General features: G+C 45.0%; 1 protein-coding gene and 1 long non-coding RNA gene across 15 annotated transcripts; one reads left to right on the plus strand and one right to left on the minus strand.

Annotated features, from left to right (window-relative positions):
* Positions 1-31,224: 31,224 nt before the first annotated feature.
* Positions 31,225-35,507, minus strand: LOC127335826 (uncharacterized). Of its 13 annotated transcripts, XR_011752571.1 has the most exons (4): positions 34,700-35,444; positions 34,043-34,132; positions 33,734-33,816; positions 31,225-32,363 (listed from the first exon to the last, which is right to left on the minus strand). It is a non-coding gene; the product is annotated as an uncharacterized lncRNA (long non-coding RNA). The 13 variants fall into 13 exon arrangements; XR_011752572.1 differs by having other exon boundaries at positions 33,734-35,096; positions 35,176-35,446; XR_011752568.1 differs by having other exon boundaries at positions 33,734-34,614; positions 34,700-35,446.
* A 4,640-nt stretch (positions 35,508-40,147) lies between these two features.
* LOC127335828 (putative leucine-rich repeat receptor-like serine/threonine-protein kinase At2g19230) lies at positions 40,148-49,946 on the plus strand. 2 transcript variants are annotated; one of them, XM_051362560.2, is made up of 16 exons: positions 40,148-40,430; positions 41,637-44,461; positions 44,552-45,113; positions 45,209-45,439; positions 45,589-45,908; positions 46,650-46,788; positions 46,887-46,958; positions 47,043-47,114; positions 47,354-47,434; positions 47,511-47,674; positions 47,764-47,987; positions 48,074-48,131; positions 48,630-48,698; positions 48,788-48,856; positions 49,031-49,223; positions 49,327-49,946. In XM_051362560.2, the coding sequence occupies exons 2-16, from the start codon at positions 44,380-44,382 to the stop codon at positions 49,802-49,804; spliced, it is 2,814 nt and encodes a 937-aa protein (XP_051218520.1). In that variant the 5' UTR covers positions 40,148-40,430; positions 41,637-44,379; the 3' UTR covers positions 49,805-49,946. The 2 variants fall into 2 exon arrangements, with proteins under 2 accessions (XP_051218520.1, XP_051218521.1); XM_051362561.2 differs by having other exon boundaries at positions 44,291-44,461.
* The last annotated feature ends 22,143 nt before the right edge of the window (positions 49,947-72,089 follow it).

A 72,089-nucleotide genomic window follows, 5' to 3' on the forward strand; every position in this document is an offset into this window, starting at 1 on the left:
ACACAGCTCATGTGTGCTGGGCAGGCCACAGCAAGGCAATGCATCAGCTTAGTCACAAAGCAAGCCAGGCTTGTGTGTCATTGCAAGAACAGAAGTAGAGTTCATATAAAAGGGGCACAAACCCTAGAAACAGTAACCAGTCGACCAGATAAGGATTCACAAGGTAAAGTGAAGGTAGCACAACATAGTTCATCCAGTTCTTGCTCAAGAACAGAACCAACACACACAACCACTCAACCACCAGAAATCATGGTGACCTGAGAAGATCATCCAAGACCTGGAGGTGAAGGGCTGTGACACAAACCACAAGTCTGCATCAACACAAAATTTCACACTAGGAGCTGGAACAAGGTATACCAAATACCTGGACAGATCCAATGGATCTGATCCATCACATATGCATGAAATAAGCATGGGATGAGCAGATGCTCATATGGGTAGATCATCACTTGGTTTTCACCAAGGATTACTGCCAGTCTAGAAGCCACTAAAAACAGAAATCATCCAGATACAGATCTTGTGCACAGAAACTAGCAAACATGCACAGATGCACACACTAGCAAGATCTCATGCACAGATAGCACCAGTAGATGTATTGCAAGGTTTAGCAGCTAACCAAGACTACACAGAAAATCCTAAGCATGCAACCATCAGGAAACCCTAGATTTCTTCACAGGCAAGCATATTGGCATTCATATTTATTATGATCCCCAAATATGCAAGCAAAGATGAGTAGCCAACAAGATCCAACCAACCATGTGAGCAACCAACAAGAGAGCAAGGCTACTGAGGTCACAAAGACACTTAGAACCATCCCAAGGCCAAGCCAAATACAAAGCATCACTATCCAGAAATGGATTCAGACTCTATTTGCTTGTAAAAGAATCATGAACAGCAAATTCATATACAAGCAAGTAATTTAATCATCACTGCATAAGCAGTTCATCATAATTTAATTAATACAAGCATGAATTTATCACAGATCCATGCTAAGCTAATCGACATTGTAGCATACTATTAAGAAACCCAGTTTAATCCATAGCCACTAGAGCAAGTCTAGGTAGCTAAGATGAGCAACAGCACAAGTAAGCAACATCATAGTGATGCTTGAGCATCAGCATCACAAGATAATTGAATCACTTAGTCACAGTATTAGCCAGTAAGCTATCACTGGCAATCAATTGATCAAATGGATCAATTATAGCAAGCCAAGCTACCCAGGGAAGTTAGCCAACAAGCAAGGAATGATCCAATGGATCATTGGCTTGCATAGGAAGCACTGAAGCATATCACAGGCATCACTGGCCTTCACAAGTGTCACAGAGGCATAGCAGTACACCTAGACAAGCAAGTATAATATGCCAGTAAGCATAGCAAGCTCATAAGCATGAACAGCATGGCATAGCAAGCAGTAAGCAAGCAACACATGACATGCACAGCCAGCAACACACAACGGCGATGCATCAGAGATTGGTAAATTGGCCAGAGCTTGCAGAAAATGAGAGCACAGGTAGCTTAAGCAGCAGTAGCAAGGCTCTGCATGATCACAGGATCATCAGAGAGCAGTAGAACAAGAGAAGAAGAAGCACAGAATCTTGGGAGGCGCACAGGCATGGAGAGGAGAAGGAGCAGAGCAACTTACACGCGCCTGGTGGCAGAGGCTATGGCATGGCGAGGCAGTGCTCGCGCGGCCATAGCAGCTGCAAAGCCAGGGAAGGCGCCGGCGTTACGCCGACGAACACCACCACAGCAGCACGGCACGGAGACGACGGCACAGGCGCTGCGAGCAGCACCCGCGCCAGGTCGGTCTCGGAGGCGCACACGTCGACGGCGAGGGCGAGAGCTCGTCGGAGATCACCCAATCGCCCTAGGCGATTCTCCACGAGATCCAGAGAGGAGGCGATTCGCCAGGAGAGGAAGCAATCGGAGAAACCACGCGGACAGATCGATAGATCGTCTCGCGGCGGTCCAGATCAGGTAGGTGGCGAGGTAAGGGAAGCACGGAGATGGCCGGAGCACGGCGGCGGCCATGGCGGCGACGCCATCGCCACGGGTGTCGCCAGAGGTTAGGGTTAGGTCGAGCGAGTGAGAGGGCCGAGTGAGTGAGAGTGAGGTGGGCCGCTTCGGCGCCACCGAACCCAAAAGGGATTAGCCTTATTGGGCCGTCCCTGGGTTTAGGTAAATGGGCTGGGCCCAATAGGGGTCCAGGGGGGTATTTTGGTCTTTTAACATTTAATAAAAGGCCAGAACTTTACCAAATTTTAATAAATCAAACACAACTCTAAAAATCCATTAAAAATTGGATTAATGAATGAAAAATAAATCTTAACAAGAATAAAATATGAAATGGAATTTATGAAACAAATTCAAAATTATGAATTTTAAGAATTTAAATAATAACTTGGAATTTAAAATTATTATTTCCTTGTAATTAAAATTCAAGGAAAAATCTCAAATAAGTTCAAATACTTATTTTCAAACATTTCAAAATGAAATTCTAATATTCCAAGTCATTTCTATTGAAAAGGGTATTTTTCCAAGAAAAATACTATATTCCTTTTTATTTCCAAAAACTATAGAGGTAACTCTATAATTTTCAATTATTTTTAGAATGATTAAGGGAATCACCAAGTAAATAGTTTTACTTTGAATTGTTGTACTTTGTGCGAATTAAAATAGTTTATACTTTTAAATCAATTGTAAATTACTGTCAAAGACCTAAATCTTAAACGCAACCCTAAATTGCTACAACTCATTGGGGTAAAGGGATACAACATAAAATAATACATTCATGATTGCATTATTTGGATTTTATAACATTGTCCTTACCGGACAATGATGCTTCTTACAGAACCCGAGGTCCAGGTTCCATCAACTGCATTGAACTGCACTATCTCGCAGTCCACAGGCAAGTTCACCCTTGCTCATGTCAACTTGAGTATTTTCTACTACTTTAATGCAAAGCTATATACTTATCATTCCTGCATCGCAAATGAAATGTTACTTTCCAACTATGAATATGACTATGTGGATGGCAATGGAACCATGGTATGTGTTGATATGGTGGAGGTTCCATTGCAATGGGTTATATCACCCTAGGATTAAATTACCAATGCCGTCCAGTGATTCTAGCGCCGTACAAATCGCGTTGACCATGAGATCTATAATGGCTCTGGGGAAGCCAGTCGTATCTTTTCCCTTCTGCACGCCAACGGATTGGTAGAGCCGGCGGGGTGTTGGAGGCACTGCCGTAGGTTGGGATAGCCTTTTAAATCCCCATCCATTAGTGATGATGGCTCTACGATCTATGAAGGATTGTCCGGAGTACACCATGAGTAAAGCCGTATTATCGGGGAAGTCTACTGGAGGTGTACGGTTGGACAAAAGGGTGGGTTTGCAGTCGCGGAGAAGGCGGTGTGGGCTTGGATCTTTATACCTGGCCTCACACCAAAGGAAGTGTGAACGGGGGCAAGTCCCTGCGGATGGCAAAAAGGGTGAGATCTCTTGTGGGAAAAGTAACGCACCTCTGCAGAGTGTATCAAATTGTGGCTATCACTCCTTGTTCCGGGAAGGGAACTGCGAACGCGGCAGGAAAGGAACTCCACGAAGTTCTAATCAACCTGTGAAGACTGACGGGCATAGTTTTCATAATAAAAGCAACCTTTTGAAGAAATGATTTCAAAACATGCATTGACCTGCGATTTCCTGATCAATGGTCGTAGCTAGTGCATCAAACACCTTTTTACTCTTTTAGAACTTGCTGAGTACCTCTGTACTCACTTTCTTTTGACACCCTTGCTAGACTGTGATCCGGAAGTGGAGGCCATCAACGATGGAGCACCGGAAGGAAGTTACGAGCTGGTCTACGAAGAACCCGATCTTACCGGCGGAGTGGAAGGCGTAGACTATGGGATAGTCTACGGACCAGATGACACTGAGGTGGAGGGGTAGTGACATACCCTAGCATCATAGAGCCGAGCAACGTAGAACTTACCTAAATAAGTTGTTGAGCTCTCTTTATATTTGTTATGAGTTGTAATCGTACTTAAGTAGTATCTTAGGGTGTTCTCATAGGACCTGTGAGAATACCAACTTGTTAAGACAATGATTGTAATAAAGTATGGAGTGTTATGACCTGCAATGTTTCTGTTGTACCACTCTGAGGGATATGGCAAATTGTGAAGAAGTCCCTTCGCAAAGATCATATCAACGACTTGTATACTACAAAATGCAGTGGTATGCTGGGTCACCGCAGCTGGTATCAGAGCAAATGTTGCGACCTTAGGTTGGAAAAACCTAGTATAGGGAAGAAACCTGTAGGAGTCTAGTAGAAATAGTAAAGGATTCTCTAGAAATATGGTGATTATTCACTTGAGAATAGCAAAACCATATATTTTAGTGCGATAATTCTTTATTATAGCTATTATGATGCATTATCACTACTAATATTCTGCTTTTGTATACAGCCATAATGGCGAACACTTTTCCTAAGAGGACTTTGAGGAAGGTTGAGGGATGGCTCGGTGATTATGATGGACCAATAACAGCTCTCCTGTGTGGGATGCTGAAGGAACTTCGTTGTGATCCACGGATACCTGTTATCAAGTATACCTACTATGATGGGGAAATCCTAGCCAAGTGCAGAGTATCGGTTCAACTACCGGAAAAACTGCGGATGAGTCGTATAATGCCATACGGAGAAGCCAAAACTATCACCACAGCCTACCACATGGGCCTATTCAAGGCAATCCTTGAGATAAGGCAGCACAAGTCAGTAGAACTGCTATGTTCAGAGTTTTCTCATATACCTCATGCCGAGGAAGATGAGGATCCCACTCTGAATCATCTGGTGTTAGCACAGAAGTCCCGAAGCTGCAAAGACAAAGACATGGATAGCTGTAAGTCTTTATTGACCACGATGTACCTTTTACACATGAAGATGAGAGGTGAGATTGACCACATGCTAGCTGAGTTCACGGACCCTGATAAAGTCCAAACTCGGATGCGTGATTTGAGGGCACAACCACAACATACTACACCTTTCTTTAGCCTAGACAACTATGTAGATTTGAGTGACCAGTTATCCCATAAAGATCCACTCACACCCAACTTTGTTCCACATTATCCACATGTGTCAGCATCATATGAGTCTGGATATGGGGGAGATGATTCCAGGAACCTAAACTGCTCGGAGTCACCAATCGAGAATTCGGCGGTTGGCGTTTCGGGGAACCATTTGGAGATGAAGGAGAACCCATCACTTGTGAGTCAGAGGATGAAGGAGGCGCGGTTAACCAGAATGTTAACCAAAGCTTTGGGCAGGAAGAGAAAGACACCAACTCCATTTCTTTAGATTTGGAGATGGGGTTACCCAAAACATCCCAGTACGTCGTAGGTGAGAGTTCTGGAACCAAGAAAAAGAAGAAGAAGAAGATGAGGGGTCAAGTGAATAGGAATCCTCCATGGATGACAGGAGAAGATGAGCTGTATTCCACTGGGGATATGTATGAGTCTTTATCTAGTTACTTTGGCATGACAGATCTCTGTCTCGGCACTTCGTCCGATTCAGACTACATACCTACGGGAAGAACCTTCATTCGGACGGTGTTCGGAGGACAAACCGCTGTACCGGATGGACCCCAGGGATGTACGCGGAGGCGAGCTATGATGACGAGGAGTAGAGCTCCGAGGAAGAATAAAGTAATCTAGGTGGTATTGTAATAGAGCGTATTTTAAATTCCCGTTGGCTTGGGCTTTGAGCCAAATAAGTGGTTTATATGTACCACATGTAATATAAGTTTGTGAGTGTGTTATGTATTATACAAAGTATATGCATAATAAATGTTTGTTTTGTATTTGCTTCTTGATTTCATTGTGTGACTAGTTCTGGGCATTGAGTTGAGCTCAGAAAGCATTGGCATGGTGTAATTATGAGTAATCGCTCTTTGTTACAGGACTAGGGGGAAATGGCGTTAGTAGAAACCGAAGAGGCTCGCAGAGAGCGGGAAGCAAGAGAGAAAGAGGAGGCAGATGCAGCAGCTAGAGCAGAGAATGCACCACCACCACCATACCCAATGATGCACCCAGACTTCCAACAGTATATGAGGTCAATGGAGGAAGATAGGAGGCGTTAACAGGAAAGCCAGAGCAAGAACATGCAAGATTTCTTTACCCACGTCATCAATGATAGGGGTAATGAAGGCAAGGGAGTAACACTATCGGACTTCCAAAATGCAAGACCACTACCATTTACATCAGCTCCAGAACCAATGGACGCTGAAGATTGGCTTATGGATACGGAAAGGAAGCTGAAGACCGTTGGTTGCAACGATGAGGAGAAGATCAGATATACCACTTATCTGTTGTCAGGACCAACAGCATCATGGTGGGAGAACCTTGTAGCAGTACACCCTCCTGATAAGGTGTTCACCTGGGAGGAGTTCAAGAAGAAGTTTCGGGAAGCTCATGTTCCGGACAGCGTGGTGGAGCTGAAGAAGAGGGAGTTTGAAGAACTAAGACAGAATACAGCACCCATCATGCAGTATGTTCGGGATTTCAACAGGTTATCCAGGTATGCACCTGAGGATGTAGATACAGAGGAGAAGCGGAAGAAGCGGTTCATGAAAGGCATGAATCCATACATGAAGATGCAACTGAGGTTGGCACGGACTGCCGAATTCCAGAAGCGATTGACTCGGCAATCACTTTCGAGGATGATTACCGGCAAGTCCAAGAGGACAGGAGGAAGAGGGCTCGTATAGAGCCAAGGAAGTACCCAATCAGTAAACCAACACCTGATCGGAGTTTCAAACCCCGATACCGACCTACTGCGGTAATCAATACAACCGGGAGGTCGAGTCGAGAATCCAATCAGCCAAATCATACGCAACAATTGTGGCCTAAAGGGTCATTTGCGAAGGATTGTCGAAACCAGAATCATTTGTTATGGTTGTGGGAAGGAAGGACACATCAAGCCGGAGTGTCCAAACAAGGCGTCTTGGAGCGGACAGAGCTCTGGAGGACGAGGTGGAAACAACAACAACAACCGCAACAACAACAACAACAACAACAACAACCGCAACTACAACAACAACAACAAGAGGGGAAAGCCTTATGGAAAGCTGAATTGCACATCTTTGGAACAAGCGGAAGAGTCGGATCAAACAGTCTTAGGTACGCTAAGCATTCTTACTCATCCTGGCAAAGTATTATTTGATACTGGAGCAACCACATCATTTCTTGCATTGGAGTTTGTGGAAAGATTCGGGCTTAGATGTTCTAAGTTAGAAACCCCTATAACTGTTCTATCCGCGGGGGGAACGATCTTAGTAACCCACGTGAAAGAAGCACAAGTCCTAACCATATGTGACTGTGTGTATTTCGCGGACCTATTCATCATACCCATGAAGGACATATCAGTCATCCTAGGGATGGATTGGTTGACAGAAAATGGAGCGGTGCTTAACTGTGGAGACAAAACAGTATCACTTCGCAACTCCATCGGAGGTCGAATAGTATTCTAAGGAGATAAGTACAGTGAGTTGGAGATCGGATTGGAACTAAATAGCCTGAAGGAAGTGAGAATTGAAGATATTCCTGTAGTGAATGAGTTTAAGGATGTATTTCCTAAGGAACTACCGGGAATGCCACCCGATAGAGAGATAGAATTCACAATCGATACGATTCCGTGCACAAGACCAATAGCACAACCACCATATAAGATGGGGCCAAAGGAATTAGTGGAGCTGAAAGCTCAGATTGATGAGTTAGAACAGAAGGGATTCATTCAAGAAAGTGTGTCACCATGGGGTACACCAGTTATTTTTGTAGATAAAAGAGATGGAGGAAAGAGAATGTGTGGAGATTACAGAAATTTGAACAATGTAACTATCAAGAACAAGTATCCTTTACCTAGAATTCAAGACCTTTTTGATCAAGTTCAAGGAGCAGGAGTCTTCTCGAAGATAGATTTAAGGTCAGGATACCATCAAATCAAGATCAAGAAGGAGGATGTACCAAAAACAGCGTTCGTATCAAGGTATGGACACCATGAATACTTGGTTGTACCATTTGGACTAACAAATGCACCAGCAATTTTCATGAATTTGATGAACAAGATATTCATGAAGTACTTGGACAAGTTTGTGATAGTGTTCATAGATGATATTCTAATCTATTCTAAAGATAAAGAAGAACATGCCAAGCATTTGAAGATAGTTCTGCAAATTTTGAGGGAACATCAGCTATATGCAAAGTTTAGCAAGTGCAAATTTTGGTTAGATAGTGTTGAATTTCTTGGACATGTTATAACCAAAGAAGGCATAGCGGTGAATCCAAGCAAGGTTCAGTCCGTATTGGAATGGAAATCACCTAAAAATGCTAAGGAGATACGAGGATTTCTTGGTATGGCAGGCTATTATCGGAGATTCATAGAGGGATTTTCGAAGATTGCAGGACCAATGACCAAGTTACTCAAGAAAAATACTCCATTTGTGTGGACTGAGGAGTGTGAAGCCAGCTTCCAAACACTCAAAGATAAGTTAACCACAGCACCGGTGTTAGCAGTTCCTGAACCTGGAAAGGATTACACGGTGTATTGTGATGCTTCCAAGAATGGACTTGGATGTGTTCTTATGCAAGATCGGAAGGTAATAGCTTATGGATCAAGGCAGTTAAAACCACATGAACACAACTACCCAGTACATGATCTAGAGTTAGCGGCAGTTGTGTATGCTTTGAAGAGTTGGAGACAATTTCTATATGGATCCAAGTGTGAGTTATACACCGATCACAAAAGTTTGAAATATTTCTTCACCCAGAAGGAATTAAACATGAGGCAGAAGAGATGGTTAGAGTTGATTAAGGATTACGACCTTAAGATCAACTATACACCAGGCAAAGCTAATGTAGTAGCAGATGCCCTAAGTAGGAAGAGTACGGAGAATCAACCTACGGAATGGGAGATTCCAAAGGAACTTCGGAAAGAGCTAGAGGAGGCTCAGATTTTGTTTATTCAAGGTGATGATAAGGGAAGTATAGCAACCATGAGGATTATGGATGAGATGTATTCAGATTTGAAATATGAGATTATCCGAAAGCAAGCGGATGATTTGTTCATCCAAGAGGAAATCAAGAGGATTGGTGAAGGAAGACCATCGGAATTCCATCTAGGGGATTTTGATTCATTATACTTCCGTAAAAGGATACGTGTACTTAGGATGATCCAGAAGTGAAGTCAATCATATTAAAGGAAGCACATGAAACCCCTTATTCCATACATCCGGGAAGTACTAAGATGTATATGGATTTGAAGGAGATGTTCTGGTGGAACAACATGAAAAGAGAAATAGCACAATATGTCTCGGAATGTCATACATGTCAACGAGTGAAGGCAGAGCATCAGAGTCTTGCGGGATTACTCAAACCACTAGAGATACCGGAATGGAAATGGGATGAAATCGGAATGGATTTTGTTACTGGTTTACCAATGACTAGTAAGAAGAAGGATATGATATGGGTAATAGTGGACAGACTTACCAAGAGTGCTCATTTCATAGCCGTAAACACAAAAGATACTGCAGAAAAGCTTGTGGATATATATGTGAAAGAGATTGTGAGTAAGCATGGAGTACCAAAGAAGATAGTTTCAGATAGAGGTTCAATTTTCACATCAGCATTCTGGAAACAACTACAAGAAGCTTTGGGATCCAAATTGGATTTCAGTACAGCATATCCTCCACAAACCGGAGGACAAACCGAAAGAACCAATCAAATACTTGAGGACATGCTTAGAGCCTGTGCTCTGAACTTTGGAGGCTCATGGGAGGACCATTTACCTTTAGCGGAGTTCTCATATAACAACAGTTATCAGAGTAGCATCCAGATGGAACCATACGAAGCATTGTACGGAAGAAAGTGTCGATCACCAATTTGTTGGTTTGAAACCGGAGTAAACAAGGAGTTTACACCGGACTACATCAGGGAGAGACAAGAAGTCATCGAGGTGATCCGGGATAGACTCAAAATAGCTCAGAGTCGTCAGAAGAGTTACGCCGACTTAAAGAGAAGAGATTGGGAACCGAAAGTGGGAGACATGGTTTATTTAAAGGTTAGCCCAATGAAAGGACTTAAGAGGTTCGGAGTGAAAGGAAAGTTAAGTCCTCGATATATTGGACCATTTAAGATACTCAGTCAGAATCGAGGAACAGCTTTTGAGTTGGAGTTACCGGCACAACTAAGTCAAGTTCATAATGTGTTTCATGTTTCACAACTCAGAAAGTGTTTGAAGGCACCAGATGATCCCATTACATATGAAGAAATAGAATTACAATCTGACCTAACTTATGTGGAAAGACCGGAAAAGATCTTAAAAGTACAGTGGAAGAAGTTAAGAAACAGGGCAATCAAATACTGTAAAGTGCAATGGCAACATCATCCTGAGCGAGAAGCAACTTGGGAGACGGAAGAAGAATTAAGGAAGTCTTACCCCGAAATGTTCAGGTACCAATCTTAACTTCGGGACGAAGTTTCTGTTAAGGGGGAGAGGCTGTAATAACCCAGAACATAGGAACAACGAAGGGTAGATTTAGAAATGGGATGTGCATTTCATCGCAAAACGGGGGAAATTTTCGCGCCTTATTGCAACTAAACCTAAGAGGGATCGAGGTTCTCTCTCATTTTGCACTTAGGGTTAGGCAATGTGAGTTAGGGAAAATTTCGACATGATCTCTTTTGTATCTTGTTGATTTGGGGAATTGATTTCATTTGGCAAGTAAGATGCATTTGGAATATTAAACATTAAGTATAAATGGATATGGAAATTGAATTCACAATTCAAAAACAAATTATGAATTCAAATAACTTTGAATTTCAAAGTGAATAATAAATACAACATTTATTCCAGAATATAAACATTACACAAATCAAAAGCTCATAAGTAAAATTTGAGCTTTATTGATATCACAACACAGATTACATTGTCTTTACAATATTCTTGATACAAGAATTGATGAATAATAAACAGAAATGAAAATGAAGATTGCAATATTGCTCCTAAACTAAAACCTAGACTAAATGACTTGAAGTATATCTTCATGGTCATATTCATCTTCAAAACCTGCAAAATAAAACACCAACACTAGACAAGGGTTATATATTACACAGATATTCAGTTTGGACAGACACCAAGTGTCATGCACACTTGTGCTTGTCCAAAACCAAGGACAGCACAAGATAAGGGCACCAGCAGACCAAACCTGAGCACCACCAGGGGCTCAAGTTTCAGCATATGAGAGCACACAGCTCATGTGTGCTGGGCAGGCCACAGCAAGGCAATGCATCAGCTTAGTCACAAAGCAAGCCAGGCTTGTGTGTCATTGCAAGAACAGAAGTAGAGTTCATATAAAAGGGGCACAAACCCTAGAAACAGTAACCAGTCGACCAGATAAGGATTCACAAGGTAAAGTGAAGGTAGCACAACATAGTTCATCCAGTTCTTGCTCAAGAACAGAACCAACACACACAACCACTCAACCACCAGAAATCATGGTGACCTGAGAAGATCATCCAAGACCTGGAGGTGAAGGGCTGTGACACAAACCACAAGTCTGCATCAACACAAAATTTCACACTAGGAGCTGGAACAAGGTATACCAAATACCTGGACAGATCCAATGGATCTGATCCATCACATATGCATGAAATAAGCATGGGATGAGAAGATGCTCATATGGGTAGATCATCACTTGGTTTTCACCAAGGATTACTGCCAGTCTAGAAGCCACTAAAAACAGAAATCATCCAGATACAGATCTTGTGCACAGAAACTAGCAAACATGCACAGATGCACACACTAGCAAGATCTCATGCACAGATAGCACCAGTAGATGTATTGCAAGGTTTAGCAGCTAACCAAGACTACACAGAAAATCCTAAGCATGCAACCATCAGGAAACCCTAGATTTCTTCACAGGCAAGCATATTGGCATTCATATTTATTATGATCCCCAAATATGCAAGTGATACGTCTCCGACGTATCGATAATTTCTTATGTTCCATGCCACATTATTGATGTTATCTACATGTTTTATGCACACTTTATGTCATATTCGTGCATTTTCTGGAACTAACCTATTAACAAGATGCCGAAGTGCCGATTCTGTTTTCTGCTGTTTTTGGTTTCAGAAATCCTAGTAAGGAAATATTCTCGGAATTGGACGAAATCAAAGCCCAGGGGCCTATTTTCTCACGAAGCTTCCAGAAGTCCGAAGGAGAGACGAAGAGGGGCCACGGAGGGGCCACACTATAGGGCGGCGCGGCCCCCCCCTTGGCCGCGCGGCCCTGTGGTGTGGGGCCCCCGTGCCGCCTCTTGACCTGCCCTTTCGCCTATAAAAAGTCTCCGTGACGAAAACCCCGATCGAGAACCACGATACGGAAAACCTTCCAGAGACGCCGCCGCCGCCGATCCCATCTCGGGGGATCCAGGAGATCGCCTCCGGCACCCTGCCGGAGAGGGGAATCATCTCCCGGAGGACTCTACGCCGCCATGGTCGCCTCCGGTGTGATGTGTGAGTAGTCTACCCCTGGACTATGGGTCCATAGCAGTATCTAGATGGTTGTCTTCTCCCCATTGTGCTATCATTGTCAGATCTTGTGAGCTGCCTAACATGATCAAGATCATCTATCTGTAATTCTATATGTTGCGTTTGTTGGGATCCGATGAACAGAGAATACTTGTTATGTTGATTATCAAAGTTATGCTATGTGTTGTTTATGATCTTGCATGCTCTCCGTTACTAGTAGATGCTCTGGCCAAGTAGATGCTTGTAACTCCAAGAGGGAGTACTTATGCTCGATAGTGGGTTCATGCCTGCATTAACACCTGGGACAGTGACAGAAAGTTCTAAGGTTGTGTTGTGCTGTTGCCACTAGGGATAAAACATTAGTGATATTTTCAAGTATGTATTCACTAGTTACATTAAGCACCATAATAAATGAAATTGTATGTTGCTTTGAAACTTAATACCGGAGGGGTTCGGATGATAACCTGAAGGTGGACTTTTTAGGCATAGATGCAGTTGGATGGCGGTCTATGTACTTTGTCGTAATGCCCAATTAAATCTCACTATACTCATCATGATATGTATGTGCATGGTCATGCTCTCTTTATTTATCAATTGCCCAACTGTAATTTGTTCACCCAACATGCTGTTCGTCTTATGGGAGAGACACCTCTAGTGAACTGTGGACCCCGGTCCAATTCTCTTTACTGAAATACAATCTACTGCAATACTGTTCTACTGTTTTCTGCAAACAATCATCTTCCACACAATACGGTTAACTCTTTGTTACAGCAAGCCGGTGAGATTGACAACCTCACTGTTTCGTTGGGGCAAAGTATCTTGGTTGTGTTGTGCAGGTTCCACGTTGGCGCCGGAATCACTGGTGTTGCGCTGCACTACATCTCGCCGCCATCAACCTTCAACGTGCTTCTTGACTCCTACTGGTCCGATTAAACCTTGGTTTCTTACTGAGGGAAACTTGCCGCTGTGCGCATCACACCTTCCTCTTGGGGTTCCCAACGGACGTGCCAACCACACGCATCAAGCAAATTTCTGGCGCCGCTGTTGCGGGAGATCAAGACACGCTGCAAGGGGAGTCTCCACTTCTCAATCTCTTTACTTTGTTTTTGTCTTGCTTAGTTTTATTTACTACTTTGTTTGCTGCACTAAATCAAAATACAAAAAAATTAGTTGCTAGTTTTACTTTATTTGTTATCTTGTTTACTATATCAAAAACACACAAAAAATTAGTTTACTTGCATTTACTTTACTTATTTCATCATGTTTCCTTTTAATTTTACCACAAAAGACATACCGGTAGGACGTGGGTCTATAGTTGGGAGAAATAATATAGAAGAATTTTTCAATCATGTTAGTACTATTGAAAATTTTGAAGATAGACACTTGGTAGACCTTGCGCCTACTTATGAAATTGCTGCTGCGCATTTAGTTCGCTTGTTGGAAACTAAATTTGTTAATCTTAATCCTATAATCCAACACATGTTCTTCACACTTGGCGATATGGAAGAAGGGGAAAAGAAAGATTTTGTATTAGAAACCCTTCTTAGAGAATTTGGTGGTCTAGCAAGAGAAGCTAGAAAGGTGTTTGCTAAATTTAATATGCTTGGTTCTCCAACTAATTTTGTTAGTCTCCTTGAAAAAATGGATATGAATAGAATAAGATTCACTAATAATATTGATGATAGAGGGGAGATCAAAGCACCAATACCATGTAAGCTCCTGGCTATGAATGATGCACTAGAAAATAACTATGCTTGGCTAGTTCCTGAAAATTTGTTTGATGAGAGTAGCACGCCTAAGACTAATGAAAAGGGAGATGCTGAAACTTATGTATCCAATATACTATGCCTAGTTGAGAAAACTCCACACCCCACTGAGAATGCATCACCTTTCGATAATACTTGATACACACTTTCTGCGCCTAGCTGAAAGGCGTTAAAGAAAAGCGCTTATGGGAGACAACCCATGTTTTTACCTACAGTACTTTGTTTTTATTTTGTGTCTTGGAAGTTGTTTACTACTGTAGCAACCTCTCCTTATCTTAGTTTTGTGTTTTGTTGTGCCAAGTTAAGCCGTTGATAGAAAAGTAAGTACTAGATTTGGATTACTGCACAGTTCCAGATTTCTTTGCTGTCACGAATCTGGGTCCACCTCCCTGTAGGTAACTCAGAAAATTAAGCCAATTTACGTGCATGATCCTCAGATATGTACGCAACTTTCATTCAATTTGAGCATTTTCATTTGAGCAAGTCTGGTGCCATTTTAAAATTCGTCAATACGAACTGTTCTGTTTTGACAGATTCTGCCTTTTATTTCGCATTGCCTCTTTCGCTATGTTGGATGAATTTCTTTGATCCACTAATGTCCAGTAGCATTATGCAATGTCCAGAAGTGTTAAGAATGATTGTGTCACCTCTGAATATGTCAATTTATATTGTGCACTAACCCTCTAATGAGTTGTTTCGAGTTTGGTGTGGAGGAAGTTTTCAAGGATCAAGAGAGGAGTATGATGCAACATGATCAAGGAGAGTGAAAGCTCTAAGCTTGGGGATGCACCCGGTGGTTCACCCCTGCATATATCAAGAAGACTCAAGCGTCTAAGCTTGGGGATGCCCAAGACATCCCCTTCTTCATCGACAACATTATCAGGTTCCTCCCCTGAAACTATATTTTTATTCCATCACATCTTATGTGCTTTTTCTTGGAGCGTCGGTTTGTTTTTGTTTTTGTTTTATTTGAATAAAATGGATCCTAGCATTCACTTTATGGGAGAGAGACACGCTCCGCTGTAGCATATGGACAAGTATGTCCTTGGTTTCTACTCATAGTATTCATGGCGAAGTTTCTCCTTCGTTAAATTGTTATATGGTTGGAATTGGAAAATGATACATGTAGTAATTGCTATAAATGTCTTGGGTAATGTGATACTTGGCAATTGTTGTGCTCATGTTTAAGCTCTTGCATCATATGCTTTGCACCCATTAATGAAGAAATACATAGAGCATGCTAAAATTTGGTTTGCATATTTGGGTTCTCTAAGGTCTAGATAATTTCTAGTATTGAGTTTAAACAACAAGGAAGACGGTGTAGAGTCTTATAATGTTTTCAATATGTCTTTTATGTGAGTTTTACTGCACCGGTTCATCCTTGTGTTTGTTTCAAATAAGCCTTGCTAGCCTAAACCTTGTATCGAGAGGGAATACTTCTCATGCATCCAAAATACTTGAGCCAACCACTATGCCATTTGTGTCCACCATACCTACCTACTACATGGTATTTTCCGCCATTCCAAAGTAAATTGCTTGAGTGCTATCTTTAAAATTCCATCATTCACCTTTGCAATATATAGCTCATGGGACAAATAGCTTAAAAACTATTGTGGTATTGAATATGTAATTATGCACTTTATCTCTTATTAAGTTGCTTGTTGAGCGATAACCATGTTTACTGGGGACGCCATCAACTATTCATTGGTTGAATTTCATGTGAGTTGCTATGCATGTTCGTCTTGTCTGAAGTAAGGGCGATCTACACTGAGTTGAATGGTTTGAGCATGCATATTGTGAGAGAAGAACATTGGGCCGCTAACTAAAGCCATGATCCATGGTGGAAGTTTCAGTTTTGGACAAACATCCTCAAATCTCTAATGAGAAAAGAATTAATTGTTGTTGAATGCTTAAAGCATTAAAAGAGGAGTCCATTATCTGTTGTCTATGTTGTCCCGGTATGGATGTCTAAGTTGAGAATAATCAAAAGCGAGAAATCCAAATGCGAGCTTTCTCCTTAGACCTTTGTACAAAGGCGGCATAGAGGTACCCCTTTGTGATACTTGGTTAAAGCATATGTATTGCGGTGATAATCCAGGTAGTCCAAGCTAATTAGGACAAGGTGCGGGCACTATTGGTACACTATGCATGAGGCTTGCAACTTATAAGATATAATTTACATGATGCATATGCTTTATTACTACCGTTGACAAAATTGTTTCATGTTTTCAAAATCAAAGCTCTAGCACAAATATAGCAATCGATGCTTTTCCTCTATGAGGACCATTCTTTTACTTTCAATGTTGAGTCAGTTCACCTATTTCTCTCCACCTCAAGAAGCAAACACTTGTGTGAACTATGCATTGATTCCTACATACTTGCTTATTGCACTTATTATATTACTCTATGTTGACAATATCCATGAGATATACATGTTACAAGTTGAAAGCAACCGCTGAAACTTAATCTTCTTTTGTGTTGCTTCAATATCTCTACTTTGAATTATTGCTTTATGAGTTAACTCTTATGCAAGACTTATTGATGCTTGTCTTGAAGTGCTATTCATGAAAAGTCTTTGCTTTATGATTCACTTGTTTACTCATGTCATATACATTGTTTTGATCGCTGCATTCACTACATATGCTTTACAAATAGTATGATCAAGATTATGATGGCATGTCACTCCGTAAATTATACGTGTTATCGTTTTACTGCTCGGGACGAGCAGAACTAAGCTTGGGGATGCTGATACGTCTCCGACGTATCGATAATTTCTTATGTTCCATGCCACATTATTGATGTTATCTACATGTTTTATGCACACTTTATGTCATATTCGTGCATTTTCTGGAACTAACCTATTAACAAGATGCCGAAGTGTCGATTCTTTGTTTTCTTTGTTTTTGGTTTCAGAAATCCTAGTAAGGAAATATTCTCGGAATTGGACGAAATCAAAGCCCAGGGGCCTATTTTCTCACGAAGCTTCCAGAAGTCCGAAGGAGAGACGAAGAGGGGCCACGGAGGGGCCACACTATAGGGCGGCGCGGCCCCCTTGGCCGCGCGGCCTGTGGTGTGGGGCCCCGTGCCGCCTCTTGACCTGCCCTTTCGCCTATAAAAAGTCTCCGTGACGAAAACCCCAGTGCATCGAGAACCACGATACGGAAAACCTTCCAGAGACGCCGCCGCCGCCGATCCCATCTCGGGGGATCCAGGAGATCGCCTCCGGCACCCTGCCGGAGAGGGGAATCATCTCCTGGAGGACTCTACGCCGCCATGGTCGCCTCCGGTGTGATGTGTGAGTAGTCTACCCCTGGACTATGGGTCCATAGCGGTAGCTAGATGGTTGTCTTCTCCCCATTGTGCTATCATTGTCGGATCTTGTGAGCTGCCTAACATGATCAAGATCATCTATCTGTAATTCTATATGTTGCGTTTGTTGGGATCCGATGAATAGAGAATACTTGTTATGTTGATTATCAAAGTTATGCTATGTGTTGTTTATGATCTTGCATGCTCTCCGTTACTAGTAGATGATCTGGCCAAGTAGATGCTTGTAACTCCAAGAGGGAGTACTTATGCTCGATAGTGGGTTCATGCCTGCATTAACACCTGGGACAGTGACAGAAAGTTCTAAGGTTGTGTTGTGCTGTTGCCACTAGGGATAAAACATTAGTGCTATGTTCAAGGATGTAGTCACTAGTTACATTACGCACCATACTTAATGCAATTGTCTGTTGCTTTGCAACTTAATACTGGAGGGGGTTCGGATGATAACCTGAAGGTGGACTTTTTAGGCATAGATGCAGTTGGATGGCGGTCTATGTACTTTGTCGTAATGCCCAATTAAATCTCACTATACTCATCATGATATGTATGTGCATGGTCATGCTCTCTTTATTTGTCAATTGCCCAACTGTAATTTGTTCACCCAACATGCTGTTCGTCTTATGGGAGAGACACCTCTAGTGAACTGTGGACCCCGGTCCAATTCTCTTTACTGAAATACAATCTGCACATCGTTTTCTCGTTTTTACGCAAACAATCATCTTCCACACAATACGGTTAACTCTTTGTTACAGCAAGCCGGTGAGATTGACAACCTCACTGTTTCGTTGGGGCAAAGTATCTTGGTTGTGTTGTGCAGGTTCCACGTTGGCGCCGGAATCACTGGTGTTGCGCCGCACTACATCTCGCCGCCATCAACCTTCAACGTGCTTCTTGACTCCTACTGGTCCGATTAAACCTTGGTTTCTTACTGAGGGAAACTTGCCGCTGTGCGCATCACACCTTCCTCTTGGGGTTCCCAACGGACGTGCCAACCACACGCATCAGCAAGCAAAGATGAGTAGCCAACAAGATCCAACCAACCATGTGAGCAACCAGTCAGTAGCAAGGCTACTGAGGTCACAGCACACTTAGAACCATCCCAAGGCCAAGCCAAATACAAAGCATCACTATCCAGAAATGGATTCAGACTCTATTTGCTTGTAAAAGAATCATGAACAGCAAATTCATATACAAGCAAGTAATTTAATCATCACTGCATAAGCAGTTCATCATAATTTAATTAATACAAGCATGAATTTATCACAGATCCATGCTAAGCACTGACAGTAGCATACTATTAAGCAACACAGTTTAATCCATAGCCACTAGAGCAAGTCTAGGTAGCTAAGATGAGCAACAGCACAAGTAAGCAACATCATAGTGATGCTTGAGCATCAGCATCACAAGATAATTGAATCACTTAGTCACAGTATTAGCCAGTAAGCTATCACTGACAATCAATTGATCAAATGGATCAATTATAGCAAGCCAAGCTACCCAGGGAAGTTAGCCAACAAGCAAGGAATGATCCAATGGATCATTGGCTTGCATAGGAAGCACTGAAGCATATCACAGGCATCACTGGCCTTCACAAGTGTCACAGAGGCATAGCAGTACACCTAGACAAGCAAGTATAATATGCCAGTAAGCATAGCAAGCTCATAAGCATGAACAGCATGGCATAGCAAGCAGTAAGCAAGCAACACATGACATGCACAGCCAGCAACACACACTGGCCAGTACCAGAGATTGGTAAATTGGCCAGAGCTTGCAGAAAATGAGAGCACAGGTAGCTTAAGCAGCAGTAGCAAGGCTCTGCATGATCACAGGATCATCAGAGAGCAGTAGAACAAGAGAAGAAGAAGCACAGAATCTTGGGAGGCGCACAGGCATGGAGAGGAGAAGGAGCAGAGCAACTTACACGCGCCTGGTGGCAGAGGCTATGGCATGGCGAGGCAGTGCTCGCGCGGCCATAGCAGCTGCAAAGCCAGGGAAGGCGCCGGCGTTACGCCGACGAACACCACCACAGCAGCACGGCACGGAGACGACGGCACAGGCGCTGCGAGCAGCACCCGCGCCAGGTCGGTCTCGGAGGCGCACACGTCGACGGCGAGGGCGAGAGCTCGTCGGAGATCACCCAATCGCCCTAGGCGATTCTCCACGAGATCCAGAGAGGAGGCGATTCGCCAGGAGAGGAAGCAATCGGAGAAACCACGCGGACAGATCGATAGATCGTCTCGTGGCGGTCCAGATCAGGTAGGTGGCGAGGTAAGGGAAGCACGGAGATGGCCGGAGAACGGCGGCGGCCATGGCGGCGACGCCATCGCCACGGGTGTCGCCAGAGGTTAGGGTTAGGTCGAGCGAGTGAGAGGGCCGAGTGAGTGAGAGTGAGGTGGGCCGCTTCGGCGCCACCGAACCCAAAAGGGATTAGCCTTATTGGGCCGTCCCTGGGTTTAGGTAAATGGGCTGGGCCCAATAGGGGTCCAGGGGGTATTTTGGTCTTTTAACATTTAATAAAAGGCCAGAACTTTACCAAATTTTAATAAATCAAACACAACTCTAAAAATCCATTAAAAATTGGATTAATGAATGAAAAATAAATCTTAACAAGAATAAAATATGAAATGGAATTTATGAAACAAATTCAAAATTATGAATTTTAAGAATTTAAATAATAACTTGGAATTTAAAATTATTATTTCCTTGTAATTAAAATTCAAGGAAAAATCTCAAATAAGTTCAAATACTTATTTTCAAACATTTCAAAATGAAATTCTACAAGTCATTTCTATTGAAAAGGGTATTTTTCCAAGAAAAATACTATATTCCTTTTTATTTCCAAAAACTATAGAGGTAACTCTATAATTTTCAATTATTTTTAGAATGATTAAGGGAATCACCAAGTAAATAGTTTTACTTTGAATTGTTGTACTTTGTGTGAATTAAAATGGTTTATACTTTTAAATCAATTGTAAATTACTGTCAAAGACCTAAATCTTAAACGCAACCCTAAATTGCTACAACTCATTGGGGTAAAGGGATACAACATAAAATAATACATTCATGATTGCATTATTTGGATTTTATAACATTGTCCTTACCGGACAATGATGCTTCTTCTGTAACCCGAGGTCCAGGTTCCATCAAGCGCATTGAATCGCACTATCTCGCAGTCCACAGGCAAGTTCACCCTTGCTCATGTCAACTTGAGTATTTTCTACTACTTTAATGCAAAGCTATATACTTATCATTCCTGCATCGCAAATGAAATGTTACTTTCCAACTATGAATATGACTATGTGGATGGCAATGGAACCATGGTATGTGTTGATATGGTGGAGGTTCCATTGCAATGGGTTATATCACCCTAGGATTATATTACCAATGCCGTCCAGTGATTCTAGCGCCGTACAAATCGCGTTGACCATGAGATCTATAATGGCTCTGGGGAAGCCAGTCGTATCTTTTCCCTTCTGCACGCCAACGGATTGGTAGAGCCGGCGGGGTGTTGGAGGCACTGCCGTAGGTTGGGATAGCCTTTTAAATCCCCATCCATTAGTGATGATGGCTCTACGATCTATGAAGGATTGTCCGGAGTACACCATGAGTAAAGCCGTATTATCGGGGGAAGTCTACTGGAGGTGTACGGTTGGACAAAAGGGTGGGTTTGCAGTCGCGGAGAAGGCGGTGTGGGCTTGGATCTTTATACCTGGCCTCACACCAAAGGAAGTGTGAACGGGGGCAAGTCCCTGCGGATGGCAAAAAGGGTGAGATCTCTTGTGGGAAAAGTAACGCACCTCTGCAGAGTGTATCAAATTGTGGCTGTCACTCCTTGTTCCGGGAAGGGAACTGCGAACGCGGCAGGAAAGGAACTCCACGAAGTTCTAATCAACCTGTGAAGACTGACGGGCATAGTTTTCATAATAAAAGCAACCTTTTGAAGAAATGATTTCAAAACATGCATTGACCTGCGATTTCCTGATCAATGGTCGTAGCTAGTGCATCAAACACCTTTTTACTCTTTTAGAACTTGCTGAGTACCTCTGTACTCACTTTCTTTCGACACCCTTGCTAGACTGTGATCCGGAAGTGGAGGCCATCAACGATGGAGCACCGGAAGGAAGTTACGAGCTGGTCTACGAAGAACCCGATCTTACCGGCGGAGTGGAAGGCGTAGACTATGGGATAGTCTACGGACCAGATGACACTGAGGTGGAGGAGTAGTGACATACCCTAGCATCATAGAGCCGAGCAACGTAGAACTTACCTAAATAAGTTGTTGAGCTCTCTTTATATTTGTTATGAGTTGTAATCGTACTTAAGTAGTATCTTAGGGTGTTCTCATAGGACCTGTGAGAATACCAACTTGTTAAGACAATGATTGTAATAAAGTATGGAGTGTTATGACCTGCAATGTTTCTGTTGTACCACTCTGAGGGATATGGCAAATTGTGAAGAAGTCCCTTCGCAAAGATCATATCAACGACTTGTATACTACAAAATGCAGTGGTATGCTGGGTCACCGCAATCTACCAGGGGCTGAAACGCAGCCGCCGACAGCCTCCTGATAGATAGTGGGATGCCTAGGTATTTCACCGGGAAGGGCGCAAGCTGACACCCCATGAGCTCAGCTGCGCCCACAGCCTCATCATCCGAGCAAGCGATCTGTGATACAGAGCATTTAGCAAAGTTGGTACGCAGACCTGATGCGTGCCCAAAGAGCTCAAGGATACCGCGGACGGCCCGTAGTTCCGTCTCATCTGGGTGGCAGAAGATCACCAATCATCCGCGTAAAGTGACACCGACGTCACTAAGTCCCGCCGCGCTAAGCGTCTCAGCACCCCCAGCTTGATCGCCTTGGCCAACATCCTGTTGAGCGAGTTCATCATCAGAACAAACAGCGCTGGCGACAAGGGGTCACCCTGTCTCAGGCCCCGCCGGTGCCAAATCGGGGGTCCTGGCTCGCCGTTGAGCAACACCCGCGTACTTGCAGTGGATAGGAGGATGGACACCAGTTCTTGGAATCTTGGGCCAAACCCTAACTTGCGGAGGATCTCCATGAGGAAACCCCAAGAAACGGAGTCAAAGGCGCGTGCAATGTCTAGCTTGAGCATCACCCGCGGTTCTTTCTTCCGATGGAGGAATCTAGCTGTCTGCTGAACCAACATGAAGTTGTCATGGATACAACGTTTGCGAATGAATGCGCATTGGTTGCGATCCACCAGCGACTCCATCCGAGGGGCTAAGCGAGTGGCCAGCGCCTTAGCAACCAGTTTGGCAAAGATATGGATTAGGCTGATCGGCCGGTAGTCACCAAGCACCACCGCATCCGGGCGCTTAGGCAGCAGGATCAGCAGGGCCTGGTTAAGGCCCTGGAACCCGCGCCCACACAGCGTGAACAGCTTGTCGAAGGCCGCCATGAAGTCCCCTTTCACCACTCCCCAACACTTTTGGAGGAACTCAATCGTGAACCCGTCGGGTCCAGGCGCCTTGCCCGCTGGCAGTCGCCGAATCACCTCCCAAATCTCGTCTTCCGTGAACCCCGCCTCCAGGTCCGAGAGGTCCTCTGAGTGGGTGTCCAGGAAGTCCAAGTCCAGGGAATGCTGCCTCTCCACCGAGGTTCCAAGCAAACCCTCGAAGTGAGCGAAAGCAGCTTCAGCCATAGTCGCATGGTCAGAGATGACTGCGCCTCCCACCTGTAGGCTATGGATCATGTTCTTCTGGCAGCGATAAGCTGCGTGCTGGTGGAAGAAGGTTGTGTTGGCGTCCCCCTCCTTGAGCCACGCGATCTTAGCCCGCTGCCTCGCAATGGTGCGCTCTAGAGAAGCCAGACCCAGGTAAGCGTGTTTGAGGTGAGCCCTGAGTCGGCGTTCGTCTGGCGACAACTGTCTAGATCCCATAGCTACATCCAGCCTCATGATCACCTCCCGCGCTATCATCAGCTGCAGTTTGACACATCTGATCTTCTTGTCACTCTAGCTCATCAGACTGCGCGCCGTGCGCTTCAGCTTTGCGGTGAGCCGCTGGAAAGGGTCTGGATCCCCCTCCACAACATCCCAGGCACTCCGCACAACCTCCTCGAAGCCCTCAAGGCATAGCCAGAAGCGTTCGAACTAGAACTGCTTCGGACCCGTGGACTTGGTGGTGCAGTCCAAGAGGAGTGGGCAGTGGTCCGCCACCACCGTCGCCAAGCAGCGCAACATGCAGCTGTTATGCAACTCTTCCCAAGCAGCCGTGATGAACACCCGATCCAGCCTTACTAGGGTTGGAGTTTCCCTCTCGTTAGACCACGTGTAGCGTCGTCCGTGGAGATAGATCTCCTTTAGCTCGCAGTCGTTCAGGAAGCATCGAAATCTGCCCATCATCCTACGGTTGAGGTTACCGTTGTTTTTATCCTCATCGCGGTAGATCATGTTAAAATCTCCGCAGAGCGCCCAGGGTCCAGGGTGGCCCCTGCGGACGTCGCGGAGTTCCTCCAGAAAGGCGACCTTGTCAGCCTCAGCCTGCGGGCCATAGACACAAGTCAGCCACCACCCCGATCCACCACCCTCAGGGGAAACCCTCTCCGTGACACTGTTAGCCCCGTAGTGGGCACTATCGAGCTGCACCACCCGGCTAGTCCAAGCCACAATGATCCCCCCCCCCCCCCCCCCCCGAGTATCAGCCGCCGGCAAGCAGAAGTAAGCGTCAAACTCTGCGCCTAGCGCTTCAATAACGATAGCATGGGTTACAACAGATAGCTTTGTCCCCTGGAGACATACAATGGACGCACCCGTAGTGTTCACTACACTCCTAACACCCGCACGCCTTGCGCGATCATTGAGGCCTCGCACATTGGCCACCAACACCTTAGGTTCGTACAACATTGGAACGTCACAACACCCGTGGACCACCCCGTCAGGGGTCAGGCCTCAATGAGGCGACCACCCGTCATCCCCAGCTGGGGTGGGGAGCAGCCTCTGATCGTCGAGAGCGACCATCCATAGAACTCCGCAATCGCCTCAATCATGTCATCCATCAGGGGCAGCTCGTACATCTTATGGTAAGCTTCCAGAGCAGCCTCTGATGGCGCCTCATCCCCTTCGAGAAGGCCCAGCTTGCGCATGAGGTTACGCACCGCCTTCATCTCAGCGTTTAGACCACCAGGTTGACCTGCGATCCTCGAGCTGCGTCGAGGTTGGAAGTTAAGCTAAACCAGCCTTCGTCGAACAGCCGGGGTCTAGAGGAGTGCATCCGAGCGCGACTTCGCCGCCGTGAGAAACTCCCCGAGGGTCCGAGGATGTTAGACATAGCATGTTGTGCAAACATTCTGTAGGAATTAGCAGTTCAGCGTTGAGAAAGAAGAAAAAATCTAAACAGGACGTTGGCAAAAGGGAAGGACGACGCTGCTGTCAATGAGGAGGCTGGCTCACAAGGGTTTGAGTCTGTAAAAAGTCTAGCGACAATGATATTGAGGATCTACTCAGGATGATACCCTCTCGTTCACCTATATTTATAGAAGGAAGGTTACAATATCGTATACTATACGGACTATGAGTTCTATACAGATACTATGTCTAACACCCTCCCTTAATCACAACTTGGTATGGTAAAAAAATCACAACTTAATTAAGTTAAGATTATACTTGAATCGCTTCAAATGCTCGATATGAAAGTGGTTTTATGAAACCATCAACAACGTGGTCTTTAGAAGGAATAAATCGGATCTGAAGTTGCTTCTTCAACGAAGTGAAAGTCGATCTCAATCTGCTTTGCTGTCGCATGGAACACAGGATTAGCTACAAATATGTTGCTTCCAAATTATCACACCATAAACATGGTGTTTGATTCCGTCTTACTCTCAATTCTTTCGGTAAGGACTGTAACCATATCACTTTAGCTGTGGCATTTGCCAGAGATTTGTATTCAGCCTCGGTACTAGATCTTGATACAGTGGCTTGTTTCTTGGCACTCCAGGAGATCAGATTTGGTCCAAAAACACAGCAAACCCTTCCGTGAATCGACGGTGATCTACACAACCAGCCCAGTCAGCATCTAAAAAAGCACCGACTTGTGTAGAGGAGGATCTCGTAAAAGTCAAGCCAACTGTAATGGTACTTTTCACATATTTCAAAATACGCTTAGAAGTTGTCCAATGAACTGTAGTGGGAGCACGTAGATATTGGCACACCTTGTTGACTGCATAACATATGGCAGGTCTTGTGAGAGTAAGATATTGGAGAACACCAACCATACTCCTATACTTGGTACTGTCATCTGGTCCCAACAGAGTTCCTCCCCGGCAGTAATCTTCTCAGAAGAGGAAAGAGGAGTAGGTGTACCGAGCAAGCACATCATGAGCATACTTAGCTTGATTCAGTACCAAGCCATTGGAGACCTTGTTAACCTCAATGCCCAAGAAGTAATGAAGATCACCGAGGTCTTTCAGAGCAAACTTCTGGTGCAAGTCCTTTAGTAGTGCATCGGTTGCATCATGAGAAGAGTTAGCAACGATTATATCATCAACATAGATGAGCATAAAAATAATGATATTGGACTTGTGATATATGAACAAGGACGTGTCAGACTTGGAAGCAACAAAACCAAGCTGAATTAGCTGAGAGCTCAGTCGAGAATACCATGCACGAGGTGTCTGCTTCAGTCCATAAAGTGCCTTGTCAAATCTGCATATGTAATTTGGTCGAGTACTATCTTCATATCCCGGTGGTTATCGCATAAAGATCTCCTCTTTGAGAACACCATGAAGAAACACGTTCTTGGCGTCTAGCTATCGCAAACTCCATCCCTTGGAAACACCAATAGCCAAGACAAGACGAACAGTTGCAATTTTGACAATAGGACTGAAAGTATCCTCGTAGTCTATACCATATCGTTGCTTGGACCCTTTGGCGACCAATCTAGCTTTGTATCGATCAATGGAACCATCAGCCTTGCGCTTGATCTTGTAAATCCATCGACAGTCAATCACATTTTTACCTTGACGCGCCGGAACCAATCTCCATGTTTAATTGGTGGTAAGAGCCGCAAACTCTTCATCCATATCACCCTTCCAATGAGGGTCAGCAAGAGCAGCTTGTAGATTGGCAGGTTCATCAGTTGCTACTGAAAGACACCAAGGAATAGTGTCATCGGAATATTTTTTGGGTTGCACAACGCAACGGGATGCTCGAGTAACATGACGAGAAACAGGAACCACACTGCGCTGCACAGGAGGACCGGGCACAGAGCATCCGGAGGAGACCACCCTGCCATGATCAGAGGAGACAGAATCTCCTCACGTGGACCCTGGCGCCGAATCTTCAGGCGCAGAAGATCCAGTAGCTGATGGTGTGGCTGAAGGGGAGATGTGGGTTGGCGTGGGCGCGGGATCCGGCATAGAGGATCCGGGTGGGGACCGCTGCTGCTGCGGATTCGGCGGGGCCCGGTGCAGAGCACGCGTGGGAGACGAGGCTAAGCCGCTAGATGGCGGATGCGGAGAGGCTGGCGGCTGATCCGGGGAGGATCTTGAAGATCCCGAGGTGGATTGCTGCAGCAAATCGTCCTCGTGTCATGTGTTGTTGGCACTTTCTGCTAAAATTTCATGTGAGCTGTTTGAGCTCATAGAAGCTCCGTTTTGACTCAAATTTTTGCCAGGGCTTCAGTTCGGCGACCTGTATCCTGTAGAACAGCAAGAACAGGACTAGCAACGGTATTATTAGTACGAGTATTTTCCATATTAGAATCATTCATAGGTTCATGCCCAAACTCAAAAGTGTGAAGGGATGGATCTAAAAGAAGAATTTCACGATGAAGGAGAGCACCAACATTAGGATGCATGTGTTGAAAAGGAAAAATAGCTTCATCAAAAACGACATCACGGGAAATATACACGTGGCCAGTAGACACCTCAAGACATTTGACCCCTTTGTGACGGGCCTATAGCCTAAACAGACACATTGCGTAGACCGGAAGGCTAGCTTACGTTTATTGTAGGGGCGTAAATTAGGCCAACAAGCACAGCCAAAAACGTGAAGTGAGGAATAGTCTGGGCGTGTACCAAGAAGCTGATGCACATGAGTGTCATCGTTGATGACACGACTAGGAAGCATATTTATGAGGTATGTCGTCATCAGAAAAGCTTCATTCCAAAATTTTAGTGGCATGGAGGCATTAGCGAGAAGGGCAAGACCAATTTCAACTATGTGGCGATGTTTACGCTCAGTAGATCCATTCTGCTGATGAGCATGGGTACATGAGACATGATGTGAGATTCCTTGAGCCTGAAAAAGAGAGTTAAGTTTGACATATTCTCCTCCCCAATCAGATTGAACCGTAAGAATTTTCCTATCAAACTTCCTTTCAACAAGGTTTTGAATTTTTTTGAATGCAACAAGAACATCAGATTTTCTCTTAAGAAAATATATCCAAGTGAACTTGCTATAATCATCAATAAAACTAACATAATATTCATGACGACCAACAGACACAGGTGTAGGACCCCATACATCAGAAAAGACTAATTGTATAGGAGTTGTAGATACACTGGTGGAAGTAGGATAGGGGAGTTGGTGACTCTTGACACGTTGACAAGAATCACAAACAGACCCAATGCTGGAATCTCTAACATAAGGTAATTTATTTTTTCTAAGAATTTTTCTAACAACTGCTATGGAGGGATGCCCAAGACGACTATGCCACAATGTATGTGATGGCTTGGCCGCAACAAAGGCATGCTTCAGGGATTTGGTGGATGCCATGGATGAGATGAGTGGGTAAAGGCCGCCAACACATCGTCCTCTATGAATTATTTTCCCGGTGACCTGATCCTTAATGAGAAAGAAGAACAGATGAAACTCAATATAAACATGATTGTCTGGGGTGAATCGATGAATAGAAAGTAAGTTTCTAGATGCTTTAGGAACATGAAGAATATTGTGAAGATGAAAATTTGGAGTAGGGCTACGAACTATGGAACGACCAATGTGGGAAATACTCATACCTTTCCCATTGGCCGTGTTGACCCTATCATTGCCCTTGTATGCATCACGGACCGTCAAATTGTTGAGCTCACCGCTGATGTGATGTGTGGCACCCGTATTGGAGTACCAATTGGTTTCAACACCATAGTATGCAACATTGCCTTCTTTGTCACCATAGGAGTCATCATCATCTTCAAAATGCCACCAGCAATGCTTGGCGGCATGTCCCTCCTTGTTGCAAATCTGACACATGACGTTTGGTGAGGTAAGCCGATGTAGTGGGGAATTGATGGCGTTTGGTGTTGGCGAGTGCGATCAGCAGGTTGGAAACCCGGGCCTCACTTTGGGCGGGAAACATCTGTTCGATGGCACGCCAGAGTTTTGCGGAGTGCTCGATCCGATGAACATGGGGAAGGACTTCCCTGGAGAGCGACTATTGAAGATATGCCAGGACGATCTGGTCCCTGGATATCCAGGCTGCGTACACCAGATTCGGCGCCGTCTTGGCCGGCTTGGAGGCACCGGCTTCCGTTGGTTCGATGACCAGCAGCTTCTCGGGAGCGGCATCGGTTCCATCCAGAAGACCGACGAGCTGAGCTCCACGGATCGGCGACAGCACCTGGGATCGCCAGAGAGGATAATTCTCATGAGTCAATTTGTCTGACAGGGCGAGCCGAGGTTGATGACGGCCGAGCTCGAAGACGCCATAGTTTAGGATTTGAGGTGGGTGTGTATTTGTTCGGGGATGTTGTTTTCGATCAGGTATACGAGGCGGAGAGGCATGCTCTCAATACCATGTAAAAAAGTCTAGCGACAATGATATTGAGGATCTACTCGGATGATCTACGAGCCTCTCGTTCACGTATATTCATAGAAGGAAGGTTACAATATCGTATACTATACAAACTATGAGTCCTATACAAATGCTATGTCTAACAGAGTCTGCCCGAGATGCTTCTCATTTTGATGACGGGAAGGAGGACCGAATCTCCACATCCAACCCCGACACTAAGAATTTGCTCAGATAGCAAGAGCAAATCAACCGCCAAGCAAGGGTTCGAGTACAAGTATAGAACGGTTGTTTAAATCTGTTGAAAGAATTGTGGAAGAATGAAAATATTAACATTGATGGGCTCCAAGACTATCCTGCACGGTTTCAGGACATGGAACTTCCAAGTCTGGTGACAACTTCCATTGGAGGTGGCTTCAGTATTCAGGGGCAATGCTTGTTGGACGTCATAGATAGTGTTTTTGAATTTGTCGATTGGTCGGGCTCAGCTGCCTCTTATCTTCTTCTTCATCAGTCTATTTTATCTTGGGGGAAGGAGAATATAGTCATGCTCTCTCCTCTCCGTCAAATGGGACATAGAGGCTGGAGCTTTGCTCCCCATTTCGAAAAAAAAAATCAATTGGGATATAGAGATGACTCCGCTGTCAAAAAAATTCTAGCTAACCAGGAGGATTCATGTATGATCTAGGGTAAATTATCTCGTCCCGCTCTTACCTGAAGTGGTGGGATGAGATTTTATCATCATTCGAGTAAGTAGTTGTAAGAGTACGTTGCCTCTATGTGTGGTTTTGGTAATTAGTGAGAAACTTATGAACTAATGTTTTCATTGAGATTTATATGAAGGAATATTCCATATGTATTGTTTGAAGATCATGTGTTGGATTCAAGTATGAATGCCATGAAGATAAAGATATACATTGAGTCTTAGCATCAAGATCAGCGATTTGAAGACAAGAGTATGATATGATCAAGAAAAATAAGTGAAGATAGAGTACTTGTGTGAAACTCAATTTAGCCATGCTCTAGCTTATGTATTAAGCAATGGATGATCAAGATCTTGAGATTTTTTATTTCAAAATAAGAATTTAAGATATGGCTCTAAGTTGGTGGCATGATAGACTCATGAGTTAAGCTATGGTTGACCAGCATTTACAGCATCCAATCAAATGAAGAATTCTTTATATGCATCAACATATTATGATACAACATGATGAGATACAAGGTTGACTAAAACTAAGTGTGAAGATTGGATTCAAGTTGGTCAACACGTGACACATAAAGGATGTACCAAATGGGATCATGTGATATTGTAGTATGGTGAGCTTTGTCAATTACTAGACATATAGGCGAGCTTCGCCTCGCCGCCTACATGGCGCTCTGGTATACAGTATCTCGTGCATTATTTTTGTGGGTGCTTTGGTCTATGCTGCTGCAGTCGATAGACGCTTTGGCATACAATATCTGGCAACAGATGCCTCGATGGCTTCTACCCAAGATCGGGAGTGGAATGAGGAGCCAGATCATCAACCCAACATAGAACTTAGAAGAATAAGGAACTGGGGAAAATGATAATAGTACGCATCCTTCACACATTTGTATACATCTATATCTGCATTTTCCCTAGAACAGTTCAGTGGTTTAGTAGCCATGCCTCAATTGAGAAGTCCAATTGAACATGTGTTAGTTCTTCTATTGTGTTAACTTGCATTTGTATATTTCCCTGGTAACCATGGCAGACAAAGGTTCTTCGATCACTTTGGAAAATCCATATTCATCGGGAGCCACAAGTATATGGTGCCGATTTTGTTTTTGAGAGAGCTTTTATTGAAAGGGGTTTAAATAAGTATAAGAGTCACATTTACAATCTTTCAGAGCCGTTCTCAACACACAGGTCGGAACTGCACCTTGAATCACACTACCACACAAGTCCCTAAGCCTGAACTGACATAGTTCATGAGCCACTGAATTACAAATTCTGCTAACCTTAAAATTCTTTTGCATTCAGCCCAGCTTCAGACTTGTCAATGCTCTGGTCTTGAAAAGGCTCCATAACTGAGACATTAAATTTCTAGGATCAGCAGATTGTTTGAGGAAATTGCTAGCACCATCTTGGGTACCTCCAGGCATGCAATAGCTTCTCCAACAGCTACAGATTGACAGTGCGGTATGAAGTTCCAGGCTGAAAACACAATCAGGCCATGATGGTCTCTAATAACTGACCCCCATGCTGTCTGGCAATCCTTCCTACAGATAGCATCAACGTTTACCTTCAGGTATGCCAGCTCTGGTCTCACGCAGTCTACTTTCGTTTTATCTTTTGCTGCTGAGACATGGGCAATGGCAGCCGGGGCTTTCTCCAAAGGCACTTTTCTGTGGCGGGCGGCCAGGAGCTTCCAGATGTATTGCTTTCTCTTTTATCCTCTGCTTCTTCCAAAATAATTGGGATATATTAGAGCATCAGTTGCAGATTGTTATGAGTCAATAAGTTCCAAAGATAGATTTGAAAAAAATAAAAGTTTCAAACCATGATCTGTTTGAAGAATCACTTAATCCTACATAAATAACATCCTACTTAGCCCATGTTGCTGGCTGAGGCAACAACAATGAACAGAGAAATTTATATTCTTTTAGCATGTACGAAATTCTGAAATCCATATGAAGCTGGTCATATACCTTTGCATTAATCTAATAATGCCCCAACAAAGATACTACCAAAATGTTGTTTCTCATCTAACTTGCATATACCATTATCTCAGATCATGCATAGAGCAGGAACACAAATAAAAGAGAAGACATGATCTGAAGAGGTGAGTGCATGATCTTAACTGATCAACTGCGTCGGTAGCCACTTCCTTTCGTTATCTTGCTAGGTGACTAAAAACACCCAATATACCACAACAGAACACAAATAGGATTGGCAACAAAGTAGTGTAAAAAAACCTGAGATCAAAAGACAAACTAATGAATGACAGACCATATGATGGAAAAGAACACACTGACCCACACCACTGGCAACCTTGAAACCACTACCATCACTTGCGGAGCTATGGCAAAGTCAGGGAGGGCCATCGCCCCCCCAGCCCATGGGCTTCTAACGAAGGGAGGCCTTGCAAAATTTCTTTTTGCCCCCCCCCCCCCCCCCCCCAATCATTCTTTCAGCCCAAGCTCCGGCACTTACTACCATCAACGACCACGTGAACCCCAAGCCTCTAGGCATGGACGACAAAACAAAATCCCTACACACACCTACGATCAAACAACCACAAAGACCGGTCTGACAAGCTAAGCCAGAGTCTGATGCCATCCAAGTAAAACTCAGACCCTGTCGGCTGTCGCCAAAGGCGCTCACATGAGCCCCTGAATACATCATCGGGGACACAAGCCTACAGGCTACGGAGCGGACCGCTAAAATAAACTGCATGTAGAATACCTCTGAAACATATAGAATCAGATTATTTCATAGTTCATTTTTTATAGATTTAAACACCAAATCATACATCGACAGACGGATGCCAATGGTCGAATTCAGGACATACTACTTGATACTTCCAAGGCACCTACGCCAGATTTTTAAAACACTTGAAAACATGAACTCATCTCATTGGACATTAAAATCCTACTTAGGAAAAGACATACATGTTTCCTTTTGTTATTTAGAGTTTTGAAAGATTTGAGATAGTTGGACTTAGATAAGAAAATCTCGGATGGTGAAAAGTCCATAAACAAAGGTTAAAGCTGGCATAATAATTTAAATGTTGACTAATATATAAATACCATTCTTTCAAGCCTATATTGCTCTTGCTGTAATAACTGAATAAACACATGCATAGGATGCTGACAGAATATCAAGCGCGGTGATGTTATCAAATAGTAACTGCAAAAGAACATATATCATATTGCTACAGAGAGCACATGGTGTTGAACCGGCAATTTATTCGAGTTATGTAGAACCTTAGCTTTAGCGTTCCCATGTTACCTTGCATCTCCCCAATAAGTTGAGAACATACCTAAAATCTAAATAATCTGATGGAAGATTGATGGAGAATAAAGTATGTAGACAAATGTAATGCACAATGAGTAAGGCTCTTAATTCCTTTAAAATTTTGTTCATCTTCAGGAGTTCCACTGCATTTCCGACCCACATATTTATCGAGATACAAAAATGGGAACCATGAAAACAAACCATTCTCTGCTGAATTCTACTCATGTAGCATGTATCGTGAATTGCATGGGTCCTACTGCATCACTACAACCACTACAACATTGAGTTAAATCCTAAAAAAATGGTGATCAATTCAGGAGTAACTGACCTCGTAAATCAGATAAGCAAATTTAGTTCCTCGCTACTACAGAACAATAACATTATTGATTGTAGGAGCATTCTCCATAACACCTGTACAGCAGTGAGTTAAATTCTAAAAAATGGTGACCAATTCAGGAGTAATTTTGCTCGTATATCAGATGGGAAATCCAGTTTCTTGCTACTGAAGACCACCAATTCTATTAATTAGAACATTTAGTTACATAATATTGCAGTTGTTATTGAAAAACGTAATATAGCAGACGATAGAATCAAAGATCATATGGAAAATGGCAATACCAATAAGATGACATAAAACCTAATGATGATCAACGTCATGCAGTTCTTGGACTATCTTCACTTCAAGCTAATCCCACATGCTGCTTGGAGTAATAACTCATGTACGGGACTGTATCATGTAAAAATGAACCTCATGCTCTACGGGTTCCACTGTACTCATTGTGCATTACATTTAAGAGGATGATTTCATTTTTCAAAAAATATCAACTCATACAAACGAATAATTAGCAGCACGAAGTAAACCAAATCACAAAGAAAATCTCCAATTGTGAGGTCAAAAGAATGTTATAAACCAAAAGAAATTTGAAATATAAATGATCAACAGATAGCAATTTGATTGTACAAAATTAGAACTAACAGGTCGTAGATAGCAGTAACAAGCGATATTTGAACAAAAATCAGGATGTGAAAATGGAAGAAAAATAGGGAAGACAAACCTTCGCCGCAATTAGAGCAAACCGCAGCTGCACAAATTGAGTAGCTATCTATCTAGATGTAGGATCTTATCAGAAATCCATGGATGAGCAGTTAAGGATGCATTACTATGAGATTCTTGATCTATCCGGAAATTTTTAATAAGTTTTCAGCTTCCTAAGTCACCCAACACAACACATCCTTCAGTTCCTCGCCAATTTGGCTAACAGCTGGATTCGCACAGGCAAGCAGGCGTACTCACCATGTGAAGCGCAGCAAGGATCCTGGAGTGCATCGTCACCAACCCGAGGTCCAGCAGCATCCAATAAACAGAGGATGCAGACCACCCAACGGGTGCTGTCCACTCCGCTGGCCGCCACCCTCCAGTCAGCAGGTTCTCGCCGCCGCCCCCCACCGCGAGGCCAAGATGGTCGTTCTTGCCCTTGTCTCGCGGCGGCGGGCGTCCACGGACCCCGTGACCTGTTCGCGGCGGCGTTGACCCGACAAAGATGGAGAAGACGATGGGATCACGTGACTGCAGCGTTATCAAACAGCCGACGACCTAGAGATGCGAGTGGGAAGGAGGGTTTGTGCGACCGATCCAGCGTGCGGGAGAGCTGCCGGGGTCTGTGGTCGAGAACCCTAGGCCGGAGGATAGCCTGGGATGAAGAAGACAACAGAGATAAGTGCAGAGCAATCGGGAAAAAAGGGGGAAAAGATCAGGAAGAATTAACGAACACGGGAAGTGAACCGGCGAGAGAAACGCCCCTTCCAAACCAAAATCGCAGAAGCAAGAACCAGCTGAGCACGGCAGCAGGCAAGATCCGCCAGCGGCGAGGGAGTATCGGCCAGAATCGAAAGCAGAGCCGCCGCAGCAGGAAAGATACGCCAGCGGAGAGGAAGGAGCGGTCAGAATCGAGAGCAGAGCCGCCGGCAGGAACATCGGCAGAGATCGAGAATGCGCTCGGTCAAACTCCCAGAAATTCACCTAGGCAGCACGCACTCACGGGGAGAAATGGGAGAATAGAGGAGCCCAACTCTACACGCGTCGCAGCAGCGGGCTAGGCCCAAACGGTAGCCCATGCACCGACGTCGGCCCACACAACGACACTCGCACCGTCCAAACGCTGAGAACGCAGGAAATGCAACAGCCTTAACCCTTTAGTTAATGTTTTGTGAACTAACCAATCATATATGTGTCTTTGTGTTGTCTATGTAAATTAGGTATCTTTTCATGTGCATGCATCAAAAGTAAGATCTCATACAACCCATGATAAGATGACATGAAGTGATGATCATCATCAAGGTTGATAAAGGGAAACTTAAAGATATGCATCTTGAGAATATTATATATTTGAAGCTTTTTGTCAATTTTATGATAATGTACATGTGAAGTTGTGCCTTAATGAAGCTATCCCATTGTGGTGTACGGGGAGCAAATTATGAGTCTTCACAAAGCAACGATGATCAAGTGAAGCATTCTGGCTTGAATGAAGCTTCAAGGTTGAAGTGTTGTCATAAAGATCAAGAGGGATGCGCAAGGAAAATGTAAAGGTCTTGCTAGATTTTCCTTTTACCAATGTCAACATGATTTTTGGGAGACCAGGTAATAGGATATATAGTTGCACTATCAAGAGGGCTTTTGGTTTGGTAACTTGATCACATTGTCTTAGGTACCTCAATATTTTGCATACATTACATCCTATCATTCTTGTTTCTTCTTGGTGTTTCTCTGTGTGAGGATCATGAGCTTGTTTCTAGCTCTTCAATAAGCCCAAATTTATCAAAATCAAAATTTATATGCATCTTCTATTGCGTTTTCGAGTTTGGAGGTTTTATAGGTTCTTCGTTTAAGAAGGTTTCATACCTCTATCTATTTGGTATTTTTCGTCTTGATATTTCTTGGTTTTATAGTCTCTATTAGATAGATCTTTTCCTTAGCTTTCGAAAAAGCCCAAGTTTATTAAAATCAGATTTTGGACCCAAATTATCATCGTTTTCGTAAGCGCCCTGTTTTCTGTTTGAAAAACAGGCCCCGCTGGGGTCACCACTGAAATGTCTGTGGGCCACTGACATGCACTAAAATGGTGTACTGAGGCTCCGGCTCGCAGTCTACCAGAAAGATCAGCGCATATCCCATATTTAGCCCAGATCGTCGAAGGTTTCATTGGGGAAACCGACACCGTTAGTCTATGCGTGATGCATTCGGGCGTTAAGCCCGGCGGACCGGACCGTTCGTGAATCTTGACTGGATTGCACGTTTCTGCTCAAACGGTCATATTTGATTTTTCTATAAAAAGGAACTTCTTCCCCATTGTTCAGTTAGGGTTCTTGACCACGTTTCTTACCACCATTGTTGAACCTCTTGAGCTTTCTTCTCTCCCTTCACTCCTATGTTTTTTGCATCTTTTTGAGGGATTTGTAAGAGGAGATCTAGATATACAATCCTCACTAATCCATTTCTCCTCCAAGTGAGGGAAACCCATTGGATCTAGATCCTAGAGTCATTGGTTGACCTCCACCATTGTTCTTTCTCTCTAGTTTCTTCATAGCATTTATTGCTTTGGTGGTATTTGAGAATGAAGAATTTGAGCACTTTTCTTTGTGTTCTTGCTTTGCATCCTTGAATAGTGTTGAGCTCTCCATTACGATTTGTTTGAGTGAGAGATCGTGAGCTTGTTATTCTTGGAGGTGACCTCCTAGTTGCCTTGTGACACAGGCATCCCCAATGGACCTGCCAAAGATGGTACCCGTGGTTTACTGAAGACCCACGACCTGAAGTTTATGAAGCCTGGAAGCCTAATTAAGAGATAGTTTGGAAAGATAGAGTTGTAATAGAAACAATGGCTTGTAACTTTACGGGTTGAACTCAAAGAGTCTCCCGGAATTTGTAACCTTGTGTAATACGAAACCCTCGGCTCCGCTTCCTATATAAGGGGGAGTCGAGGGACGAAGAAAGCATCGATTTCATTGTCAACACAACCCTAGTTTTCTAGCAGTCGGGTACTTTTCCGGCTGAACCTTCGAGATCTACTTGCCCTCTACTCTTTACGAAAACCCTAGTCTACAATTTGTAGGCATTGACAAGTCGATACCTTGTCAATTGGTGCCGTCCGTGGGGATTAGAGGCGTCAAGGATCTGATCTCGATGGCACGTTCAACATCGTCAACATCTTCGGTGGCAAGCAACGCGATGGACAGAGGTAAACATATCGAAACTGGTCTAGTCAATTTTGTTCCTCACCCGCCCTCCCTTTTGGATGCATATGCATATCTGGAGGAGCCTATGAAGATGATGTTCGGGAGGTTCTACTTCCGCGTCGGAAAAGAGGGATCACATCGTCTCGAGGTTCCGGTTTCATCGAGATCACCGGCGGTTGACTCCGATCTTTCGGATTCATCGTCATCGTTCGAGTCAGGTGCCGAGGAGATCTCACCGCCACGCTTCGTCAAGACTGCGACAAGCGAACAACTCGTCAAACTCTTCGGCAACATATCCTTCGAGTCGTCTGCAGACTCCAATATAAGCAGCGATTCAGATAGCATCGACATCTTCGATTTCATCGACAAGTCTACTTCTGTTCGGGAGGTCTTCGCCGATCTATACGATGGTGTCACCAACCTCGACAAAAGCCATAATCTAAAAAATCACCAAGTCTATGTAATTGGAGAAACAAGTCGCCCACAGCAGGAGACATCAGAGACTTTCGATGATGTGGGTAATCCATACATCGATCCCGCTGATCTTACACGAGGTTTAGGCACCAAGTATGTGGGACCTGCAACACGACAGATGGTGCAGCTTCCGCAAAAATCTTGGGATAGAGCTGCAAAAGCTATCGATGGCACGGAGCCAATGACTACGACTGCCACAGCTGAAGAGTTGCAAGCATAACAATATAAACTCGCCCGTGCTGGTTGAGAACTCGAAAAACAGAGAGCCGAGCTTGATAGGAGAAGGGTTGCAGCTTCCGCTTCAAGCAGGCGAAGAGCTGAGCTAAGTCAACAATCAGGTGCTTCAGGAGGAGACAGTCACAGAGCAGCTCGCAACAGGGATGTCCGCATCCCTTCGCATGCTTGACGCGGAAGCTGCAGCACTTCTCCTATCAAGCTCGGCTCTCTGTTTTTCGAGTTCTCGACCAGCACAGGCGAGTTTATATTGGTATGCTTGCAACTCTTCGGCTGTGGCAGTCGTAGTCGTTGGCTCCGTGCCATCGATAGCTTTTGCAGCTCTATCCCAAGCTGCTTGCGGAAGCTGCACCATCTATCATGTTGCAGGTCCCACATACTTGGTGCCTAAACCTCGCGTAAGATCAGCGGGATCGATGTATGGATTACACACATCATCGAAAGCCTCTGATGTCTCCTGTTGTGGGCGACTTGTTTCTCCAATTACATAGACTTGGTGATTTTTTAGATTATGGCTTTTGTCGAGGTTGGTGACACCGTTGTATAGATCGGCGAAGACCTCCCGAACAGAAGTAGACTTGTCGATGAAATCGAAGATGTCGATGCTATCTGAATCGCTGCTTATACTGGAGTCCGCAGACGACTCGAAGGATATGTTGCCGAATAGTTTGACGAGTTGTTCGCTTGTCGCAGTCTTGACGAAGGGTGGCGGTGAGATCTCCTCGGCACCTGACTCGAACGATGACGATGAATCCGAAAGATCGGAGTCAACCACCGGCGATCACGACGAAACCGAAACCTCGAGACGATGTGATCCCTCTTTTCCGAGGCGGAAGTAGAACCTCCCGAACATCATCTCCATAGGCTCCTCCAGATATGCATATGCATCCAAACGGGAGGACGGGTGAGGAACAAAATCGACTAGACCAGTTTCGATCTGTTTACCTCTGTCCATCCCGTTGCTTGCCACCGAAGATGTTGACGATGTTGAACGTGTCATCGAGATCAGATCCTTGACGCCTCTAATTCCCACAGACGATGTTGTTGGTGCTTTGGTGATCTTTTCGTGGAAGATTGTGAAGAGACCCGGGGTTCCCTTTCGTGGAGCCTATGAAAGTGTTGTGGAGCTTGCCATCTTCGAAGTGGAGAAAAAACTAACCATAAGGAAAGGCCTCTTGTCTTCGTGAGGAGGCTTGGAGAAAAAAGTGAGCCTTCGTTGCATTCGGGGGACCTTCGTGGTAATCGACATCTCTCCAACATGACGTACTTACTTCGTGTAAGGGGACACAAGAATACATCTATGTCTTCGCTTGCCTCGGTAATTGTAACATCCTAGTATTAGAGGCTAGAACAGAGAGAAAATATATGTGTGAATTGCATTCATGCACTAAATTTTACTTGAATTGATGGAAATGAAGTAAATCATCAACAAGATCTAGTACAAAAAGGTCTGCTGTGACAAGCTTTGCTTGGCTCCAATGAGTGCGGGCGAGGACGGCGGTACGCCTTTAGCTCGTTCGAGTGCTTGTAGTCGTCGCTAGGTGATCTAACGGCAGTTTTGTAATTTTTATTATTTTTAGATTTTTTTATATTGCTATTGAAGATTTTATAGAAAGATGGGTGAATTTTTCGCAAAATGATATCATTTATTGAGATTCCGAGAAAACTAGGTCCACCTAGACCCTTTTTTTCCTGATACGGAAGACTGAAATTTTGACGTGTAAATCATCATAGTTTTCCATTATTTTAAAGGACTTGCTCCATCCCATCTCAAAAGAAAGAAAAAGAAAAAGACTTGCTTCATCGAAGACGAAGCCGCTTCTCCTCCGCCTCCACAGTCCAGACCCGCAAGCAAGTAGCGCTATCCTCTTGTTCCCGCTAGATTGGTCCTTCGCGGAATCTCCTCGCATCCTGCGGGCTGCCCTATTCCGCGCTATAATCCATCTGCCTCCCCTCCCTTTCCTGCAATGCATGGAGGACGAGCGGGGGCTACCAGGCTTCGGAGATCAGAGGACCACCACAGCGTCTGGGGCGCACTCAGGCCGCTGCCGACCTACCAATTCCAAACGGAGAGCCTTCCTCAGGTGAATTCCGTTCCATACTGTTCTTAGGGCCTGTTTGGTTCCCAGCCACACTTTGCCAAGCCAAAGTTTGGCAATTTGGTATGTGTTTGGTTCTTGCCACACTTTAGAGCTGCCACACTTCACTATCCATATGGCCCACTTGTCATAGAGTGAATTTGTTGCCAACTTTTGCCACACTTTGTGGCTTCCAAAATCCTAGCCACACTTTTGTGGTTGCCACACTTGCCAAAGTTAGGCTTGGCAAAGTGTGGCTGGGAACCAAACAGACCCTAACTTATATGTACTGGCTGAATTCAGAGGGTAAAATAAAAAAAAAATACTTTTTGTGAACCCTCAGGGTTGTGGGTAATAATTAACAGTGGCATCTCGAAGCATCTATTTTACCGTCATGCAAAAGGAAAAAAAAAGGAAAGAACTGAGATTGACACATTTAAGCCTTTTGTTGTTGTGCTGTGTTGATAGTCCTTGAAATCCACTGTCCTCTCCACGGCCTTAGGCAATAACAATTTTGTGAATGTTTCCTAGGGGCTTCAGTTGTTGTCTGCTTCATGTTTAGAGACGATTGCTCAATTTTCCGAAATGTATCCAACCCATAGGTGAAACCAGCTTGTACAGTCTTTTGTATCCTTAATTTAAAATTTTAAAAACCTTCAGGTGAAGTTTTCCCCACTGTTGACTGCTCAATTTGTTTTTTGATGAATTTCTCCATGCGGAACGAGGCTCTGTATACTTACAACAACATCCCAGTGCCTGCAAAATTATTACAGTATTGAACGAGATACATCAATTATATGCTGAACCCTAGCAAAGTCAGGATAAATCTGGCCTTTAAGATCCAATACATAATGATGTGGTAGGTCAAAACAAATGGATGGCCTTCTTGTTTTGAAGTTTGGACATGTGGCGACTGAAGGTAAGAGCAACCATACATGAAAAGGAATACTGTTTCAAATGAGACATTTTCTCTACAAATCTCGGTTCCAGTGGACCATTAATTGTTCAATGCTAAAAGCCTTGCGAAATCAGTGTGGTACCGAGTCATTTCTTGGATCTTCAGTTTTGTCAGCCTATACCATTTATATAACAGGAAACAGTCTAAAAGACTAATGAAACATCTGAAGGACCAATAGAAGCTTAATAATTCGATAAACATGCATATATGTGTTACTTCAAACTTGGCTTACATGGATGGTACATATCCTTCAGGTTCTAGTCACTATGCAACCATGCAATTGCAACGTAGCTGTATTGACAACTGAACGGCAACTGTGGGACACTGACAGTACAAGTTTAGCTGAAAAAAAAATCAAATTGACCAGTCTTTTTCGGCTGAAATTCGGAGTGAGCCTTATCTTCAGAAGGTTTACCAAAACTAGGGACCTTGACCTTAAGGGCACAAACAATTTAGATGTTGGATGGCCTTTGCCACCAATCTGAAAATTGGCTGAAAGGTGAGGTATTCAAAACCGTGTTAATGTCAGAGGTGATATGGTTTTAGGCTTTAATTGATTCTTTTTTGAGGGCAACTACGGCGGGCAAAAGCCTGCCTGAACCTTTTTTAATTTTCATAGTCAAAAACCGAAATACAGAGAAGAAAAAGCCTGAAGCCCAAAGAAGAAAGAACAGCTAGAACTAACCTAAGCTACACTGTACAGAATCATGTACATAGACAGAAAAATAAACTGGCACACTATACAGAGGCAGCCAGATTGCGAAATCTTACACTCCAGTCAAGGAGAATGGCTTTTTGATTTTCATTTCCGCAGCGGTGTGACCAAAGAGAAAGGTCAGCAGCACATCTGCTGAAGACGTGGGCGGTCGGTTGGTCTGTATTGTCGAAGACCTTGGCGTTTCTTCTTTTCCAAATGTTCCAGAGGGCAGCAATTAGAACAGTTGAGCGAACCTTGCATACTTGAGCTCCGTCCCACAACTCCTGAATAGAGGAGCATCCAGAGACATCTTGATGAAGTGATGGGATGGCAGCCCAGAACTGTTGAATGAACCTGCAATGGAGGAACAGGTGCTCCGACGACTCGGACAAAGCACAGAAAGGGCAAGCATCTGAACTGGCTAAACCTTTCCGGAAACGACGCAGATTTGTGAACAGCCGTTGCCGGCCAGCCAACCAAATAAAAAGCCGACATTTATTTGTTGCAAAAATTTTCCAAGTCGGAGTTGCAAAAGGAACCAAAGGCAGGTGGTGAAAAGTAAACATGTAAGCCGATTTAGTAGTTAAAGCTTTGCCATTGAGACGCCCAACCCTGATGTCTGGAACAACCGTGTCGAGACCTACCGAAACAAGCAAGGATTGCAGTGATCTAAGCTCAATGGAGGCTGCGGTCGATAGCCTTGGGTGCAGCGCAAGTTCAAGGTTAGGGGACGAACAAGCAAAAGCAACACTACAGTTAGGCCTAGAGGAGTGCGAGAAAAGAGCCGGGAACCTATCCGCTAAGGTGTTCCCTTCGAACCAAAGATCAAGCCAGAAGGAGGTAGAAGACCCAGAGCTAACTTGCACAGAGGTTACAGATCTAAAGAGGGGGAGGCAGGCAACCAGATCTTTCCAAACAATAGAGTCTAGACGGTGACAATCTCCAAGGTCGTGGTTTCCGTGCCAGCCATAACGAGAACTAAACCAAGATTCCCAAGGGGCCAAGCCAGGAGAGTGCACTTTAGCAAGAAGCTTCAAAAGCAAGCATTTGTTCCTAGTCTTAAGAGAAGCAAAACCCAGCCCACCCTTGTCAAAGGGCTTGCAGACCTCGTCCCATGCCACCTTGCATTGGCCACCGGAAACGTGGTCTTCGCCGGCCCAGAAAAAAGCCCGACAACGTTTGTCGAAAGCCTCTAAAGTGCCAACCGGGATGAGAAGAGCACCCATAGCATAGGCCAACATGGCATGGATACAAGACTTGACCAGAATGGCACGAGCTGCAATGGAAAGGAGCTTTCCCTGCCAACCAGACAGATTTGGAGATACCCGATCAATAAGGGGAAGAAAAGCAGACAAACGCAGCTTATGGGTAGAAAGCGGAAGGCCTAGGTAGGTTTGAGGAAAAGACGCGACCGAGCACCCTAAGATGCTAGCGAGGGAAGAGGCTAGATCCTGCGCCACATGGATGGGAGCAAAGGTGCTCTTGTCGAAATTTATGTGCAGTCCGGTCGCTTCAGAGAAAGCAAGAAGGATCCCCTTAAGGTTCCTGATAGATTGATCGTCAGGCTTAAGAATGATAAGCGTGTCGTCCGCGTATTGAAGGACGGGACACGGAAGCGAGTCGTCCAAAGGGTGAGAAAGGTCACCCTGAACCGAAGCAGCCCTAAGTAAAAGACGCAGCAGCTCGGCTACTTTCAGAAAAAGGTAGGGCGAAAGTGGATCGCCCTGCCTAAGTCCTTTTCTGCAAGAAAACCAAGGACCAGGCTTGCCATTTAGAAGAATGGCAGACTGGCTGGAAGAGTTAAGGTCCCCAACCCAATCACACCAAAGCGGAGGGAAACCCATGGCCCTCATAATCCTGTCGAGGGCTTCCCAAGAAATAGAATCGAAGGCTTTCCTAAAGTCCAGCTTTAGCACGATGGCTGGGGCTTTGCGCTTGTGGCAAGATTGTACGATGTCAGCGGCATAGATGAAATTTTCTGCAATTGAGCGTCCTTTTATGAAGCCAGTCTGGTCAGGGTTGATAATGTAGGGGATGAGAGGTTGCAGGCGATTCGTTCGACGAAATTTGCATTTCCATTTAGGTGAATACATAATTTGCGTGGCAATTGATTAGGATTTTTTTATCGTCACGTTGGTTGCATGACTCTCCTTGAAGGCTACTTATATGTAAACTAGTCCTACTTCTGTGGAACATGTATTATTGTCCTAGGCACGTCTCCCCAGTCCCCTGTGCATATACATGGACAGCTTGTGGCATGTCTGCACGTTGTCTGGAGCTAGCAATCAACGCGGAGAACAATGGCAGCCCTGTTGTGGTTGTTCCCGCTCTGCTTCGCCGGCGGCGTACTTGTTCATGGTCAGGGGACGCCCGACACCACCGGTACTGAGCTTTACCATCTGCATACATTGTTATTTAACTCCCCGGTAGACTTGCATGGATATGCATTATGTGTACCGTTTGGGTATGCAGGCTTCATCAGCATCGACTGCGGCCTCTCGGAGCAGAGAAGCTACGTTGACGGCACCTCCAAGTTGCCCTACAGCTCAGACGACGGCTTCATCGACGATGGCTCCAACTACAACGTCTCTGCGGAGTATACTGACCTTGCCTACTCCAGAATTTACCCACAGGTCCTCAACCTCCGCAGCTTCCCTGGCCCGCCGGGACGGCTTGGCTGCTATACCCTGTCGTCCTTCGTGGCGGGGACGTCAAAGTACCTGATCCGGGCCACCTTCATGTATGGCAACTACGACGGGCTCAACAAGCCCCCGGTCTTCGACCTCTACCTCGGCGTCAACTTCTGGAAGACGGTGAACATCTCCAAGCCCGACGTGATGGACGTCGGCGAGGTCATTGCCTATATCCCGGCCGACTCAGTGCAGGTTTGCCTGGTGAACACTGGCTCAGGGACGCCGTTCATCTCGTCCTTGGAGCTGAGGCCTCTCGAGGACACGCTGTATCCGCTCGCCAACTCGACTCAGGGACTGTCCCTCATCGGCAGATACAACTTCGGCGGAGATTATTTGATTAGGTGAGTAAGTAGTGACTCATGAGTAATTGAGCATTCATGTTTCTGAAGAGTAAATCAGGACCATGCATTGTTTTTTTTAACGCCAAGATGATCAGGTACCCAAACGATACATATGACCGTGTATGGGTCCCACAGACCAATCAGGAGTGGTTTACCATCTCGACAAGACTGACCGTCGCCATGCCGGTGGATGACGACGATCGTAAACCGAACTACGATGTACCTTCTGTTGTGATGCAGACTGCCGTCACGCCGGTCAACACCACTAAGAACCTCATCTGGTTCCCCTGGGAGGCCCAACCGAACCACATCTATCCGTTACCTGGGTATGTATAATATAATATATACAACGTATAACGACTTCAAATTTCAGTCAAAGTCTTGCACTGGAAACTGAAAAATCATACAAGAAATAAATTATATCCAGATTAATTATACTTGTCTAACAAAATGCATGTACCCATTGATATTGTAGGCTCCTCCCTGTTTTGTATTTCGCTGAGTTGGAGTTAGTGGACAGCGAGCACGAGCGCATGTTCTTCATCAGCATTGAACGCAACTCCACTTGGATGCTCCTAGGAAGATTGGACTACCTCGACACCTTCGTCGAGTACAGAGATGCACCTTTCCCATTTATCAACCCTGAGGACAGCTACATCTTATTAAGAGCTGCCAACGCTACAAGATTGCGGCCGGTTTTAGACATCAATGGTACAGTATTGCCGCCGTTCATCAACGCCGCCGAGCTTTTCTCCCCCATTTCCACAGCCGACGTAGGCACTGAAGCTCAAGATGGTAAATATGGAATCATGTACTCATAATATAACTAGTAAAGATTAGAACTTAATTTAATTTAGAAAATTAAGCATTAAAGTTTAAATCATATTCATATTTCTGTTCCATACCTTAATTTAATACACCTAGTTCAGTGCATTGTGTTTACATGTAGATTCTTCGATTAGACACACGGTTTTGGTTCCTTCTACTCATGTTTGAGAGAGAGACAGACAGACTAAGGTCCAATCCAGTACTACAATGGCACCTCATTTCTGTTACTACTTTCACCATTGTTATGTCACATCCTGCTTCAACCTAAGTGAACCGGTCTATTCCGAACATCAAATCCGGTGCCTTTCTCATAATGAAGATTAGCCCATGCCTTTTCTGGAAATCACTACTATTGAGGATTTTTGTATCACCTTGGTTCAAAATTTCCATGCCCCTATCCCACCGTAACTTTGTCAATGCTTATTGTATAAAAGGCCAACCTAGATATACTGTACTCCGTATATGTATATTTGTGTCCTACCGACATCATATGCTGCTACAACAACCCGCTCTAAACTAGTACTCCCTCCGTTGCATAATTCTTGGTGTGGTTTTAGTTCAAATTTATGGAATGCATGGAGTAATATTTTTGAAGATAATAGAAGTCTTATTGATATCAACTGTCATTTAATGACTACAATCTTGACATACATACATGCACATGAGCTGAGAACTGAACTATATTTTTCCTTGTGTTGCTGAAAAAAGTGTCTGCCATCACTGCAATCAAGACTAAGTATCAGCTGAAGAAAAATTGGGTGGGTGACCCGTGTGCCCCAAAGGCACTTGTGTGGGATGGGTTGAACTGTAGCTATCCAATATCCCGACCTCAAAGAATCACAAGTGTGTAAGTTTAAACGTTTTTCTCTGGTAAACATTAGAGATCAGTCTGCATATAATGAGAGCATATAATAGCGTTGTCTAAACCACTGTGCTTTTCTACAGAAACATGTCATTTGGCGGTTTGAGTGGTGATATATCATCTTATTTCGCCAATCTCAAAGCGATCCAATACCTGTAAGTATCATGTTTTACACCATTTTCACAATGAATTTTGTTAGTCTAGTTCTCACATATTACATATGCTGCCATTTATCTTAGGGATTTGTCATATAATAAATTGACTGGATCAATACCTGAAGGTCTTTCACAACTACCCTCTCTCGTACTACTGTAAGTAGTTCTGAAATTAGGTTATCTTTAATATCTAATACTTGTGCTTCAGAAAAGTATTAGCAGCTACCTGGTTACTGTTCGTTTTTAACTTCTACTGTATCACAAAATTCCTTCTATTTTTTTAGCCAAACTGGCAGCTCCTAAGATTACACATGTGCCTTTCAATGTCAATGTCTTACTTTTGTCTGTACTTACGACACTTTTCTTTCAACATCAACACTGCTTGGTCATTTCAGAGATTTGACAGGCAATGATCTTAATGGAATGATCCCATTCGGCCTACTGATACGAATTCAAGATGGCAACCTAACGTTAAGGTTAATCCATCACATAGGTCTCTGTCACCATATAGTTTTCTCAACATTGTTGCTAATCGTTTCTTCTTTCTTATAGATATGATCACAATCCAAACCTTTGCAGCAACAGCAGTTCTTGCCAGCCTATGAAAAAGAATCAAAACTCTAAGAATTCCACATACATTTATTTACTAATAGCTGCAGCTTTCATGGTAGGAGGCCTAGTGGTATTATTGGTTTTGGTAATGAGAGGAAAACAAGGTGAGACTGAGAGACTTGGCATCAACACAACAATTGGTTTACCTATGAACATCTGTAATACCTTTTTCGTTCTTAATTTCCATATAAAGGACCGACTAAACCACAGAATGAGGAGAGCGACTTGCAAACACGCTCGCGCAATCGTCAGTTCACATATACTGAACTGAAGGTGATAACGTCCAACTTCCAGCGAGTGCTCGGCGAAGGAGGGTTTGGCCTTGTCTTTGACGGCTTCTTGGAGGAAGGTACTCGGGTGGCAGTCAAGCTAAGGTCTCAATCTTCCAATCAGGGTGTAAGAGAGTTCTTGACAGAGGTAATGCTTCATCAAGTATAGTCAGCCACCTAGATTTGTAGCTAACTTGGGGAGGTATCTAATTAATTTGTTTTCTTCTGGCTCAGGCGCAGAACTTAACAGGGATTCATCACAGGAATCTAGTGAACTTGATTGGTTATTGCAACGATGGGGAATACATTTTTTTTTTAGAAATGGGGGAGATCCCCGGCCTCTGCATCCAAAGGATGCACACAGCCTTTTATTGCATCATCCAAAAAGAGTAAATAGTTGTGAATACAAAACGCTCACAGGTTCATGGATCGGCTAAAGTTGCGACATGAATCAACCATCTAAAAAGTGAAAACAAAGACGATCTAAGCATCTTGTAATCTATTAATATGCCGCCAACCACCCTGGTTGAAGATAGCCCGAACGACCGCCATCAAGCGAGTGCACCCAGAATCCATATGTGCCTGCTGGTCCTCGGGGAGTAGATGGGACCACATATTTATCCAGTAAGTAGTTCGATGGATAGCCTGCAAAAATTGAAAAGAACCCGCACCGTTAAAAACAATATCGTTTCGACAATTCCAAATTGCCCAAAGTAAAGCACAGACTCCTATACGAATCCGCTCTTTGACAACTTTGCCAATACCATTCAGCCACTTCCCAAACAAGTTTACGATGGGGAATACATGGCCCTTGTCTATGAGCATATGTCAAAAGGAGATCTCCAAGACAAACTCAGAGGTGCGGAATTGCCGCTGCCATTTCATCTGGAGCAGTTGGAATCTCCATTTTCAAGTTCCACAATTCTAATACCTGACGATGTTCTGCAGGAAGAGATGACGGTGATGGATGTTTAACCTGGAAACAGAGGCTCCGTATTGTACTGGAGTCTGCGCAAGGTATGTGTTGTTTTAGGAAACAGGCTTCAAACATATGTAAGAATATATGCCAGGTGTATATTCTTCTGGTCTGGATCTTACATTATTTGTTACTTTTGATCTCTTCGTTTTGCTGGAAACTTGAATGCCAGTACATGTGGTGTGGCCAATGTCAATGATATGATTTGCATGCAGGACTCGAGTATCTACACAAGGCGTGTAGCCCGCCTTTCATACACCGGGATGTGAAGACGTCAAACATCCTACTGGATGAAAATCTTAAGGCTAAGGTTGCTGATTTTGGCTTGATGAGGGCCTTCAATCACGATGGCGATACCCATGTATCCACAGTCAGGGTGGTTGGCACGCCAGGCTACCTTGCCCCTGAGTATGTTTCGTTGCTTCAACTGAGAATTTAGGGTACACTCTTGTGGTACGACTCAAATAACCATAATACACAATTGCATCACATAATTGCATACCCACTGCAGGTATGCAACAGCGTGGGAGCTCACTGAAAAGAGTGATGTGTACAGCTTTGGGGTCGTGCTGCTGGAGGTTATCACGGGGCAGCCTCCCTTCGTGCAAATCCCAGAGGCGCAGCCCACTCATGTCACCAAGTGGGTGCAGCAGCGCCTCTCGTCTGGAGACATCGAGGGCGTGGTGGACGCGTGCATGCAAGGCGAATTCGACGTCAACAGCGTGTGGAAGGTCGCGGACCTCGCACTGGAGTGCACGGCGCGAACTCCCGAGCAGCGGCCCACGATGACCCGCGTGATGGCGCAGTTGCTAGAGTACCTTGAGCTTGAGGAGAGCCGCGGCATCTTCTACTCCGGTTGCAGCAGCGATCTCAGCTTGAGTTCTACTATGTACGCCACCGACCAGGCCACCTCTGATGTCGCGCAGAGCATTACTGGAGCTCATTCTGGCAGAGCGTCAACGGTGGCCAGCGGTCCTGCTGCACGATGAGGACACTGTTGTCCAGCATTGGCCCTTGACTTTGTGTATCTCATCTTCGATTTCTGACTTGTGCAATAACAGGGTTTCAAAGTTGTGGTTATGTGATGCTTTTGCATTGAGGGGTTGATTATGGAATTTTATATACTTTATCTGGGTTGTAGCCTGTAGTTCTTTTGCATTTGTTGTCGTTACTTGAGACAGCGTTAACATCGTTATTTCTAGCTTTCAACTGAAAGCTGCATCGCTTTGCGATCTTTTCTTATCCTGATGCTGACATACTGGATCCATAACGAGACATTTCCGCTACAGGGTTCATTCAGGCGGTAAGAGCATATTGAGGATTATCGACGGTACAAATTGTCTGTGATCTGTGTCGCTGTTAATGAAGTATAAAGTGTTTCTTGTAGTCTGAAGATAGCATCTTCTTTCATGAGGATTAACTCTGAATGTATTGCTGTTTTGATGCTATGTGCATGTCGACACTGAATTTGTGGATGTGGTTGCTTTCAGGTAACAAAATACTGTGTATAGTTTACCTGAAACTGTGTTGCATCTTAATCTGAATTTTATGTCAACACTACTACCATTCACAATAAAGTCCGACCTGTTCTTCATGTGTATGCTTTGGCCCGTCTTGAACGCGGTCAAGATCAATGAAAAAGATATTCAGGCAGCAAAGGTGTCATCTTTGAAAATCACACCTGGAAACCAACTCTACTATTATTAAGAATTTCCTTGCTTACTGAAGTATTTGTTTTGCTTTGCGTCTTTTTTTTGCAGTGGATACTGATAGAGGAGCTCGTGAAGCAGCCGTTCATCCAAGCATGGATCTGCATCAAGCGACTGAGGAATTGCTACTGCAGCCTGACAGTGCACAATGTCGTCTCCAAGTTCGGCAGTAGGTGTCTACCCTGTACTGCAACATCGGCCAGCCGAGGATGTTAACTGTGATGCCGCTTGACGGGTCGCCTATTTATTTGCTCTGTGACCTCTAGTCTAGACAATGAGGAGTGCAGTTTCAGCATCAGGCAATGCCGTGTGTGTGTTTGTGTCCACTTTTAGAATGTGGTTAAAGAAACATAACTGGCCTCTGTATATCTGTGTACAACGTGAATTATTTGACAAAGGACGATAAATTTTTTTTCAAAAAGGAATACCCAGCCTTTGCATCAATAGATGCATACGGTCTCTTTATTGCTTTAAATAAGAATTATTCAGAGTATTAGATAAGAGCATTTTATGGATCACACAACTTCTCAACAAAGATGAGCCAAAAGAAAAAAGGCAAGGACATGAAAAGCCTTTGCAACATCAAAGACACCTCCTCATTGTCTAGAGACTAGAGGTCCATTAAGCAGATCCAAATACATTGTCTTCACTGAAAAAATACCAGATACCGTTAAACCCCATTTGAAAACATCCTCTTGCTCAGTTAGGTGTACTGATATTAAATGGATCGATTTGACAGGAAGCTGCACTTTCACACGGATGCATCGCAGATTGGCAACTATCTACCAGAAATCTGTTTCATTCTCACTATGTTATGCGGTTACTGTAAAGATGCTAGGGTTAAAGATTCAGCAAATTCTCAGCGTATTCTCGACTGGTTGTTGTTCATCTACCGATTTTCCCCATCTAGTTAAACCCTGAGTGAGCTACCAGTGTTAAAAAATTACCACTTTAGCGTGTACATACCATGTTATAAAACAACATATTCTTGTTTTCCTTCACGTAGGATGCCTATAAAGGGTCTAGCCGTAGCCGGCTATTTGAAACTTTGCTTTTACATCACAACTTATGCCACAAAATATAAAGAATTATTAAAACAAAATGTTTGAACAATACATGTTTAAAAATCAAGAACCAAGAAATATGAAAAAAATGTAACAATGAAACAGATACAAGAAATATTAGATTCTTTGGGAATAAAATCAAAAGCTTCAAAAGAATGTTTCTAAGTGTCTTCTTTTCCCCATGTTTTCATTAAGAGATCTAGGATTTCTAACAAATTGTCTTCATTTTCAGAATTGTTCAACTATAAATGATTTTAACCCCTTTGTTGGCCTGCCTCCCTCGCAAGCCCCCCCCCCCCCCCCCCCCCGCCCCTCAACTTCGGTTGATTGTTGATGATGACTCCTTTTTATCAGTTTATCTCCTCACTGAGCTATTAATTATAAAAATAAGGGTAATTAGGTCCTCAAAAGACTATTCTGCCCTACTCAATTGTTCACGAATTAGGGGGCTACGAGGCTTGGCCCGTCCCCATTCTTTTTTGCTTCGGCTTGACCCCGACTGAATCTTGCTGTCGGCCGCCCCTCTGCACGCCGTCAGCCGTGCTTGTACGCTCCGCCGCGGATCTTCCTGTTATAAACGCGACAAGCAACTAACGAAGAACGATAAAAGGAAACGCAGCGGAGACACAAGATTTAACGTGGAAAACTCCTTCCAACACAGAAGGGGAAAAAACCACAGGCGCCGGCCAGCAAATACTTCACTATATCAGGGAGTGTTTACAAACGCCGTGAGTTATCTTATAATCTGATAAACCCTAGTTGGCGGCTTACAAGATGTATATATAGACGGTGGCAACGATCCGTACCGCGAGGGGCTACCGCCCCCGCACCCCCCTTCGCAGGCGTCCCTGCAGGGCACGACGTATGGGCTACGCTTCGGCCCAAGCCTACCGGCGACTGGTCTCGCTCCGCTTCGTCAGAAGTTAGCCTCCCTTTAGTATATGAATTTGGATCACAATATAACAAACTCCACCTTGAGACAAATTTTATCATGCAGCATGAACTTCAACAATCTCTTGAACAACAAGGAAAACACTTGTTGGCGCCAACATCCACTTGGGCTAAACAATTAAACCAACCAAGCTCGAGCAAATCTCAAACTTGAAAATAAGGAACTGGCTTTGCCATCATATCAGCAGGATTACCATGAGTGCTTATCTTGCATACCTTCAGTTTACCTTGTGCAACAATGTCGTGAACATAATGATACTTGACTTCAATGTGTGTCGTTGCCTAATCGACGGTACCTCGGAGGAGGGATCCTCACGAGGGGGAGAAGAAGTAGGGGCCATAGGGCGGAGTGCACACGGGATGGTGGTACGCGATTTACCCAGCTTCGGAACACCTGCACGATGGCAAGGCCTACTGCTGCTTGTCTGGAATTATCTGGGCCCTTTCGCGTTGTTACAATGAGTTGTGGTTGTGCCTCTAGGGCTCCCAGGATCCGGCTTATAAAGGCGCACGAATCTAGGGTTTACATGGAGAGTCCTAGCCGGATTACAGGTTGCCTAACTACGGTACAATGTCTTGCCGTGTACGTCAAGGATCCGCCTTCCATCTATGTCGTACTGGATCCGGGTTCCTCATGGGCCTCCACGGATCCGGCCTCCTTCGTAGGTCGGTTGGGATCCGGCTCCCTGATCCTGGGCTGGACTTCATCCTTCATGATCAACAGCAACTGGGCCGCCCGATGGGCCACATGCCACATCACCATCTGTGGGCCACCCGGGCTTGCCGGATCTTGGCACTGTCGATGGTACACCCATAAAGTATATCCACAACAGTAGCCCCCAGAGTTCTCCGAGATTCACCTCTTTGTTTCCGCCTTCGGATTCTCCTCGCCCTTCATGGTGCTGACTCCGGCTTCGGTGGCTGCCTTCACCGTGGTGCTGGCCGCCTTCGTCGTTCCGGCTTCGGCGGGGTTCCGGCTCGCGTTCCTCGTTCCGACTCCTCCTGGGCTCGGGCTCACGATCATTGTTCCGGCTACGGCGGGGTTCCGGCGTACGCTCCCTGCTCCTGTTCCTCTGAGGGGCCACGTTGTCGCGGATATTCATTCCACCTGGCCCATGAGGTCTGGTGTTTCCGGCTGGACTACGGCGACGAGGAAGTGGGGGACGCGGGTATCCGTTGGGTGGAGGTGACGGATTTCGGTACTTGTCTTTACCAGTGTACCTCGCATCCTTTCCCTTCTTTGGATCTGACGGAGGTGTCTTTGATGGCACTGGGATTGGATTTGGATGTTCTCTGGTTTTCCTTCTGCGCTCCGAAGATCCGGTGCGCGATTCGTCATCACGATGGCGATTGTCGTAGGCGTCCTTCTGCGCGGTAGACATGCAATGATCCGGATTGGATTCCAACCTGCGCGAAGTATCTACCTTGCTCTGCTGCTTCATTGCTGAGGCAACGAGCGTTCGGACGTAGTCGATATCAATCTCCTCGTCCTTCTTTTTCAAGATCTCCGTAGCCTTTTTCATGTTATCCTTTGGAGTCGCGAGTGGCTGTTGCTCGGTGGGAGTTGCGAAGGTGATCTTGCGGGGAGGTACAGCTTCTCGCCTCATCCTATCAGCCTCCTATTGAGCCTCGTTGATCTTGTCCTCCCAATGCTTCCGGAGGTTCTTGACTTGTTCCAGTGATTCGTCAACCTGCCGTTCCCGCTTGAGGAAATTATCCACGAAGTGCGCGGCTTCTTTCCTCTCCTCCAGCATTGCTGCTGCGGTGGTGGCGAATTTTTTGGCAGTTGCCAGCATCTTCTGCCTTTTGGCTTCTAGAGCTTCCGCATTTGCTGCGTCTTCAGGAGTTATGGGTTTGTTGAGGATATCCGAGTGTGCGATTGCATCCACGCCTGCCTGCTCAACCAGTTCTTCTGGGGACAGGACTTCCTTATGCGGTCGTTCCCGCGATAGCGGAGATCCTGCATGGGATGGCTGTGGGTCGGATTGAGTATTCTTGTCAACACCCGGATTTTTAAGTCCAGATGCCTGTTATGCCATACATCGCAATCCCAGGAATATTGTTGTTGCGAGACATAACAGTTGAATATCATAAGTCATCATTCATTACATACCATAGTCGTCTTACAAATTCAGATCACATGATCCATATTACACAAATAGTTGATCTATTGATCAACAGACACAAAGTTCATAGCGGAAGCGTAAATAGAAGGGACTCTCTAGTCCACAGGCCAACGTCTGACGTCAGAAGATTCCCTAGTTTCCGTGGACATCTTGGTTGCCGTCATCTTGATAGTTCTGCTCCTCTTCATAGTCTGGCCATTTGAATAGCTAGGGACACAGCCGTGAGTACTTCAAAGTACTCGCAAACTAATACTAATGTAAGTGCTAGCAATTCTAGTAAGGGGGTGCTAAGCTCTAGTTTATTTTGCATAAAGCCAATTTTAGTTCACAAGTATTTGAGAAAAGACTTATTCAAGTGCTAACTAACTCAAGTGGGAACATTAGTGTCATTCCCATAATTCAAGTGGTGATTCAAAAACAAGTCACCAATCACCAAAATAGTTCACCAACATTTTCAAGAATCTGACATCGGAAACTGTATGGCCTTTCCAACCGTCTGTAACCGTGGACACGGCTATTCGAATAGGTTTACACTCTGCAGAGGTTGCACACTTGTGCCACAACATTTGATTTCATCCGTCGAGATTACCCCGAATCATCGTAACACAGTACGCGGATCATCAACCATAACCTTTCACTTACAAACCCTAGTATGAGCACCTCTCCCCATGAGCTTGGCCTCCCAGTGAAGAACAGCTGTCAACCTGGGAACTGCACAGGGCTTGGCCGTACAATTCACATCATTTCTCAACAACGGAGGCAGCCTCGGCATAACCCCTATGATGTGTGTACATAGGGAACCCATACTAAGATGCATAAATTTCCAGTTAAGCCCTACCCATAATCAGGTATTTTGGGGGTACTCAATATTGGAAAGGTATCGCATTCAAACCAATATCAGTTTTATCAAAAATCACCATCTTCTCCAAGTCATATTCACCTTCAAAATTCCTTCAATGGAATGACTCTTCATTCCAAGGTTTCAAATTCATTCAAGTCACATGTTCCCATCTAGAGTAGTCAAGTTTTAGTATTTAGCACTAGCACTAATCATGAGGGGTGCTATCTTGCTTGGCTAGCTTGAGACTAATTTTGCTACTTTAGTAACCTTCTTTAACTTTGACCAAAGTTAACTATAAAAGTAACTCTTTTAAATAAACAAGTAAAAATTTGTACATTATAAACTTGGGGTAGGCTTGTGATAAGAAAGGTAAGACTCGTGGTGCCTTGCCCCAAAGGGCTTTGCACTTTGCAAGAATATTAGCTTGCAACCATAGAGCTTGCAAAGGTGTTAGCTTGCAAGAGTATAGCTTGCCTTGGTTGTTGAGGTGGTCAAAGTTCTCTTCTTCTTCGGGGTAGAATCCTTCCTCTTCCTGGTATTCTCCGGTACTAGCGTCTGTACACGAATACGAGGATACAATCACCAAACAATACTTAAGTAGCCTTAATTAGCCTGAATGGCTCACTCCAAATGATCTAGCATCATTACTTAGTATTGCTACCAAAAATTAATCTAGGGTTTTCTTACTTAGGGTTAGAGAAATAATTTCCTCTCATTACATATGTAAATGATAGTTTCCATTTAGTTCTTGAGGAATAATTTTCTCTCATTGAATCTTCTTAAGATTTAACTTCTCAAACAATCCTACATGAAATCAGGTTGACCTAAGTCAACCATTCATCATCATCATTTGAGAAAATGATTTAAATGAGGTAGAATACCTCATACTATTTAACAATTCTAATTATGATTTAAAATCACCAAGTATTTCATGTGAGAGTATTTGACCAGGGGTTAAAACTTCATATGAAAGTACTTGGGACAAAATTTAAATGAAGTGAAACACTTCATATGATTTGCATAATAGTTTTAGACAATATCACTTAACTAAAATAGCCATATAGCCCTTTATTTAATTTGGGCCATGATCACTCAAGGTAACCATACCATATTTTTGCATAAACAATTAGTGTAAGTGAAATGTGAAGTATTGCAATTGGATTTACTTCAAAATTCAAATTGGTTGATTTTTAAGATTTATTTGAAGTCACAAAAGTTCCTGCCTTGTTATTTCTGTCACATTAATTCTACACAAGATTTCAAGGTGGGACCAGTGGGGTTGGATAGATCTTTTTGCAAGCTTTCCATCAATATAAAGTTCATCAAATTTGGTTGGGTAGATTTGAAACTATTTGAATTATAGCACAGAGCCAGTATTTGAATTTCTACTGAATTGATTTAACAAGATTTGAATTGTTGGGCCTAGGCGGGAAAATTTACAGGCTGCGCAGCAGAGAAGGATTGGGCCGGCCCAGCTAGCGCTGCGGGCCAGCTGACAAAGGGGTCCACCTGTCAGCGAGTGAGGCTTACCGAAACGGTACGTTTGATCGCGAGCCGTAGGATTAGAGGAGGATCCGACGGTCGAGGCTCGTTGTCTCCGTCGATGAGAGGGGAGGTGCTGGCACGGTGGAGTAGGGGGTCGGCGGCGATCCTGGGCTCCGGCGAGCGGCGGCGTTGACGCGAGGCGACGTTGTCGATGACGGGGAGTCAACTGGTAGTCGCGGCGGGGCTTGAGGTGGGCTGAATCGACGACGGCGATGAGCTACGGGCGCGGCAGACTCCGGTCAAATTCCGGCGATGGAGGGCCAAATCGAGGAGGGGAAGAGGTTGAGGAGGATCAGAGAGAGGAGGGGAGCTTGTTGGTGTGAAGAAATCAAGCGCGGGGGCTCTCCTTTTATAGGGCGCGAGGTGGCCGTGGGGTGCGCGGTGAGGTCGACAGCGGCGCGGCGCCTCCGGCGAGGGAAGGGGGTTGGCGACGGCAGGGCGAGGTCAGTGCGGTGCTAGCGCGCTTGATGGCGAGGTGGGGGACGGTCTGGTGAGCGAGCGAGACGGCGAGCTCTGGCGGCAGGGTTTTGGGAAAACGGCGAGCTGGTCGTCGGCGACAGGCGGCGCAAGAGCACGGGAGCTTGTCTGGCGGGTTGGCGATGCGACGGCGAAGCTCAACGTGCTCAGTGGTGGTCCAGGGCGAGGTTGTGCTGGCGGGGCGGCGCGTGGCCAGTACTGCCCGTGGTGCGCGCGTGTGCGACGTGGGCGGCATGCTGGGCAGACCTTGGCGCGCAAAATTCGGCGAGGGTCGGCGTTGCTCGTGGCAGTGGCGTTGCTAGGCGTGGCTAGGGTGGTGCTGTGGCGCGTTTGGGCATGGTGGCCGTGGCCAGAGAGGAAGAGAGGAGAGGGTGGCGCGACATGGGTGACATGGGCCGGCATGGCATGGCTATGCCATGTTTGGCTAGCTTCTCTAGGGTTGATGTGCAATGGTTGGGTGTAGAGGGGACCAGGGAGCAAGGTGGAGTGAAATGGGGCAATTGGTTTGGCCAAAACACTATGCAAATAGTGTTTTTGAATTGTTCCACAATTGCCCAATTCAATTTCTTGCAAAATTTGGTTGAGTTCAAATGGATTCAAAATTTGAAAGTGGTGAGTTTGGTTGAGTTGCAAATGACTAGAGACAACTATGTGTGGTGGTGGAATTTTAAAAATCAAAGAATAGCAAAATTTGACAAAGTGAGATTGTTGCATTTGATAAAAAGTTCCAATTTAGCATGAGCATAGAATTTGATCCAAGATGAATTTGACATGGTGGTCTTGACCAAAGTTGTTCTCCTTCATGTGATCTTGGATGAGGTGCAAAGAATTGGGAAAGTTTAGTTTGAAAAACTTGAAATGCAAAGGCTCAAAGTAGGGACCAGATTATAAATGGCAGATTTGACCATTATCATATGTGATCCCATTTTGAGTTTGAATTTGATTTGATTTGTGTTTCTTTGATTCCAAAAGTTGTAATAAGTGTTTATTAACATATTACAACTAATGGTGAAGGCCAAATTGGTCTAGGTCAAAGATTTGGAAAAATGGCATAAACCATATGTGAGGGTTTTGTGATTTTCTACTTTTTCTACTTTTCTTCTTCTTGGCTTCTCTTTGACATGGGTGAGGTTTATTTGGTGTTAGAATGAGTTGGGAAAAGGGTTCAAACCATTTTGGGGCAATGTGGGTGCCTAGGTCAAGATTTGATATTTTTGGCTAAGTGCCACATATACCTCTATGCATATGTTTGATTTTATTTTGTTTCTCACTTGAATTGGTTGGTAAGTAATTGGTTGAGTGTGTTGAGGTATTTACAAACCATCTACCAAGGTAGACAATCAAAGTTTTATCATTTGCAAAAAGTAGCCATAGGCTTGCATATGCCTTTTTCTTATTTAAGATCATTTCTTTTTGTTTTGTTTTTCAAAGGTTGGTGAGAAGAGAGATGAGGTTTAGGGTTTAGTAAGTTTTGCAATGGTTCACCACCATTTAGCAAAGTAAGAAAGGTAGGGTTCAAAATTTACATATTAGGGCTATATGCCTACATATGTCTTTTTCTTTTATTTTGGTTTCTCAAAATAGATCCAAATAATTTTTGAGAAGATTAGGGTTTAGGGTTTTTCTTATTTGATTTCTTTCCCTTTTATTTTATTTGGTTTGTGATCTTCACTTGATCACTTTAGGGTTTTAGGGTTTATCACATAAGCATAAGAACACTCATCATGGCAAAACACCAGTATTAGGTATGAGCACTATGCATAGCACTCTATGTAAGAAAAGTTTTTGTTGGTTCTCATTTTTGGAAAAAGGAAATTCATTTTCTCTTTGTTTTGAAATTTTGGGATGTTACAAACCCTTCCCCCTTAAACAAATCTCGTCCCGAGATTTAAAGAAAAGTTAGGTTCCTAAGAGAGATTGGGCGATATGATTTAACAGGGAAACATACTTGGCATGGCCTGAGGTGCTTCTTGGGCTTCTGTTGCAGTCATGTTGTAGAGGCGGCCGTTGTTGTTGTTCTGGTTCCTTCTTGCGGCAAAGCGGCGCTGGTTCTGAACAGGTGCAGCGGTGTTGGCGGCAATCTTGGCTAACCTTTTGGGGCACTCATTGGAGTAATGCTCAACCACTCCACACTCATAACAAGTGATGGTGGCCTTGTCCTTGTTGGCGACGGGGATGGCGTTGCTTCCAGTCCTAGGGCCAGTGTTGTTGTTGTTGTTGTTCCCGTTGTTGTTGGTGTTGGGGTTGTTGTTGTTGGTGTGATCGTTGTTGTTGTTGCCTCCGGGCTTCGGGGGTCCTCCGTGGTTGTTGGTGTAGTTTGGGCGGTAATTCTGAGCAGTGGGCTTGTTGTATTTTGGAGTAAATCCTCCAGATGATTTGTTGCGGTACTTCTGGGTATTGCTGGACCCATATTGGTTCATCATCCGGCGTTTGCGGTTCTCGTTGGCTTGGTGAAGCTTCCCTTCCATCTGGATGGCGGAGTCCACCAGGGCTTCTAGGTCAGCAAAGGGAATGTTGACCAGTACAGTCTGCATTTCATCGTGTAATCCGTTCAGAAATCTTTCCTTCCGCTTCTCATTGGTGTCGGTTTCATCCGGGGCGTACCTTGACAGAGTGAGGAATCTGTCGCGGTATTCTACCACTGACATTCTGCCTTGCTTGAGTTCACGGAACTCGTCTCTCATCTTCTTAATCAGTCCTTGGGGCACATGGTACTTGCTAAACTTCAGCTTGAAGTCTTCCCAGGTCGTCATCTGTCCCGCATTCATTGCGCGGGCGCTTGTCCACCAGGCTCGTGCAGGTCCTGACAGGTAGTGGGTGGCGAATAGCACTTTCTCTATGGCTTCAACTCCCGCAACTTCGAGGTTGTTCTCCATTGTCTGGAGCCAGTCGTCGGCATCGAGGGGCTCTTCGGTCTTGCTGAAAATAGGTGGGTTGGTGTTCTAAAAGTTCTTCAGTTTCGACCCAGGGTGGTCGTGGTTTCCATGGCCGTTGTTGTTCTGAGCGATCTGCTGCAGTGCAGCGATGTTGGTTGGCGTTCAGCTCTTTCGGCTTCTCGGTCGGCCATCATCATCTCTAGCATCTGCAGCATGGCGTCTTGGGTGGCGCTGCGGGTTGGTGGGGCCATCTAAACATCGGAGTAGATGATAAGATAAGAGGGAAATTTCTACGGTTTGTTTGAATTAAAGTTCACGAAGTTCAAAACTTGAAACTTGAGTAGTGTTGAGGGGGTAAAAACCAGCAACACTTTTTCATTCATACCAAACATCATACATTACAATTCTAACACATCGTTGGTTTGAAGAACCATTCATTCGCTCTATGATACAAGGGGATCCTGATACAACTCATACCTACTCAAGTGCTGGTGTGATACTACTCTTCAGGGTGGATTCTTCGTTGTTACGGGTAATGTTCTTGGCGAGAGGCGAGGGCGTTGTCCAACTCCTTGCGGGTCTTGTACAGCATGAAGTCGAGGTGTGCTACATAGTGGTTCATCTCGTGTGCGGGGGCATGGTCATCGGTCTCCCCATGGGGTCATGTCTTGGGTAGTAGATGAAGCGAGTGTTCTTGATCTTGTTCTCATTTTGTCCGCACAGACGGGCAATTGCTTCCTGCATCGCTCTGACTAGTCCTTCCTTCCAAGTGTTTCCCGTTACAGAAAACCATATGGTTTCCCATATTGGGGCTCCAAGCTTTCTTCGTAGATCTGCAGAAACTTCCCACCGAGGTGGTCCTCCGGAGTGATGGTTGAGGGGTGTTCCGAAGAACTCGGGATACGGGCGTCCTAGATATTCCACTGGTTGCTTCAAGTCTTTCTCGAACATCAGGTTTCCTCCGTGACCAAGCTGATAGAACTCCCATTTGTACTCCATCTATGAACAATGAGGATGAGTAAGTCAAAGAAGTGGTCAAGTGTGTAAAGTTTTATGTAGTTCTTAAGGAAAAAGTAGAGCATGAAAATCTCATTTTGAAAAAGATTTCAAGGATAAGAGTGAGAATAAGTTTTCATAAATATTCACTTCCTTTGTTTAGAACTAAGTTTTGCAGACGTCCATTCTAACTAGGGTCTCCTAAGGTCAAACAATGGCTCTGATACCAACTTGTCAACACCCGTATTTTTAAGTCCAGATGCCTGTTATGCCATACATCACAATCCCAGGAATATTGTTGTTGCGAGACATAACAGTTGAATATCATAAGTCATCATTCATTACATACCATGGTCGTCTTACAAATTCAGATCACATGATCTATATTACACAAATAGTTGATCTATTGATCAACAGACACAAAGTTCATAGCGGAAGCGTAAATAGAAGGGACTCTCTAGTCCACAGGCCAACGTCTGACGTCAGAAGATTCCCTAGTTGTCGTAGACATCTTGGTTGCCGTCATCTTGATAGTTCTGCTCCTCTTCATAGTCTGGTAGTCTGGCCATTTGAATAGCTAGGGACACAGCCGTGAGTACTTCAAAGTACTCGCAAACTAATACTAATGTAAGTGCTAGCAATTCTAGTAAGGGGGTGCTAAGCTCTAGTTTATTTTGCATAAAGCCAATTTTAGTTCACAAGTATTTGAGAAAAGACTTATTCAAGTGCTAACTAACTCAAGTGGGAACATTAGTGTCATTCCCACAATTCAAGTGGTGATTCAAAAACAAGTCACCAATCACCAAAATAGTTCACCAACATTTTCAAGAATCTGACATCGGAAACTGTATGGCCTTTCCAACCGTCCGTAACCGTGGACATGGCTATTCGAATAGGTTTACACTCTGCAGAGGTTGCACACTTGTGCCACAACATTTGATTTCATCTGTCGGGATTACCCCGAATCATCGTAACACAGTACGCGGATCATCAACCATAACCTTTCACTTACAAACCCTAGTATGAGCACCTCTCCCCATGAGCTTGGCCTCCCAGTGAAGACCAACTGTCAACCTGGGAACTGCACACGGCTTGGCCGTACAATTCACCTCAATTCACATCATTTCTCAACAATGGAGGCAGCCTCGGCATAACCCCTATGATGTGTGTTCAGAGGGAACCCATACTAAGATGCATAAATTTCCAGTTAAGCCCTACCCATAATCAGGTATTGTGGGGGTACTCAATATTGGAAAGGTATCGCATTCAAACCAATATCAGTTTTATCAAAAATCACCATCTTCTCCAAGTCATATTCACCTTCAAAATTCCTTCAATGGAATGACTCTTTCATTCCAAGGTTTCAAATTCATTCAAGTCACATGTTCCCATCTAGAGTAGTCAAGTTTTAGTATTTAGCACTAGCACTAATCATGAGGGGTGCTATCTTGCTTGGCTAGTTTGAGACTAACTTTGCTACTCTAGTAACCTTCTTTAACTTTGACCAAAGTTAACTATAAAAGTAACTCTTTTAAATAAACAAGTAAAAATTTGTACATTATAAACTTGGGGTAGGCTTGTGATAAGAAAGGTAAGACTCATGGTGCCTTGCCCCAAAGGGCTTTGCACTTTGCAAGAATATTAGCTTGCAACCATAGAGCTTGCAAAGGTGTTAGCTTGCAAGAGTATAGCTTGCCTTGGTTGTTGAGGTGGTCAAAGTTCTCTTCTTCTTCGGGGTAGAATCCTTCCTCTTCCTGGTATTCTCCGGTATTAGCGTCTATACATGAATACAAGGATACAATCACCAAACAATACTTAAGTAGCCTTAATTAGCCTGAATGGCTCACTCCAAATGATCTAGCATCATTACTTAGTATTGCTACCAAAAATTAATCTAGGGTTTTCTTACTTAGGGTTAGAGAAATAATTTCCTCTCATTACATATGTAAATGATAGTTTCCATTTAGTTCTTGAGGAATAATTTCCTCTCATTGAATCTTCTTAAGATTTAACTTCTCAAACAATCCTACATGAAATCAGGTTGACCTAAGTCAACCATTCATCATCATCATTTGAGAAAATGATTTAAATGAGGTAGAATACCTCATACTATTTGACAATTCTAATTATGATTTAAAATCACCAGGTATTTCATGTGAGAGTATTTGACCAGGGGTTCAAACTTCATATGAAAGTACTTGGGACAAGATTTAAATGAAGTGAAACACTTCATATGATTTGCATAATAGTTTTGGACAATATCACTTAACTAAAATAGCCATATAGTCCTTTATTTAATTTGGGCCATGATCACACAAGGTAACCATACCATATTTTTCCATAAACAATTAGTGTAAGTGAAATGTGAAGTATAGCAATTGGATTTACTTCAAAATTCAAATTGGTTGATTTTTAAGATTTATTTGAAGTCACAAAAGTCCCTGCCTTGTTATTTTTGTCACATTAATTCTACAAAAGATTTCAAGGTGGGACCAGTGGGGTTGGATAGATCTTTTTGCAAGCTTTCCATCAATATAAAGGTCATCAAATTTGGTTGGGTAGATTTGAAACTATTTGAATTATATCACAGAGCCAGTATTTGTATTTCTACTGAATTGATTTAACACGATTTGAATTGTTGGGCCTAGGCGGGAAAATTTATAGGCTACGCAGCAGAGAAGGATTGGGCCGGCCCAGCTAGCGCTGCAGGCCAGCTGACAAAGGGGTCCACCTGTCAGCGAGTGAGGCTTACCGAAACGGTACGTTTGATCGCGAGCCATAGGATTAGAGGAGGATCCGACGGTCGAGGCTCGTCGTCTCCGTAGATGAGAGGGGAGGTGGTGGCACGGCGGAGTAGGGGGTCGGCGGCGATCCTGGGCTCCGGCGAGCGGCGGTGTTGACGTGAGGCGACGTTGTCGACGACGGGGAGTTGACTGGTAGTCGCGGCGGGGCTTGAGGTGGGCTGAATCGACGACGGCGATGAGCTACGGGCGCGGCAGACTCCGGTCAAATTCCGGCGATGGAGGGCCGAATCGAGGAGGGGAAGAGGTTGACGAGGATCAGAGAGAGGAGGGGAGCTTGTTGGTGTGAAGAAATCAAGCGCGGGGGCTCTCCTTTTATAGGGCGCGAGGTGGCCGTGGGGTACGCGGTGAGGTCGACAGCGGCGCGGCGCCTCCGGCGAGGGAAGGGGGTTGGCGACGGCAGGGCGAGGTAGGCGAGGTCAGTGCGGTGCTAGCGCGCTTGATGGCGAGGTGGGGGACGGTCTGGTGAGCGAGCGAGACGGTGAGCTCTGGCGGCAGGGTTGCGGGAAAACGGCGAGCTGGTCATCGGCGACAGGCGGCGCGAGAGCACGGGAGCTTGTCTGGCGGGTTGGCGATGCGACGGCGAAGCTCAACGTGCTCAGTGGTGGTCCAGGGCGAGGTTGTGCTGGCGGGGCGGCGCGTGTCCAGTACTGCCCGTGGTGCGCGCGTGTGCGACGCGGGCGGCATGCTGGGCAGACCTTGGCGCGCAAAATCCGGTGAGGGTCGGCGTTGCTCGTGGCAGTGGCGTTGCTAGGCGTGGCTAGGGTGGTGCTGTGGCGCGTTTGGGCATGGTGGCCGTGGCCAGAGAGGAAGAGAGGAGAGGGTGGCGCGACATGGGTGACATGGGCCGGCATGGCATGGCTATGCCATGTTTGGCTAGCTTCTCTAGGGTTGCTGTGCAATGGTTGGGTGTAGAGGGGACCAGGGGGCAAGGTGGAGTGAAATGGGGCAATTGGTTTGGCCAAAACACTATGCAAATAGTGTTTTTGAATTGTTCCATAATTGCCCAATTCAAATTCTTGCAAAATTTGGTTGAGTTCAAATGGATTCAAAATTTGAAAGTGGTGAGTTTGGTTGAGTTGCAAATGACCAGAGACAACTATGTGTGGTGGTGGAATTTTAAAAATCAAAGAATAGCAAAATTTGACAAAGTGAGATTGTTGCATTTGATAAAAAGTTCCAACTTAGCATGAGCATAGAATTTGATCCAAGATGAATTTGACATGCTGGTCTTGACCAAAGTTGTTCTCCTTCATGTTCTCTTGGATGAGGTGCAAAGAATTGGGAAAGTTTAGTTTGAAAAACTTGAAATGCAAAGGCTCAAAGTAGGGACCAGATTATAAATGGCAGATTTGACCATTATCATATGTGATCCCATTTTGAGTTTGAATTTGATTTGATTTTTGTTTCTTTGATTCCAAAAGTTGTAATAAGTGTTTATTAACATATTTCAACTAATGGTGAAGGCCAAATTGGTCTAGGTCAAAGATTTGAAAAAATGGCATAAACCATATGTGAGGGTTTTGTGATTTTCTACTTTTTATTCTTTTCTTCTTCTTGGCTTCTCTTTGACATGGGTGAGGTTTATTTGGTGTTAGAATGAGTTGGGAAAAGGGTTCAAACCATTTTGGGGCAATGTGGGTGCCTAGGTCAAGATTTGATATTTTGGCTAAGTGCCACATATACCTCTATGCATATGTTTGATTTTATTTTGTTTCTCACTTGAATTGGTTGGTAAGTAATTGGTTGAGTGTGTTGAGGTATTTACAAACCATCTACCAAGGTAGACAATCAAAGTTTTATCATTTGCAAAAAGTAGCCATAGGCTTGCATATGCCTTTTTCTTATTTAAGATCATTTCTTTTTTGTTTTGTTTTTTCAAAGGTTGGTGAGAAGAGAGATGAGGTTTAGGGTTTAGTAAGTTTTGCAATGGTTCACCACCATTTATCAAAGTAAGAAAGGTAGGGTTCAAAATTTACATATTAGGGATATATGCCTACATATGTCTTTTTCTTTTATTTTGGTTTCTCAAAATAGATCCAAATAATTTTTTAGAAGATTAGGGTTTAGGGTTTTTCTTATTTGATTTATTTCCCTTTTATTTTATTTGGTTTGTGATCTTCACTTGATCACTTTAGGGTTTTAGGGTTTATCACATAAGCATAAGAACACTCATCATGGCAAAACACCAGTATTAGGTATGAGCACTATGCATAGCACTCTATGTAAGAAATTTTTTTGTTGGTTCTCATTTTTGGAAAAAGGAAATTCATTTTCTCTTTGTTTTGAAATTTTGGGATGTTACAATTCTCATCTTCCGAATGTCGCTGATCCAGTGCCGCCAAGGTCGCGAGGACCTGCTTGGGCGGGGCAGATTCCACCTCAGCTGCCTCCTTGTCCTCCAACTCCTTCGAGAGGCGGTTATATTCTTCTGTATCCATAGTGGAGGCGTCATCGGAGACTGGGTTGAGGTTGCCCAGGATTGATTCTTCTCCGGCATCATCTTGCTGATCCGGTGCGCTGCTATCTCCGGTAGCCTCATGATGTTCCGGGGCGTCGCTGGTTCCGGCGTCATCAACCTGCATGGGTCCTGCGTCTTCCGGAGGAGGAGCGGTTCCAGCGGTATGTGCAAGGTAGTGCACGAAGTGGCACCTTTGCTTTTCTAACACCTGGGAGACCCAGGCGGATCTGCATTGGTCTTCCACCGTTGTTTCCTGCTCCGGGGCGGATTGGGCGGGTTTTGAATTTTCCAGATCCAAGGCGGAAACTTCCCTAGGGAGTTTCGGCATCTCAGATCGAATCTTTGCGACTGCGTCCTGCTAAGCGGCGGTCGCGTCAGCGCTACTTACCAGGGCATTTCCGTCGGAATCAACGGTTTCGCCGATGAAGATGTGTATGCCGCCAACTGGGACGATGGAGAGCTTGGTGGGGTTGGTCCTAGCCGGAATCCAGCACTCGTCCCGAGGGACGATCGGAAAGTTCCCGGCGTAAAGGACACGTCCCACAGCGATGGAGTCGTCGTAGCTTCCCATGGCGAAACCCCCCCGGTTCCGGCCTCGAGACGCCGCAGGCCCCACGGTGGGCGCCAACTGTCGTTGCCTAATCGATGGTACCTCGGAGGAGGGATCCTCACGAGGGGGAGAAAAAGTAGGGGCCATAGGGCGGAGTGCGCACGGGATGGTGGTACGCGATTTACCCAGCTTCGCAACACCTGCACGATGGCAAGGCCTACTGCTTCTTGTCTGGAATTATCTGGGCGCTTTCGCGTTGTTACAATGAGTTGTGGTTGTGCCTCTAGAGCTCCCAGGATCCGGCTTATAAAGGCGCACGAATCTAGGGTTTACATGGAGAGTCCTAGCCGGATTACAGGTTGCCTAACTACGGTACAATATCTTGCCGTGTACATCAAGGATCCGCCTTCCATCTATGTCGTACTGGATCCGGGTTCCTCATGGGCCTCCACGGATCCGGCCTCCTTCGTATGTCGGTTGGGATCCGGCTCCCTGATCCTAGGATGGACTTCATCCTTCATGATCAACAGCAACTGGGCCGCTCGATGAGCCACATGCCACATCACCATCTGTGGGCCACCCGGGCTTGACGGATCTAGGCACTGTCGATGGTACACCCATAAAGTATATCCACAACAATGTGCTTTGTCCTCTCATTGAACATTTGATCTTTAGTAAGGTATATTGCATTTTGACTGTCACAAAATAAGTTAATGCAAGAATCATCTCCACAAAGCTCAGCATACAAACCTTTCAACCAAATAGACTCTTTGCAAGCTTCAGCAATTGCCATATATTCTGCTTCGGTCGTAGATTGGGCAACAACAGATTGTAACGTTGCCTTCCAACTCACAGCACATCCACCAACAGTGAACACATAGCCTATGAGGGATCTTCTCTTTTCCAAATCGACAGCAAAATCTAAATCCACATAGCCTGCGAGTCCCTCACCGGTCTTGCCAAACTTCAAACAAGCTTTGGATGTACCACGAAGGTACCTGAAAATCCACTGAACAATTTTCCAATGTTATTTACCAGGATTATCTATGTATCGACTGACCAAACTCATAGCATATGACAAATCAGGGCAAGAACAGACAATGGCATACATCAAGTAACCAACAACGCTAGAATATGAAAATCGTGACATGTACTCAATATGTCCATCAGTACTAGGACATTGCAATGCTGACAATTTAAAGTGAGAAGCAATAGGTGTACTAACAGACTTTGCATCATGAACTTGGATCACAATAGGTGTACTAACATTCGGCCCAAGCCTACCGGCAACGGGCCTCGCTCTGCTCGTCAGAAGTTAGCCTCCCTTTAGTATATGAATTTGGATCACAATATAACACCCCCTTCCCGTCCTCCCGCATCTCCACGTTGTCTGACGCACTTGGCCTCTCCGCCGCGGCTCCCCCTTACCATCCTCCCCCATCTCCATGCCCTCTGAGCTTGTTCTTTTCGTCCGCCTGCACCTGGTCACTGTTGCCGAGTCTTCTCCCAATCAACACCCGACCAGCCCTCCTTTAATTTCTCAAGGTAAGGCAAGATTTATTTCTTCCTATTTTTGTGAACTTAGATTGATGAGGGAGGGTGCGACCTTATGTAGTATTAAAACAGAATTGAACTGAAGGGAATTGATGTATTTTTCTATGCCTATTTGTTGGTTATACGTTGGCAAATTTGTTAAGAATGATAAAGATGTCTTCATGGAATCCTCTAAATTATAGGCTGTGAGCAGTGCACATGGACGTGAGAGGCGGCATGACCGTTACAGGTGACGCCGTGGGCGATCCATGGGCGGTGGTCGCGGCCGCTCCGAAGCCGGTGCCTGGCGGCGCCGCCGCAAGACGCTTGCCCCCGGAGGGTTGCACACTGGTGGTGCTGAGTTCTCGGCCGGGAGCTGCAATTCCTTTGAGGTGATGGTGGAGGAGGCCGAGGATTCGTCGTCGGTTGAATCGTGCGATTCAGATGTCACGTTCGAGGCAGCCATGAAGATCGTTGGCTCGCCGAAGGCGCCACTGATGACCCACAAGTATAGGGGATCGCAACAGTCTTCGAGGGAAGTAAAAGCCAAATTTATTTATTGGCACAAGGGGGGCCAAATAATATTTATAAGCTTTAACAGATGAGTTGTCAATTCACCTGCACTTGGAAATAGACTTGCTCGCGACAGTTTATCAGTAGTAACAGTTTTATAGCAGTGGTAGTTGTGAAGTAACAACAGTAATAAAATAAAAACAGCAGTAGCGATGATTGCAGTAGACAGCATGATTAAAATATTGTAGGCACAGGGATGGATGAACGGGCGCTGCATGAATGAGATAGTTCATATAATAAGCAAGACGTGGGCATTGCAAGTAATAATTATATAAGCATCCTAGTATAAAATAACCATAGGTGTGTGTGTTCCTATTTAATCGTGCGTGCTCGCAATGAGAAACTTGCACGACATATTTTGTCCTACCAGCCCGTTGCAGCGGGGCCTCAAGGGAAACTACTGGTAATTAAGGTACTCCTTTTAATAGAGTATCGGAGCAAAGCATTAACACTCCGTGAACACACGTGATCCTCACATCATAGCCATCCCCTCCGGTTATTCCAATTATTATCATTTTGGGGCCTCGGGTTCCGGACAATGATATGTGTATACAATTTGCACGTATGATCAAAAACAATAATTATCCTCATGAATCAATAACATATTCAGATCTGAGATCATGGCACTCGGGTAGAAAGTGACAAGCATTAAGCATAACAAGTTGCAAAAATGTCAAAAATACTAACAACGGCTACTAGGCATTATGCACATAACAATCTTATAGCTATTACATGAACAATCTCATCCAATACCTACCATCCCCTACAGTCTATAGCGGGGGAATTACTCACACATGGATGGGGGAATCATGGATGGTTGATGGAGAGGCGTCGGTGATTGCGATGGCGATGATCTCCTCCAATTCCCCGTCTCGGCAGAGTGCCAGAACGGAGTTTCTGATTCCCGAATTGGGGTTTCTGGTGGCGGCGGAGCAGCGGAACTCTTTCTGGAAAAACGTCGAACCCCCGGTATGTTCAAGTCAGGGGCTTTATATAGTCCGGAGGAGAGGTCGAGGGGGTGGCCGAGGCGGCCAGACCACCCCTAGGCGCGACCAAGCCTAACCCACGCCTAGGCTTGGTGTGGGCCCCTTGTGGCCCCTCTCCGTCTCGTCTTCTGGCTCCGTGAGTCTTCGGGTGAAATATGAACTTTACGATATTTTCCGAGAATTTTCCTGAAAGTTGGATTTCTGCACAAAAACGAGACACCAGAGCAATTCTGCTGAAAACAGTGTTAGTCCGTGCTAGTTGAATTCAAAACACACAAGTTAGAGGGCAAACAATAGCAAAAGTGTTCGGGAAAGTAGATATGTTTTGGATGTATCAGTCGCTGCCGTCTACGGTCGCGCATAGGGGTTCGAGATCGGATGAGGAACTGGCCGCTGCGCTTTGGTCGGAGATTGGTTTTCCAACCTCGGCATCTAGGTTTTGGGAGAACTACTCGTCACCGGTGAACACAGGTACGTCTTCGTCAGCTTCTGTGTACAGGAATGGTAGGGCGGCGTCGGAGCGTGTCTCGATCGTCAAGACGGTGGCAGGGTCTTCCGCGGGGAAGACTTCATCGGCGGTCCGGGGCATCGACGTTCGAGGTCCGCCTCGTGCGGGTGCATGGTGTGGCCCCTGCCCTCCGCGTCGGAAATCACCACCAGCGGTGCTGGGCCAGTTCCTAGCGGCAGCAGCGAGTTCACCGGGGCGGAGGAAGGCGACGGAGCCGCCGCTAGTTCAAACAGCGACGGGGAAAGCGGGAGTTACGTTGCATGATGGTGGGCCCGACAAGATTTTGTCCTGGGCCGGTTTGGGCCAAGTTATGTGATTCCTCTTGAGAGATCGTGATTAGCGTCTCATCGTTGGCTCTTCCTCAATCTTCGCATCGTCCTTGTCGCCCGCATCGACGCTCGCCGCCTCTCACGCTTCACCGCTCGCCTGCTCCTCCCTGCCTCGTGCTTCCTCCCTGCTGCCAGCTTCGGCGTCTGCTGCAAGTGCTTCATCATCCGCGTTGGCTGGTCGAGCGGGCTCGGGGTCTCCTACGTTTGCATCGTCATCGTCAAGGACTCCCAGACCGCACGCCTTGTCGCCCGACCCTTCTCCTCCAAGTTCGTCGTCTTCCAGGAGGTTTCTGTACCGTGGGTAGTGACCGGTGCGGCGCCTCTCCTACGCCGAGATCGTTGCTCGTCCTCCGGCCACAATGGTCGGGCAGAAGACCCCGCCTGGTCAGCCTCCACCTTCGGGTTTTGCTCCAGCCTTGGTCGGGGTGTAGGGAGCGGGGGGGGGGGAGGGGACAGCTGCGCTTGGTGTGGTGCCGCCAGTCCGGACCCCCTTTGTGCAGTTAGGTGCTCCCACTCCGGCTGCACCGAGACCGTAGTCAATTCCTTACGACTATGGTCAAGGTGGGGGTTCCAGGGTTCGGCTCCTCACACGCCCTCCCGACTGTCTTCGGTGCAGCAGCAGATGGTTGGTGGTCAGCAGTTCCAGGTTCAGCAGCAGGGGTATGTGGCGCCTGTCGCAGCTCCAAGGCTGAAGAAGCCGAAGAAGAAGAAGAATAAGAAGAAGAAGAAGAAGAAGACTGCTCCGATCCCCGGTCTCAGGGGTGTCGTCGCAAGGGCATGGCTTTTAGGGGTATACTCAGTCTGGTCAGCAGCAGGGGATGGTGTCGCAGGGGCAGCTTTTGCAGATGCAGAGTCAGCCTCAGATGTATTAGTTCCCATATGTGTTGTTGGGTTACCCGCAGCAGGCCCAGTTCCAGTCTCAGCCTCAGTACTAGCAGCTGCCTGTTC

The sequence above is a fragment of the Lolium perenne genome, chromosome 2, assembly GCF_019359855.2.
Source record: "Lolium perenne isolate Kyuss_39 chromosome 2, Kyuss_2.0, whole genome shotgun sequence".
Taxonomy (NCBI): Eukaryota; Viridiplantae; Streptophyta; class Magnoliopsida; order Poales; family Poaceae; genus Lolium; species Lolium perenne.

Coding starts and splice junctions, on each gene's coding strand:
- LOC127335828 (XM_051362560.2), top strand. CDS start 44,380: ATGGCAGCCCTGTTGTGGTTGTTCCCGCTCTGCTTCGCCGGCGGCGTA. Junction 47,988..48,073: donor TAAGAGAGTTCTTGACAGAG/GTAATGCTTCAT, acceptor CTTCTGGCTCAG/GCGCAGAACTTAACAGGGAT. Junction 49,224..49,326: donor CCAGGCTACCTTGCCCCTGA/GTATGTTTCGTT, acceptor TACCCACTGCAG/GTATGCAACAGCGTGGGAGC.